Source organism: Perna viridis, chromosome 11 (genome assembly GCF_037379345.1).
Source record: "Perna viridis isolate PV_CMFRI_1.1 ecotype Kerala chromosome 11, ASM3737934v1, whole genome shotgun sequence".
Taxonomy (NCBI): Eukaryota; Metazoa; Mollusca; class Bivalvia; order Mytilida; family Mytilidae; genus Perna; species Perna viridis.
The window spans coordinates 1342140-1414228 of NC_142455.1; the positions used below are offsets into that span (position 1 = coordinate 1342140).

The 72089-nt window shown below is 33.6% G+C and overlaps 2 protein-coding genes and 1 long non-coding RNA gene across 3 annotated transcripts in view; 1 reads left to right on the forward strand and 2 right to left on the reverse strand.

Moving 5' to 3' along the window:
* LOC148602269 (protein dispatched homolog 1-like) overlaps positions 1 to 8113 on the reverse strand; it is a 21146-nt gene extending 13033 nt beyond the window's left edge. Inside the window, exons 1-2 of the mRNA XM_088553052.1 lie at positions 7378 to 8113; positions 1 to 1388 (exon numbers count right to left, since the gene is read on the reverse strand). The exon at positions 1 to 1388 is cut by the window's left edge and continues 231 nt beyond it. Coding sequence (XP_088409178.1) covers positions 1 to 1388; positions 7378 to 7645 — 1656 coding nt within the window. The 5' untranslated portion in view covers positions 7646 to 8113. The remainder of the gene's footprint in view (positions 1389 to 7377) is intronic.
* A 10309-nt stretch (positions 8114 to 18422) lies between these two features.
* Positions 18423 to 19953, reverse strand: LOC148602270 (uncharacterized). The gene is made up of 3 exons (XR_015916328.1): positions 19843 to 19953; positions 19270 to 19362; positions 18423 to 18564 (listed from the first exon to the last, which is right to left on the reverse strand). It is a non-coding gene; the product is annotated as an uncharacterized LOC148602270 (long non-coding RNA).
* Positions 19954 to 23661: 3708 nt separating this feature from the next.
* Positions 23662 to 48188, forward strand: LOC148602271 (cytochrome P450 20A1-like). The gene is made up of 11 exons (XM_088551598.1): positions 23662 to 23815; positions 25581 to 25630; positions 27484 to 27653; positions 28034 to 28179; positions 30323 to 30490; positions 32433 to 32508; positions 34991 to 35167; positions 38806 to 38923; positions 40826 to 40937; positions 42601 to 42665; positions 46979 to 48188. Exons 1-11 carry the CDS (start codon positions 23699 to 23701, stop codon positions 47226 to 47228), a joined length of 1449 nt encoding a protein of 482 aa, XP_088407724.1. The 5' UTR covers positions 23662 to 23698; the 3' UTR covers positions 47229 to 48188.
* The last annotated feature ends 23901 nt before the right edge of the window (positions 48189 to 72089 follow it).

Here is a 72089-nt window from a genome sequence, read left to right on the forward strand (position 1 = left end):
AAGTTTAGACAAAGGCGGTAAATATCCTACTTTTGTGTGAGAGCGCAGAGAGGTAGACACTAAGGAAACCTGGCTATAAGTTCGTTCCGGTTTTTCAAAAATTGTTTTTTTCGAATAACATTTGCAATGAGAAACAACCTTGTCAAACAATGGTTTTACTGCTTCAGAATAAATTAATATCACAACCGGAAAACAAAATAAATCAAATAAATAATTAACACCAACGAGCAATCCAGAGAATATTCCGAACGACGAAACCGGAAGTAGAGGTGAAGGAGCGCTGACTAGAAATGCTGACATAGTTGTCAATGACGTCACAAAAGTCGTTTTGGCAGCTTTTCTGTAACATTCTGAAAGACGATGGGCTTTGGACGGAAATAGTTTTGGTCCAGAAAGTCTCCATGTATCATAGAACACAAAAACATCATCAGCACCAATACCAAGAATAATAAAAATAGATATAATATGAAAAAATCCAAAATACTCATATTGAAAAACAAACCTGTAAATCAAATTTGTTAATAAAAAACTAGTAAAAATACTAAGTATTCCAAAAAATGTAATCCACACCGATGCAGTCTGGAACAACATGAATAAAAATATAAAACTAAAACTTCCTATTGCTAGTTTCATATCGGAAAAGCTCTGTTGTATTACGTCATACTCAAACAGTTTAATACTCATGTAGTACACTGACATGTGACCTTCAATAATATCGTCGCGAATGCGCTCAATTTCAGGCCTAACATCATACACTTGATAATCCGACAATGATTTTCTAAACGGGCGCAATGGCCATCCAAAAATCAAAAATAATCTCGTTAATTTCGGCTTTGCACTTTGAACACAGGGGTCATAACCCTTTTCAAGAACTAGTTGTATGAATTCTTTAGTTTCGTTAAAAATTGTGGCTTGACACAAAACATGAGATACATTTGCGAATGTCTTCTGATCAAACGCAGCATCGACGTGACTGTACGTACCATCTAAAAGACGCATAATAGATATCGGTTTCTGGCAAGTACCAAGATAATCTGTTTTAAGGCAATAATACGACTGAAAATTTTCAAAACCATACAGTCTATTTTCAGTTGTGTTGAGCAACTGGAGATTAGTGTCGGAGAAAACGTCGTCGCCTTCAAATATGACTTCGAGCGTGTCACCATGGCGACCATTATACCAAAATGGCATCGTTACGCCAATTACAGGTCTAAACACATGGTACTGGTACTTCATAGAATCTCTCCATGCAATATCTTGTGTTCTGTCAATATCTGTGTATAGAATGAGCGGAAGTTCATCAAACTCAATCGGGAAAACTGTATGCCCTGTTACCATCAATGATACTGTCGTTACTATAACCGATATATGAAGAACCAGAGTACAAACTGAAAAAAATAAAAAATTAGACAAATGAGTATCGTGTTTCAGACATGCGAATATGTCTTGTCACGGTTTTGTTTGCTTATATTTAAATCGGCGACGACGACAATGGTGATTAAAAGGGTTGTTTTGTTCTCTGGCCGAACTCAAGCTAAGGCCAATACTATGTTCGGTCAAGACACGGTTCATTGCATTGAAATAGAAATATAAATTTTTAAGATACAAAAAATCTAAGTATGACACAACGTTTTAAAGTTAAGCTTTGATTTTCAAAGTATGTATCATTATAAAATTCATGACGTTGCAATACTATATCTGATCAGTGTAATGTGTAGTCACTGTCTGTACAGTTATAACATCACAGAACGTCGTATATAATTCTCAGTGATTTATGTATATTTTGTTTAAATATTCCTGGAAATTATAGTAATATTTCTTCGGTTAAACCCTTGTTACTGAAAATTTAGAGTTGTATCAAACAGCTCTAAATACTAAAGTATGCCCAGACGACATTCATAACAGTCATCTTAAACAATCGCTTGGGATATTTTATTTGATAACGTACATGTACTTTATACATTGTATATGTAGTAATGATATACGATAAGGCTGTACATGTACATCCTCTGAGTAATACTCAGTGGAAGTAAATACAGTATTCGGATAGATTGTAAAAGCAGTAATCATAGGTTTACTATTCCCCCTCCCCCCCCAAAAAAAAAATTATAAAAACTGTGTATTTCATCGGAAATTGCTTTTTAAGCGATTCAAATGCCACAAACGTAGTTGGTCTACTCTTTGGATGAACTAAAGGCCCCTGAAGGTTGAAAACATCAATTTCCATCGCAGACCTGTAATCGCTTCCTGATTCACTACGTGTACGTATCACTCCGCAAGCAAATGTGCATGTTGGCGTGAAAAGGTTAATTTTGAGACAGCGATTGGGTAAATATCAATAAACTGATCCTAAAAATTAATAATAATGGAATCCGATCTACAATGGGAAGCTTGGATTTTTGTGCAATTACGTGTTTAGAAAATCACGAAATGACGTCAAAGAAACTGTTTACAATCCAAAAGAATCATTTTAGACAACATTATAAACAACTACAAGTATGTGTGTTGGCAGATTTTCAGCATATTAAGTGATGGAATCTGTTAGAATCAGGCAAAATTAAAAAAATAAGGAATCATGCTCAGAAAAAAACCGCAAGAATTTTACAATTCAAAAAATAGTTAATGCTCTATTTAAGATGACATGACAGTTCTTTCGTCTTAGAAGTGTCAAAGGGTGCAGAAAAGCTGCTTTAAGTTACAAATGAATAATAGGGAAACGTAAGTTATCTCCCTTTAACATTGATGGCGAAGTTTGCAATGCATTTCAGCATTTCATCTACATGTAATATCTCGAACTGGCATTACTTTAAAAATGAATGCATTTCTGCATTTCAAATAACATTTTGAAAAAAAAAAAAAGATTTCATAGAAAGACTTTTGTTTTTTTTAAACATGAATTGATTGTTCGTTCGTCAGAGGATGCAGAGTTAAGAGAGGGTTCAAAGTTGCCAAAGTTGCAATAGAATAATAGTTATCTCCCTTTAGAATCGATCATGAAATTGTCATGCATTTCTTAAAATGTATGTTTCGAATTGCAATTTCTGCATTTCAGGTAGTATCTGGATTATATAAGATTTTATGGAAAGACTTTTTATTTTACCGTGATTCCCCCAGGCCTGATTCTTACAAAGAATAGCAAAGAAAATTGAAAATTGATTTCTGTCAATCATTTGGTTTTAACAATTCAACTAAATCCTCATTGTAGTATTCATGATTTCGTATGAGAATGTTACATGGGTGTTCATTTAAGAATAAATTATAGTAAATGGGATTGTAATTGTTCAAGGTACATAAGTATGAATCTAATTCGTAAGTGTATTACATGTTATGGTCGATGTGGTACATGTGGAGAGGCATTGGGGCTCGAGAGGGGGTCCGGGAATTGGAAACTCTTTAAATTTATTGGAAAAACGTTTGGCAATATATAATAAAACGATGGCCTGGAAACCCATATTTATATTATTTTTTTTTACATTGGAACCCCTTTTTCTGATGAATTTCGCCCTGTTCATACTATATTTGAATTAAAATACTAGTATTAAAATATCTTTAAAGCTGCTCCATAAGTAAAGGTGTAGGAAGAGAACAAGGAACATTTTTGGATATTAACCCTTCCATTTTCCCAGAGAGAAACAGATTGGGTGCCCCATTAGATGGTAAATCCAGGTGATGTTTCGAGGCTTGTCTCCCCCTTCATGGACATTTAAAAATCGTGCATTACAGTTGAGGGAAATGATAAATAATGGCCAAGAACCCCTTTAGGAACCACAATGTTTACACTCCCTTGTTCAGCACATGTCCTTGAATAAAAGCAATCACTTGTTCATGTAATTGGTTTTTTTTTAACACCTGGTTTCATATCATCAATGCGTGACAATACATGTACGTCTTGTTACATTTTATTATTCCAAAGGACAAAGACGGTGAGGTACATTGGAGAGCAATATTAAACGGTATATAGTAACAATACAACCAATATTATATAGCAATAAGTATAAATTCAATAAGAGATTAAGTGTCAGTCCCTGTAAGAATCAGGCTGAAGATGAAACATAGTATAAAAAAACATTTTGATAGTGTAATTTGTCTATTTGCGCCGTCAGAATCAAGGAAAATAAGATTTTCCATATCATGCTGGATCATTAAGTTACAATTTCATTGAAATACACTGAAAATGAACATTTCAAGGGCAGAAAACTTTATCAGAAACCTCATTTTCCTAAGATTCTATTGAAAAAAATCTGCCAGTGATGCAGAGATAAAAAAAAATAGTCTTTTCAAATAAAGAAAGTATTCTTGAGTGATATTAAATTGTCAGATCGGTGGGGTTTTGGCGTGCATGTTTCTGATTTTTTCCATTTTGCCTGATTCTTAGAAATACTTTACACTTAAATCACAAAGGATTTATTTTTTAAGCTTTGAAGCGACAAGTTTTGTGGTATTTTGGTAATCTATGAATACTGAAATAAAAACATTCTAAGCGAATGTTCGGAATAAGCAGCGGTGAATCAAGACATATTTTTCAAAGTAAGCCGGAAACTTATCATTGGGAGCTTTAGTCTATAATTTGTTTATTTTATCGAAATTTTGCACAAAGTTTGATAAATAACCTTTTACAATCAAAGGAGGAACCCGGAACCTCCTCTAGATCCGCCAGATCAAAATGTTATCGCAACATAGAACGTAACCACTGTATGGAATGAAAAATAAAAATGATTTTTTTTTTGCCTTAGCGAAGTGTAGAAGGTTGCAAACATTACAAAAAAATGCATCTAAAATCCAATCAATTACTTGTTGGCAACAAAATTATTCGTAAATGGGAGGTACCTGAAAATCATATTTTAATTGATTAGTGGGGGGTGCACGTGGATTTATCTCAGCCTACATACTACTTTATTTCTAATAATTGTTAAAGGCGAACATATGTATACCAACAAACATCGTAGCCTTTCAAACTGGCAATACATTTAAAATATTTTATAGGAGTGGAGGGTGGTGGTGTTCTTTAAATTGAGAAAATGTGAATTGACCTTTTGTCCTTCTTACAACTGTTACGATTGCAATTTCATTTTAAACGAACAAGTTCAAAGGTCAGCAGCAAGTCAATTATAATAGCTTATCTAACAGAACCTTTTGTAAGTAACAACATGATGTTTGATAACATTATATAAACTTTCTTTAATTTCGATTTCGACGCCCGTATTTCAACTTTGAGATTGCTGGTCTAGTTAAACAATTACTCAACAATTTAAATAACATTTATTTTGATAATCGTTAAAATTAAGTAACAACTTACGAATTTAACATCACCCCCTAAGGGTGGTTTGCCAAATTAACGAGACTGAGTACATGTACATGTATATACGGGTTTGAAACTTTTCATTTGTAAACAACAGCTGTGGAGATTTTCTTCATTTTTAACACAGAATTTAAGTTGCACGCAAAGTGGATAATAGCAGCTAGACTTAGATAATGCTCATGAAAGTCCGATAACCACATTTATTAGAAAATTGTGTTGATTTCGTGATTTTTCTTTTTAAAAGTTGCCAATAGCAGACCCCCATCCACCGACCCCCTTCTACATTCCCTATTTCTAGAATCGCCCCTGTCAATGCATTTTAAAAATATTTTATGTATTTACTCATAGATCTAGTGAATATAAGCAATTTCAAGTTAACATGTTAGCACGTGTCACGTGTCCTTCAAAACAAACAATGGTCTATTTATAGCATGATTTGACTTCCACGTGTTTATTTGATTTGTTTATTTTATTTTAATGTATTCATTTAAAACTTTTAAAGTACCGTGTGTACAGACTTGCATTGATAGCACCCCTGGAAATGAAAACAAATTTTACAATTTAAAATGTACTTTGGTTTGGATGAACTTTTGCCCCGTGATCGATTGCACGGATTTACCTTATTATAAAGTAAATGGTATTCATTGGTTTTGCAATTCAATATACATTTTGTCTATTAAGATCTATAGACATGTTGGCCGTTCAAAGTCGACGCTGTGAAAACGGTTTTTAGGTGAGGCATGTCTTTTCTTATTTAATTGTGAAATACTTTTAACAGAGCGAGGGGAAATGAACTACCATGTTTTTATTAAAAAAAAACCCATTTATTTAAGATAAAAATTTAGAAACTGACAAACATGACTTAGTAAACGTTTTTAAGACAAACTCATCATATTTAACAGAATTTTATATAAAAAAAAACGGGGGTTTCGATCCAGAAATTTAAATAATAAAAAAACGTTCCAGGCTGTCATTTGCTCATTTTTGTCAAGATTTTGCATAAATTAAACAAAGTTTTCCAACAAAAGTGACTCCCTCTGGATCCGCCATTAAAGGGAGATTAATTGCTCACCGATTAAGATTCTCGCCATACTAATAAAACAAACTTTCAATTATACAATTTCTGAACATTCTGGTTCCATACATTGTATCATCACTATCAATTTTGCCAATAACCCCCACCACCCTACATTCCAGAAAGAAACAACGTCAAAATGTGACTGTTAATCCATTTGATATAAACCCTGCTCTATATGTCATTCTTGCAACAGCAAATGTGCAAAGGCAAACCAAGTGAACAGGCAACGTTTTGTAAAGTCGCCCTGGTTTTAAAATCTATACTCAAGCTAAATACATAGTTCGACATCTAAAATGTCAATTTAAGGTATCAGGGGCTTTTTATGATCTACTTATTAACACAACACTAATCTCCGGGTATTCGATTCAAGACCTTTGTTTAGGCTCGGATTAAAAGAAAAGGATTTGTACATAAACTAATCAATAGCGTTCGATAAGAAAGATTTCACTAACGACCAAATTTTCTTTTCAGTATTCAATTGTCAGCATTTTTGACCTAAGATTACGTAAGATTCTTTTGTGAAAGCTAAATGGATTTTAAACCTTTTTGCAAAAAATGTTTTTGAGTTTTACACAATAAAGAGATATCATTTTTGTGCTTTGATCGAAAACTTTGCTTTTAACTTTAATAAAATACATGTTTGAATATTCAACATTTTTCCGACTGGGTCGAGTTTCAATAAAAGCCGTTCTAGAACCATGGTTCTTTTTGTTATATTTAATGTTCTACAATGGCATGTTTTTTTTGGGGGGGGAGGGGGCTCCGAGATTTTGAAAAGAAGGGTTCTAGAAAAATGGTGTTCAAGGCGATTTTTGCCCAAAATTTGCACCAAATTAACCATTTTGTCTAAAGGTGGGGGAGTCTGAAAGCCCTGATCCGACACTGTGTTTAAAGTCCAGACCTTCCTTTCAATACAACTAGATACATGCAGCATAAACAAGGACGTTTTCCAAATTATTGTACGAACGGTGAAAATAAAAAAAACAAAGACAGAACTTACCAAATGCTATAACAGGGTGTTTTGTGATAAAGACACAATATTTCAGCGGTTTTTCCTCCGGCTCTCCCTTCTTCTCGTGTTTGCTTTCTAGCCCAAAAGGGCTGACTGATGCCGACCCTTTTTTGAGATTTATAGTCCTTAAGATTCTCTTCTTCTTCTTCCTTTTCTTTTTTGGAACCGTATTGATTCTCTCAACTTCATTCCAAGTTATGGATGGATCAGTCCCAGCGGTGTGGTTAAGTGTAGATAAGGATGCATGGCCGTTCATTGAATATTATTATCCACTCATTTTATTCTTACTGAACTCCTCAATAAAGAATACACAAATTGAATCCTATTTCGAAATTATGATGACTAGAATTAATTAATACGGTTTTTCTTCTTTTAAATCTTCTTCAATGGAAAACTCGTTAAGCGTGCGAATTATTGGTCCGATTTATTTTATGGTTTTTCGTACAAATTTCCTTTATGTCGGGTGAATCTAGAACAAACAGTTAAATGCTTTTCCGCGAGGATAAACTTTTTAGTGCAGAAAAATTTCCATTCAACTCTTCAGCGTTTAAAAGGAATTCTGAACATGTCTATCCGGTCATGTGGAGTCCCAATTACGGTCAATGTATTTTCATGTATGTGGAGAGTTAATTATTCACTAATTAAATATTCATATATGTGGTCATGGACTAATGAAATTATCCCCTGAATATTCAATAAAGCGATTAAGTTCAATTTCATTACAGCGGTGTTATTAAATACCCATTTATCACAGCGCGTCGGTTTCATTTTCAATTTTATTAAATGCCAATTTAGAGATGTTCAGAAAGCGCATTGATTTGCTCATATGTCTATACCGTAATCACTGTCAGCAATGAGTAAATCGGATATGTTGTAATGGGGAAATCAATGAAAAGCGGCAATATTGGTGACAAAATTAGACATTTTAATAAATATATTTATTTTTTATTTATAATTAAATAATTTATTTTTTATTTATAATTAATTTATTCAGTTTTTTTTCTTCAAAATATCAAATATACGTTAAAAAATATGTTTGCAACATACATGTATACACACTATTTCAAGAGAAGTGAAAAGGAAATTTATTGCGGGAACCTTTTGATTATTTAAAAAAATATATTAATTTTGTATGTATCTTTCTGTTTCTTGGTATATGATTTATGTTAATTAATAATTTACAAGTTTTAGTCGCAGTTCATAAATAAATGTCATTAGGGTAACTAAAAATACGACAATCGATTCGTACATAATATCTAGACATAAGTGTTGGTATCCGACATTGTTTAGGACTACTGGAATCCTTTTTATTTCCATCTTATCAGTAAATTTACTGGTGCGGAGAGAGAATCGAAGTTTTTTATTTTTCAATACAATAGTTCAAAATATAAATAATTACGCTTCAAAAAACATTTCAATATCATGGTACTGAAATTTTACAAACTGATAAATGAAGTCTTTGAAGGAATGCGGAAATGAATGCTTGTTTTTTCTTTACGATAACGCTCAAAAAAAAAAAAAAAAAAAACATGTTCTCTCGAATTGCAAAATAACAGAACGATTTATACACTGATGACCTGAAAGAGTAAGCATGGAATCCGTCTCCTTATTTAGGCGCATTTTAATTAAAAAAAAATATAGACTTCACAGACCATACCAATGTACTACAATTCGACACAAAGCTCTGATGTAATTTATATCCGTTTGGCAAGGTTATGAGGATTGGTATTTTGTTTTTCATGTGTATTAGAGTCAGTGAACAACTGAGACTCTAGGGACGGATCCAGGATTTTATGAAGGTGAGGCGTAATTACGAGAATTAATATAAAAGGGAACCAGATTATGACATGTTTAACGAATGAGTATGATAAATTGCCATATTCAATACAATATTTGGCAGATTACACTTTTTTGTTTTTGTTTTCTTTGAAGAAAGAGGGGGACGTACGCCCATTGCGCCCTCACTTAGACCCGCCCATGGACTCTGGCGCATCCCTACCATGAAAGTAAAGTCAAACCAATAACACGTATTTTGGCCCTCGTTTCCACACGGGGCAATGTGAGTGTTTGATGTACAGGTATAAATTATACCTACCTAACAACATTGGTATAAAATTCTGCAAAAAAAATAGGCCTGGCCCTGGTGAGTTGCTGTTGTTGCCACCATTATTTTGAAGTTTTCTCAAATCCAATATACACGTTCTAATAAGATTTATTAGATCGCATTCATCGATTCGTACGCAATTTAATTATAAAACTTCGATCCTGAATCTTAGCACAAAAGAATACCGTAGAATGAATACCTTTGCTTATTTTAATTCTCCAGTACGGAAACTAAATCTCTGGGCGACTTAATTCCCTCAAGAAAATACATAGCTTTGCACAAACTTACTGATTGAACATTTGCATTATTCAGCTAATTGTTTATTGCTGTTTTGATTGCCTTGAAAGGATAACTTGTAAATTGATGAATGAATTTGAATAAAGTCAGAGAAATATTGAACGGGACCGGCAATGCCATGTTATTATACAGGATTTGCATTTCAAAAACAAGTTACTATGGTGGCACACAACAAAGAAAACGAATCTACAAAGAAACTTCAAGTTTCATACAGAAGCTACATTTGTACGCCCCAATTAATTTTTTTTAATGACTTCCGTTTTAAGACCAACAGAAAAACTACTCGATGGCCAAGGGAGAGAACCACGAAAGTATATTCCCCAACAATCTCCGTTGCAAATACTTGGAGATCTAATTGAACTTTTGACCACACGAGATAAAGGTCACGATGATGCTCGTTGATGAGAAAATGGGATAAAAATTATTATCCATGCTATGATCTGTGTGGACAAGGGTTCTAATTCAGGGGTAGATTCAGAGATTTGAAAAAGGGTCCAGAATAAAGTGGTTTCCAAACTTTTTGTCCAAATTCTGCTTGTAATGAATTTAATCACATTTTCCAGCGAAAAAAGGGGGTGTCGACCCCCGCACAACACTCCTCCTGCGTCTATCGTTGAAGTTAGTTACTGTTTGCAATTAATATTGTTGTGCGTGTTTGGCTATGAAATATAGAAAAATATAAAAGGGGTTCAGGTCAAGAAATTAATTTCTAAAATGGGAAGTCCTGGTTATTATTTGCATTTGCACAAATTTAACTATGTTACCCAGCCAAAAGGGTTTTTCTTACCCGGAACACGCCTTTCAGGATACGTCACTAGACCTTGATGGTTAACACTGAGAAAAATTCTTTGGTACACGCGTCCTACTTTATGATCTTTACAGGTTATTTCGGTGATAAAAATTATAAAAATCATATTTCAATATTACAAATATTTAATTTGGGTTTATATATACGTTTTTTTCTACCTATAAATATCATTCGAGGGTGAATTCGGCAGTTTGTTCTCGAATTAATGGACCGATTTATTTCTTCGGTATTTTATCCCAAAAATCCCATCTTGTAGGATCAATCACCATTTTTGTCCAGTTATGACGCCACAATTAGATCTGATTGTACAGTCATGGAAAAAAAAAGGTTCGTTAAAACAACTATTCATGGATAAATAAGGATTGGCGGGCAGAGACGGATCCCAAACGTGTTAAAAGGAGGATGTTCATATCCGAAAAAAATATATAATTTGAATGGGTGGGGTTCCAGGATATCTTTTCTTCAGTTTGTCTGTATTTTACACAAATTAAGTAGATGTTGTAATAAAAGGGAAAGGCCTCCGACCCCAACCTCCCTTCCCACCTACATGTAGATCTATAACTGGGGGAATTAAAGGGGTAAATTATCTGTATACATATATTGAATTTTGACTGTTTCGTGCTTCGTGGATTTTAGTATTTATTGTTAAAATCTTGTATAAAGAGCTGAGTACGACTCACAGTTTATTGTTGATATCTTTACAATTCAAGATTACTGAGGCAAATTATGTTTATATAAGTGCACGTAAAACGAGCGTTCGTAGCAATAGAAGCTTTAGAAATGGAGTTCACGTTCCTGATATTGTTTTCATGTTTGGTCTTAGTTTCTGGATTACATTCTTTTTATTTCCGCTAGAATCTTGGTTCCCTTGATTACTCTTTCTCTATAATCCATTGCAAAAGTATTCTTGTATTTTCTGACCTAATTTCTTGACCTTTCAATAGTTTCAAAGATTAAATAAAATCTCATCTTTTAAAAGGTACGTAGTCTGACGATCAGAAATGTGTTTAGGCCATAACAGAAAAATTCCTAGATTCTCATCCAGTTTTATTCATTCTTTTAGGGTGGACGAGCGAAATTTATTTTTTTTTTATTTTTCATCAATGTCGTTTTGACATAAATTGGTCTAAATTGGGCAAAAATATCAAAATATAATATTTTGGGGAGCGTTAAAAAATCAGCCTGGGAGGTAATTATAATCTAGGATTTTTTTTTCGGCTTTTCGTGATAATAACACTGTACATTAATGAGGCTAGTGCTGTACGACCACCTTTTTTCAAGAAAATACATTTTTAATAATTTCCGTATATTCCATTTGAGGGTATTGCTGCGAAGATCACAGTACAACATTCTGAATAAATCAAATTTTAAGGACAAATCAAAATACAAAATGTATATCGATAGACCCAGCTGTCTGGTAAGGGCATATATATGTGACAACGGTAACATTAATAATTCTTTTTTTTTTAGCCCCTGGAACGGGATGGAACTACACGAATCGTCTGTACTGTGCTAAGTTTTACAAATATATAGCTAAAGTCCCGACTTCAAAAGTGTTAATTCGATATCAGAAAGTCGTTAATCGTTGTGGAGTGGTAATATCTCCACCTTCTTTAGTCTTAACGCAGCCATATTTTATCCTGTTTTTGCAGAGTTACCTCCCGTAAGAGCAGGTGTAATTTCGAAGTCTCTCTAATCGATGTTCGGATTCGGGTGCAGAAAAAGAAGTAAATCGAATGAAAATGGAATCCCCAGCAGACAACACAACGGTGTTTCTAAAATTTACAGGGTGTTTTATGTTGTTGGTAGGTTACATAAGGATGATTTTCATTTGTATCCCGGCTAAAGAAAATTTATGGCAGGGTCAGTAGAACGAGAAATTCCCTTTTGACTTTCGAGATTTTCTAAAGTATCGTCGATATCGGATGGAACACCTTACGTGTTCCGAATAGACACCTGCTCCAAAGGGAGGTAAATGTTGACAAAATGTTGGTGGCAAATCGGGAATACTTCATAGGACGATTTCCTTACAATGCACCTGCCATAAAAATTTTGAGCCTGGTTTGCTCACTTATTCTTTTTTTTTTCTTTTCCTTTTCTTTTTTATATAGTTATATTCTATTTACCCTTATCTACAGTCAGAAGATGTTCGTCGTCATTTGACTTTTTATTTTATTTTGAAGAAGAGTTGTCGTTCTTTTACCGTGAATTTTATTACTTTTGTTGTCGCAGCCTTTCAGAGTTTACGTGTGTGTGTGTGTGTGCAATGATTGAAGAGCTTTTGGTGATCTCTGTAAGTATTTACAACATTAACATGTATTTTATAAAGGTTATACGATGGTGCATTTGTTGCCTTCATCGTATCTGTTCCTTTCTCTGTGTCCTAGTTTTGTCCCAAAATCATGAGTATCACGTCCCCCGTTTTTTTTTCACGATTACCTTGCTTTAACTTCTTTCATAGCGCTTGATATATTGTTTATCTTTTTATTTATTTATTTATTTATTAGAAAACGGGAAAGGCTGAGAGGTTCGATAGGGCTCTCTGCCAACAAAAAAAAGCACAGATTTATTGTATGGCCATATATTAATACAATGTAGTGCTACTAGTCCGATTTTTATTACATGTACATTAATAAGTGTATTCGGCATGTACAACCTGCAAACAGACGCAAGTTTTTATGTGAAATCATATTTAAAATGTTGTCTGGAATGAAGAAATGGTATTCATTTTTAAGTATCGACAATTTAAGGTATTTTATGAAATGCATACGCAATTTCATCAATTTTAAATGGAGATAACTTAACCCCCCCCTATAATCCATTGCAAAAGTATTCTTGTATTTTCTGACCTAATTTCTTGACCTTTCAATAGTTTCAAAGATTAAATAAAATCTCATCTTTTAAAAGGTACGTAGTCTGACGATCAGAAATGTGTTTAGGCCATAACAGAAAAATTCCTAGATTCTCATCCAGTTTTATTCATTCTTTTAGGGTGGACGAGCGAAATTTATTTTTTTTTTATTTTTCATCAATGTCGTTTTGACATAAATTGGTCTAAATTGGGCAAAATTATCAAAATATAATATTTTGGGGAGCGTTAAAAAATCAGCCTGGGAGGTAATTATAATCTAGGATTTTTTTTTCGGCTTTTCGTGATAATAACACTGTACATTAATGAGGCTAGTGCTGTACGACCACCTTTTTTCAAGAAAATACATTTTTAATAATTTCCGTATATTCCATTTGAGGGTATTGCTGCGAAGATCACAGTACAACATTCTGAATAAATCAAATTTTAAGGACAAATCAAAATACAAAATGTATATCGATAGACCCAGCTGTCTGGTAAGGGCATATATATGTGACAACGGTAACATTAATAATTCTTTTTTTTTTAGCCCCTGGAACGGGATGGAACTACACGAATCGTCTGTACTGTGCTAAGTTTTACAAATATATAGCTAAAGTCCCGACTTCAAAAGTGTTAATTCGATATCAGAAAGTCGTTAATCGTTGTGGAGTGGTAATATCTCCACCTTCTTTAGTCTTAACGCAGCCATATTTTATCCTGTTTTTGCAGAGTTACCTCCCGTAAGAGCAGGTGTAATTTCGAAGTCTCTCTAATCGATGTTCGGATTCGGGTGCAGAAAAAGAAGTAAATCGAATGAAAATGGAATCCCCAGCAGACAACACAACGGTGTTTCTAAAATTTACAGGGTGTTTTATGTTGTTGGTAGGTTACGTAAGGATGATTTTCATTTGTATCCCGGCTAAAGAAAATTTATGGCAGGGTCAGTAGAACGAGAAATTCCCTTTTGACTTTCGAGATTTTCTAAAGTATCGTCGATATCGGATGGAAAACCTTACGTGTTCCGAATAGACACCTGCTCCAAAGGGAGGTAAATGTTGACAAAATGTTGGTCCGCAAGTCGGGAATACTTCATAGGACGATTTCCTTAGAATGCACCTGCCATAAGAATTTTGAGCCTGGTTTGCTCAATTATTCTTTTTTTCCTTCCCTTTTCTTTTCTATATAATTATATGTCTATTTACCCTTATCTACAGTCAGAGGATGTTCGTCGTCGTTATTCGACTTTTTATTTTATTTTGAAGAAGAGTTGTCGTTCTTTTACCGTGAATTTTATTACTTTTGTTGTCGCAGCCTTTCAGAGTTTATGTGTGTGTGTGTGTGTGTGTGTGTGTGTGTGTGTGTGTGTGTGTGCAATGATTGAAGAGCTTTTGGTGATCTCTGTATTTACAACATTGAAATGTATTTGATAAAGGTTATACGATGGTGCATTTGTTGCCTTCATCGTATCTGTTCCTTTCTCTGTGTCCTAGTTTTGTCCCAAAATCATGAGTATCACGTCCCCCGTTTATTTTCACGATTACCTTGCTTTAACTTCTTTCATAGCGCTTGATATATTGTTTATCTTTTTATTTATTTTTTTTTTAGAAAACGGGAAAGGCTGAGAGGTTCGATAGGGCTGTCTGACAACAAAAAAAAAGCACAGATTTATTGTATGGCCATATATTAATACAATGTAGTGCTACTAGTCCGATTTTTCTTACATGTACATTAATAAGTGTATTCGGCATGTACAACCTGCAAACAGACGCAAGTTTTTATGTGAAATCATATTTAAAATGTTATCTTGAATGAAGAAATGGTATTCATTTTTAAGTATCGACAATTTAAGGTATTTTATGAAATGCATACGCAATTTCATCAATTTTAAATGGAGATAACTTAACCCCCCCCCCTCTCCATTTGGCAAGCGAACAATAAGAAAGTGCGGGAAAATGCCGATATCTTAAAAAAACAAAACAAAAATGCAAAACAATGATATTTAACAAAAAAACAAAACAAAACAAGAACAACGGACTACGTTGGTTTTATATAAAAGACGAGTGAATTTAACATTTGTGCACAAGCTTGATCAGGCTGATTGTTCGCTAGCTTTGTCGGGCTTATTGTTTGCCAGCTTGGTCGGGCTTATTGTTCGCTAGCTTGGTCGGGCTTATTGTTTGCCAGCTTGATCGAGCTTATTGTTCGCTAGTTTGTTAGCTTGATAGAGCTTATCGTTCGCTAGCTTGATCGAGCTTTTATTTAAGAATTGTTTTTAATTTTTAATCGGATTAGCTTCTGCCAGCTAAACTTTGTCAAAGTTTAATAACAAAACTTTTAGCTTAATTTATAATTAATTAAAGTCAAAATTAAGATTTGCTCCTTCATCAAACTCTTAATTATTTTAGTTTGGAACTGCTGACTAATCGACGTTAATGATGTCACAGGACCAAGTTAGTTTATGGAAAAATAACCTACATCTTGCCCATTGGAAAAGTAGGCAAAATTACGTAAAATACATTTTTTAAAGAGTTTGCATTTTTAGTGAAGTCTTGTTTTTATTTTGCTTAAATTTCGATTTTTGCAATTTTTATTATTGAACTTCTAAAAGTTTTATTCAGATTGATTTTTAGAGAATTGCTTTTATATGATTTAATTGGTATAAATAGGTCTATTGTCTTAATTTGTAAAATTGACATAATTGAGTAGATTCTTTGACAGCTAAAATTTCTTATCTAATTAGTCACCCAAGTCAATTAAAAGATTACTAATTACTACTCGGAACTTTTATGCGTTGGAAAATTTTCCTACTATAAAGCCTTATAGCCGTGAGCCAATTAAATGAATAAGAAATGCCAAGCTTGATGAGTTCCTCCATAATTAGCTGTACTAATTTTACATTCTTCACTTGACTTTTTGGAAATAAAATGTGTAAACTTTAAGGTTGAACTCGTATATTTCAAGGTCCCGCTAGCTAAAGATGTGTGTCGTAAAAAAAATCGAGCGAGTTTCTCCACAAAAATGAAATAACACAGAAAAGATGACACGGACAAGTCGGTTACATCCCCTGAAAAGATCTACCCAGAGGAGAAATAAACAATCAAATTTACCGGTAATAATAATTATTGCTTGATCGGGCGTATTATTCGCTTGATCGAACGTATAATTCGCTTGATCGATCGAGCTTATTTTTCGCTGCATGACTTGATCGGGCCTAAGCTTATTGTTTGCTATCTAAATTTTTAGTTGCATTGTATTTAACCGTCCCTGTGTGATTTCGACATTCAGAAGCACTATCATTTGAACTTGAACATACTATGCTTTACATAGAACTTCTCGTAGCTATAGTACCCTAATTTTTGCTGGGGTATCGTTTTATTTTAAATATCACAATCGATATGCGTTTGTCCAAGCCTGTGCACTTAAAATACAACATATATACCGAAACATTTCAACAATGCCAAGACAAATGTACAGTCGGAACCACTTTGCCTTAAAGTTTCTCGTTACACAGGAGAAACACGTGTATCACTAATAATTCCCGCGTTTTTTTCAAATAGAAATTCTCCATTCTGCACCAGAGTTTTTTTTTAATGTATAGCGGCAGTGTCCGAGTACATGTAGTTCCGATTGACCAACGAAGTCACTGTTAACTTTCCAGTGACTTTTTTATATTGAACCATATTTTAAAGAGACATTTGACGATTCCTTTTGTAATTTTGATGAAATTACCATAATTTAAAAGCAAAATATTTGAATTAGTTTATGTTCATTTTGAACAATGTAGTACTGTAATTTCTCGTTGAATGATATTGAGTATTCCTAAAAAATTTAATGGCACATGTTCCCTTAGCATTCTATATATTGTCCGTCTGCTTTTATATCAGGAAAAAGTGCGGGAAGTTTTTTTTTTTTTTCATTAGTACATTTGACTAATTATGATCTGTCAATATCTTAAAAAAGCAAACTTTACAACAACTTAGATTTTTATTCTGGAGGTTATGAGGTTTAAATACTTGGATAATGCAATAAAATCTCTGCGGTTTTTTTTCATGTACCACACTTTATACACATTTTGCCTGATTTTTTGACAGAGAAGTACTTAATGAAATAACCTAGAAAGTAACGAGGAAAATCCTTGAACAACAAATATTTCCAGTACCAGAACAATCATTACGACAGAATAAATCTGCTACGTAGTGTACTCCCGACTGGAATGCCAACTTCTCGTTTTATGCCCTTGATGTTGCCATTTGTTATATAGCGATACGATAGGGACATAACTTTTTGTAGGTTTAAACTGGTCTTGAGCTGGCATGTCAGTTAGAAGTAGTCCTTAGTTTGTTCATTTGTGTAATTTATACTTAGTGTATTTATTTCTGTTTTAACAAGGGACCCAAACCTTCTGAACTGATTTTCAAATGTGTTTAATTGTGTAATATTTTTTTCCACTGTGGCCGAAGGGAGGGAATGTATGTGATCACGCCAAAGTACTTTAACCTTGCCGCATTTTTGCGTCTGTCCATAGTCAAGAATTTCTGGCCTATGTATGTCTTGTTTCGTTTTCGCCTTTAGGTTATTTTTTATGTTACTATAGTATAGCGGGCAACTCTTTCAATGTACCTGTGTATAATGATGTTTCGGGGTCAGCTGCAACCTGCCATGTGGTGTTAGAAGTTCTTCGTCCTTCATTGAAAACCTAGCCTTGGACTGACATTTTCATCCCAATATGGGGCTGTTGTCTCTTTGACACATACACCATAACTATTTTCGTTATGTTCCCTTTTGACTAATTCTGTTGACCATTGTCACAGGGAATTGCGCCCAAAATCAACAATGTAGCCGGATTGTTTATACTAGTTGGGAGGCGTTTCTGTTTATTGCTGTGGCACAATCATGTGCTATTACCGATAGATTACCATTTCGGTAAAAGTTTTATTATTCTTTATGGACACGCTATGTCAAATAAACACAAATTCAAACAAGACTTTTATTCCGGAATGATACAGCGATCCGCAGCTATTTCTCTTCATCCTCACTTATAATATTATTTATATTTTAGTTGATCTCATGGTGGCCTTCATTTCCCATCCACTCCATCGTTCATTCGCTTACATTCTGGAATAATAAAAAAAATACACATCAATCGATCGACTTCTTTTAACCGGATGGGAACAGTCGGAATCGACAACCCCTTTCCATTGGATTCTTTTTGATTTTGAAATCTCCCAAATATTGTTTTAATAGGGTATACACTACATTGACAAGATTTTACAAAAAAACTGAAATAAAAAACTAGGGTTTCTTAGATTTTGAAAAGTATTTAAGTACAGAGCTTAAAGTTGTTTTTTTTTCATCACAAGGTCTATTGTTTGATACCAAAGTTGTATTTAGTTTCAATATTTTGTTTACAATGGTCCATAGGTACATCAATAAAAGAGTATTAATACAATGTATCATAACAGTCTTTAGAACCTTAGGCAGAAACCAATTGATTTTTGGAAAGGGGGGGGGTGTTCTATGGATATTTTGGAGAAAAAAAGTTTGTTTTTTTTTAACAATGTGAAAAAAAAATTGACCTAATACTGGGATTTTAAAAAGTTTGAATTAAAAAAATGGCCAAAAAATGTTACCTGATCCAATTTTTGTGTATTTGTATAAAATATCCATCCAATGCTGTAGTTTTCCTAAAAAAAAGTATTCGCTTTTGATTGACCCTGGAAAAAAATTACATGTTTTTGCTCAAGGAGAAAAAAAGTTTGTTGCAGAAAAAAATCTATACCCCCCCTCCAGAATATCAAATGGTTGCTGCCTTCCATGTACCTCCAGTAATAGGGTCTATTTCACACTTTTTTGTATCATCAGAACTTTTGCCAGCGCCATCTGTTGGCTCTGTTTCTGTTACAACTCTTGCCACTGAAATTTAAAAAAATGAAATTGATTTGATTGGTTAAATGGGATCATAAAGATGAATCCATTTTGTTGAACACGCGATTAAAAATATTTATTGAAAACGATTGCCTATAACAGAAAAAAACAAATTAAGACATTCGACTGCGAAAACGACAATAAAAAAATGAACAAAAAACAAAAGCAAAACAAAGAAAAACTAACCAAAAAAATCCAATTCGATTGTAATTTATAGGTTTTTAAAACTATAACAGTTGAATAGATTAAACATTATAATAGTTACTATCAAAATTGTGCATACAAGTCTTAAATTGCTCTATAATTCTTTTCGAACACATTATTTCAACAGTAAGAAGAAAAAGCGATAATTAATGTAAAAGAAATTAATATCAGAAATAATTTCGTTGAGCTGGCGAACTTCTTCTAATTCAAGACAGTGGTGCTTGGATCCGCCATTAAAGTAAAATGTGTTCATTAATCTCTTACCAGCTTGTCTGTCGACATTAATGACAAGGAAACACACTACTATCATGATGGCAATTCCGGTCTTCATCTTTCCGATTCGAGATCTTTGTGGTGTGTTCAGGTTGCTAAACCCTGTTTTATACCATGCAGGAAACAAACAAACGTGACAGATGATGATGTGTACGATGCAGTTGTAGCAAATGAAATTTTTTGCTACGTTATTTAGTGCTTAGACTTTGTATTTGTGTCCACAAATTAGACTTTACAAATAATCATGATATAAATACGGTACGAACGGTTCGTTACATTGGCTTATCTTCATATGAATAGCATAACAACCAGATGCTCTAACTCTTGTAAAACTTTTATCATATCTACCATTGTTCTCGTTCGCCAAAGAATTGGGTTCATCACAGTCGAGAAATTGAAAAATTGATTCAATTTAAGGGACTGAGGAGTGTGTTCTATAGTAATGGCTTACTTTGATAAGAGTACATAATGCGTAACATTAATTGTGTTTGACGTAGGAGATAAAAAAAAAAACATCAACCATCCCGAGCACAGCGTTTGAAGGTCATTGCACACGTCGTTGTCAGGCACAATTGTAAAGTATTTACAATCTACATTGTACTTCATGCACACTATCCCAATTTATAATAGACAATACTAGTATTGTAGACACTGCTTGTGTTCTCTTTGAAGGGTGTGTACATGTAAGGACAATACATGAGATCATAATCGTTCTGGATTCAGTCATGTTGAGCTCGTACTTACTTAAACTTTGTACATATTAATTTTGTTGTTTGCTTAAAAAAACACTAGATATATACGTCATCTATATAGCGGAAACTGAGATTAAAGAATCAATGCCAAACGATGTTCTTTCTTTTGGATCAGATCAGCTATAAAGTCAGCCTCATAAGAGTGAAGGAATAGGTCAGCAAGTAAAGGAGCACAATTTGTTCCCATTGGAATGCCGACCGTTTGTTGAAAAACACGTCCACCACACTGGACAAATATGTTGTCGATTAAAAATTCCAGGATTTTGTAAACATCTTCCTCTGTATATTTGGAAGACGATTTGGAATTATTTCTTATAAAGTATGAGGAATCTCTACCAAGAACTATATATTTGTATCTAGGTGTACCCTCTTTTTGGGAAAAGCAACGATGTATAATGTTTTTAAGTCGGGATTTTAACTGAGTATGGGGAATAGAAGTATGCAATGTTGAAAAATCATAGGTTTTAGTGCTATTATATTCAGATAATAGTCGTGAACTGATTGTCTCCAAAAGATCTTTCGAAATTTTAAGAATCCACATTGAATTAATACCACTACTGGTGTAGCAAGTGTTGTGGTAGGACTGCAGACCCTCTTTCACAGTTGTGAGTGTAGAAGTTAAAAGTTTTGAAAGAGGTTTGATGGTACATTTTGCAGATCCAGCTATGAAACGTTGTTTGTATGGATTCTTGTGGAGTTTAGGAATCCAGTACATAGACGGTAAATCACAATAATCGTCCTTGATAGAGAGACCAAATGAGGATAGCACAGATTTATGGTTCTTTGGAGAGTGTGGTGGCAGTATGGCTCTTATCATTGCTATTATTTTCTACGTCTACCTCTGATAATAAACATTGGATGTAAAACGTTTTGCAGACAAAAACAATGTTGTTTTGGGCTTTGTCTGCTGGTACGACAACATATTTGTCATGTATAGTAGACAATGTTTTCGCTACATCGGGGTCTTTGAAAACAGATGTAGCCTTGGCACTCATTGAGCTACTTAAAACTTTCATTCGTTTCAAAATTAAAGACCTCACGGCCTTTAACCACTCTGACAGAGAATCAATGTCTTCTTGTTCTCGTTTTATCCATTTTCTTGCATAGTCCTCCAAGGCATCCGTAAGAACTGTAAAGTTTTAATTCCAATTTATGGAGCGTGGTTCATGGTACTTGGGACCTTTAGAAAGGATATTACGCAGAGATTCTTTTCGATGATGGTTAAATCTCCCGTAATGACGTGACCAGAAGGACCATATTTGAATGAAGAGTTTTCGCAAGAACAGTCAGATGGTTTAGACTTTAAGTCCTCAATCTCGAGGTTCTGCAATAGCCTTTTATAATTGAAAATTTTGGATGCATTGGATGAAGTATAGGAATATGAAATAATTGGTATGGATTTGTCTTTGAAATATGGGGGAATTTTGTTGGTAACGTTTTTGTGATGGAGGATGTTAAGGCATGGCCCTTATTTATATACATAATAGATTACAATAAATTTAAATAACATATTACATGTGAATTCAGTGGCGGATCCTGAGGGGATGCAAGAGGGTTGACACCCACCTTTTATCCTTTTATTGGACAAGTCATTTTCATGTTTAAAATTAACAAACAAAAAAATGGCAAGTAATGTCTTTTCTGATGAACCCCGGCTGGCACCCCTCCTTTTCAAAATGTCCGGATTCGCCCCTGTAAATTATTCTGAATATACCTGCATGACATTTTAAATGGACTTTACAAACAATGTGGTATGGAAGTCCATCTCTCTGTTATCGAGATAAATTAAATTTGACAGAAATAGACATCCGTAAAACCATGACCTTTATATATTTATGTATCAGTTTATCAACTTTTCCATGCGATTATGGCTTATCTATTTAAAAAAAGAAAATGAATAGTAAAAAAAACAACAAAAACAATGTGTAGTTTCCCCGCAAATGTACGACTAATAATTTGCAGTTTATTTGTAAAAAGGGAATATGCAGGCCTATTTTGCGTAAAAAAATCATTGTCTAGTTCCTAAGGCAAATAAAGAGAAGCTATCCTTAATGCGGTGGAACGAAAGTTTTAAATCCTATCAACAGCATTTTGAAAATTGGTTGAAATCCTCTCAAACAGTAAAAAACATAAGGGACAGGTCAAAATTTATCGCCACATAGGACCGGTGCCAAAAAAAGAGCCTAAATAAAAGTTGCAACCCTATGGCTATCTGACTTGAAAAAAAAATGATGTCCTATGTCAACTTGGTAAGAAAAAAGTTGGTGTCCTATCATGGTTTTCTTATAAAGTTTTTATTTGAAAATATTAACACACACAGTGTATTAAAGATCTTACAAATGAGATATTGATATAAAGCTATTTCTATTTTAATACATATACAGTGGCGGATCCAAGGGGGCGAGGGGTCCGGGCCTCCCTAGGAAAATTGCAATTCTTAAAATTTGTTGAAATTTTGTTCAAGATGCCCTCAGAATGCAGGATTTGAGGTTGAATATTTCAAAATTTCCTAGGGGGCATGCCCCCAACGCCCCCTAGCAAATTCGGAACACCTCGTGATCCTCACCGGTGATCCTGTCAAAAAAGAAATTTTTTGCCCCCCCCTCCTTTACCTAAAACTCTGGATCTGCCACTGATATAGTTATTCCAATTACAATGAATTATGTTAAATAGTTGTATTTTCTACAGCATTTATATGTTGTTGACTATTTTTGTTACAACAGATTAGTTTGTTTTTTTTTAAGTTAATAAAAAAACACGTGTCCTATGGATATTATCAGTAAAAAAGTGGTGTCCCAACAAAAGCTTTACATAAAAAAGTGTCCGTTATACTGCTATTCGCACTGGTCCTATATGGCAATAAATTTAGACCGGTCCCTAACCCCCACCACCAACCCCAGGATGTAAAAATGTCCATAGGCCTAAATCTCATACTTCATTTTCTTCCAAGTTGAATGCATTATGAAGTTATAATTATCAAGTAGCTGACTAATTCCTACACATACACAGGTGGATCTATTCAAAACCCTTGAGTAAAGGGCGAAAAGTGTGCATAGGGCGAATCATGCAAACGAAATGAAAAGTAAGGACTGCGCATGTCAAGCTTTTCTCCTATATACGTAGGCAAAAAGACAAGAAGAATGTTAGATTTCGCGATTTTTGCTGTGACTTTTGTGGTTGCATTGTTGATAGCAGTAATTTACCTTCTTCCAGTTAGTATTTTAAGATGCAGCAGCTGTTAGCAAAGACATGTATACATGACCTACTTTCTCTTTACCTTTAAGGCTTTATAAAATTATATTACTCGAGTCGAGGATACAAATGATTGTTTTAATCTTATCATAGACTCTTATCATATCACCTGGCCATAGGCCAACTGAGCTTATGCCATCATGAAAAAACATTGCTGCCGTTACTAAAAATAGAACATAGGGATCAGATGGCAGTTTTTGCAAATAACTCAAAAACCGTTGCTTTAGCAAATTTTTGGCTGGAAAATATTGTACATTATCATGAGACGGACCTATGCCAAAATTTTCAAAACAATTGGTCAACTGATCTAGGAGTTACGGCCCCTGAAACTTTTTTTTTTTTTTTGTATTTTCGCATGTGTAACTTTGAAAATCTCCTTCTCAAAATCCATTGCACAGAATTCAATGAAAGTTGGCATATATGTTCCTTTGGGTATCCCACACAAATTGAGGGTTGGGATTGTTGAAAAACATGGCTGCCATTACTAAAAATAGAACATAGGAGTCAGATGTCAGTTTTTTGCAAATTACTCGAAAACCGTTGCCTTTACCAAATTTCTGGCAGTGTAAAATTGTTAAGCATCATGAGAAGGACCTATGCCGAAAATTTCAAAACCATGCATTGATTAATGTAGGAGTTACGACCCCTGAAATTTTTTTTGTTTTTTTTTCTCACATGTACAACTTTGAAAATCATCTTCTCTAAAACCATTTAAGATCATTGAATGAAAATAAGCATAGTAGTTCTTTAGCGTATTGTGCTCAAAATGACTGTTGTGATTTTTAATCTGTGAATAGATATGGCTGCCTATACTAAAAATGGAACTTAGGGGTCAGAAGACAGGTTTTTGAAAAAAAATTCAAAAATTGTTACCTTTAGCAAAATTCTGGTTCAGGTCTTGAAAATGCTATGAAAAGCATTTCCTGCATTTGACAATTTAGTTGATTTTAACTTAGCCTGTCTCATTCCTCAAGTTTTTCAAATAAGCAAACGGTTAACCAGTTGAGTGATTCAGGCTCTCTTGAGCCTCTAGTTCACTAGATAGCCCACAGGACTATTTGATAAATCAAAATTTGGTCCTGTTCTAAGAACTTATTAAATTTTTAGAATTAACTTAAGAGTTTCAAGTTTCAAGATACCAGTAATCACCCTTCAAATTAAGGAGGTAGACCTAGTGTATGGGACATAACCTTTACAAATCATTGGAACGTTTGTATACAGCATTTTACATCAATCGTATGCAAGCATCAAAGTAACGTGGACTGATTTCATTCTATTTCAATTGAATGCTTTATAGGCTTTGGTGAAATTGAATATGATGCAAACATATCACTGATTTCAAGAGTTGTGTCCCTTACCCTAGGTCTACCTCCTTAAGTAAACACAGGACTACCGGATCACTTTAACAAGTAGTGTCAAACCTGATTGTAGAATTGAAAATGTGCTATCTTAGAGGCTTGACAAAATATGTAGTTTCACAGGGATAAAATAATAACAGTGGGGCCAATTGATTAAAAAAAATATTGATTTTGTATTGGCTATTTAGTTCAGCATTGTATGAGTGATGATTTTACAGCAAATAATTTTTAGGTGTTACTTTGACATTCCTTTTTGCACTGCATATATATAGAAAAAAACCTATAATAGGTGGTTGTTTTGGTTTTGTTTTTGTTTTTACTGTAAGACTTTGATACGGTAATTATTCATAATCTACTATATTTTAAGGGATCTTCAAGACCCAGCTCTATCCCTGGACCAGAACCCACCACGCAGGAGTAAGTATACTGTTTCTGAACCCACTACTTATGAGTTATATCCTGTTGATCAGTTTGAGAGCCTACTACTCATGGGTAAGTATAGTGTGATACAATTTGGGATCACACCACTTAGGAATAGGTTTTGTGAACCCACTACTCAGGAGTAGGTATAGTGTGAAACAGTTTATGAACCCACTGCTCAGGAGTAGGTGTAGTGTGAGACAGTTTGTGGACTCCCTATTCGGTAGTAGGTATATTGTGAGACAGTTTGTGAACTCACTTCTTGGGAGAAGGTATAGTGTGAGACAGTTTGTGTACCCACTACACAGGCGTAAGTATATACAAACAAATGTACCACATATGACAAGCATATGATAATTTACATACTGAAACATATGATTATCATATGAAATCAGAAACATGATTATCAAATGATGCTCATTTCATGTTTACCATATGTTGCAAACCATATGATTCTCATGTGTGGCACATGTGGCTATGTAGGGTGGAACAGATTGTGAACTCACTGAACAGAAGTAAGACAAAAAGGTATACCAAAAAAGTTAGTGCTTCTTATTTTGGCAGATGCCTATTGGTACACAAAGTTCTGAAACCTGTAGTAAATATTTCACGGAATTTATTTTGGTTTTTTTTTTGACAGATCACTTAAATATGACAAAATTAGCACCCAACAAAATTTACCCACTATATGGTAAAACCCAGTACTTGGCATTGGCATGCAGGGGAGGTAACTTTAATGTTCAAGTAATATTATTGGAGAAATTCTAGCTTGCATAGTGTTGAGTAATATTATGGCGTAAGGCTGTTAATGGATGAGGTTAAATAAAACAGTAACAACTGCAGGTAAAAATTGTTTTTTTTTATAAAACTGTAATCCATGACCTTGAAATAAATTTAGTCTAACAGGCAGTAAAAACAATTTGGAAATGATTTAACATGAGTTTTAAACCTTGTTAGTCTGTTAGCTAGAGAAGTAAGAATAAAGTTATTATGTCAAATGTGGTCTATCAATGATAAGGGCTTAGGGATTAGGGATCAGGGATTAGAGGGGGCCATATGCTTTTTATCACATTCCTGCTGGAAATGTCCCATTTAAATCAGAAATCGTTAGAAAAAATGTTAAGTAATGACCCATTGAAATTCTGAAGATCATTAAAGATTGGCCCATTCTCAAAATTTTAATCCCAATTATCACTTGTCTATAAATGAAGTCAGAATTTAAGTCTGGGAATTGTTTTAAATTTTGAAGAAGTAATCAAGGGAACCAAGATTCTAGAAGAAATCAAAAGAATGTAATCCAGGGATAAAGACCAGACATGGAAAACAGACATACACAACAAAAAACACAAAATAACTAAAATTATACATACAAAGTAACAAAAGCAAATGAGAAACTCGAACTCCACTAAAAACAGGGATCATGGACTAGGTGCACCGGTAGTTTAAGCTTCTTCTGCTTTTCTAGAATCTCCCACCGAGTTGCTTGTAAAACTTCAAGTCTGGGGTGAACAAAAGAGGATAACAAAACAATGATACGGTTCTCATGGTCAGGTGCATACACCATAATGATCCACAAGTTCATGATGACGCCCAGAAAACCAGGAAAACTAGCAAAATGATTCTGAACATTAAACTACCTGTTTTAAATTTAAAAAATGGTAGCTTTTGATTGTGCTTCTCTGGCTCATGACAGGCTAGACTGAAGTGGAACTAGATATGTGTTTGTATGTGAAGATATATATTTTTTTATAATTGAAGTAACTTTGGTATAGTCCAGTTCAAAGGTCAGCAATTCAGATTCCATGGAGCCTATTGTTAGTGTTCCTTACCATAAATCATCTTTGTTTCAGAGATGGTAACCTTCCAGACATTAGTAGAGCTGGGAGTCTGCATGAATTTTTAATGGATCTTCATAAAAAATATGGTTCAATTGCATCATTCTGGATGGGTAAACAGTTGGTAGCTAGTATTGCATCTCCTGAACTATTTAAAGAACACTTGAATGTGTTTGACAGACCACGTAAGTTTTATATGGGAGTTTGGAAAATGATTTCTTTCTGACTACCAGAATAATTATTGTACTTTAACATGTAATATCATAATGGGTAATTTTCACAGGGTGGTAATATTAAAGTATTTATCGATAAATAACAGATATTAGGAAAGAAATAGTTCTAAATACTAGGAAAAATGCAAATTTATGTTATAATGATCACAGTTTTATTTTAAATTATGTAATCTCTGATATTTATTTCACAAGAATCAAAGTCCTTCAGTGCTAACAGAACTTTGATTCAAAACTTTTGTCAAAACCACAAACTAATTTTTTTTTCAATTGGCAGATTCCATAAAAAACTTTATGTTTGTTTGCAATTACAACAATTGTTTTCATTTTTATAGCTGAATTATTCAGATTGTTTGAGCCTGCAATTGGCCCTAAATCTATACAGTATGCAAATAAGCAAGATGGTCGAAATAGGAGGAATCACTATGACCAAGCTTTTACTCATGATGCAATAAAAAAATATTATGAGACATTCCAAGAGGTAAGTTAGGATTTTTGTATTATGAGACATTCCAAGAGATAAGTTGATATTTAACTATTATGATATATTCCATGAGGTAAGTTATTTTATTATTATGAGATATTCCACATGTTCTGAGAGTTAAGTTATTTTAGTATTTTGAGACATTGCAAGATGTTAGGGTTAAAGTATTATGTGACATTCCAAGTGGTAAGTTAAGATTTTAGTATTACTAGACATTCCAAGAGGTAAGTTAAGATTTTAGTGTTATGAGACATTCTAAGAGGTAAGTTAAGATTTTAGTGTTATGAGACATTCTAAGAGGTAAGTTAAGATTTTAGTATTATGAGACATTCCAAGTGGTAAGTTAAGATTTTAGTGTTATGACACATTCCAAGAGGTAAGTTAAGATTTTAGTATTATGAGAAATTCCAAGAGGTAAGTTAAGAGAGTAATCAAGGGAACATTCCAAACAATAACTTTGATGTAAGTGTAAAAATTTGTATGAAAATGTAGTACAAGATGCAATACCACAAAAGGAAGATTAGGAGTGGTTTTAGATGTTGTAACTTTTTTTGTATATTAGAGTAATTAAGGCAACCAAGGCTTTAGCGTTAATCAAAAGAAAGTAATCCAGGACAAAGACCAGACATGGAAAAAAGACATACACAACAAAGGACATAAAGTAACTAAAATAATACATACAAAGTAACAAAAGCAAATGAGCAACTCTGACTCCACTAAAAACCGGAAGCATGGACCAGGTGCACTGGTAGGGTAAGTGTCTTTGAGGGAGGAAAAGGGGCCAGAAACAAGCATTTTTTTTCAATTTCCAGACAATAATTAAGTAATAGTGAATTAATTTCTTTCAAATTGTACCAAAGGGTGCCTAACCATAGAAAGATGTGATTGTGGGAGTTATGACTTGAACTGTTTCTTAATTAGGAATGTATAAGGGGCCAGAAACATTTCATTTTTCATGGTGTCCTGACAGTAATTTGATAAATTGTGAATGTATCCAATATCTTGCCATTCCCCAAAAGGAAATGATTTTAGGGTTATGACTTAAACATTTCTGATATATGGGCCAAAAAGGGCCAAAAACAAGCATTTTCCAAATTTGCAGACATTCACTTTACTTAATTAAGAAATTGGATCTCCATGAAATTGCTCCACATAATGCCATTATATTTTAGGGGTTGTGAACCATTCATGAATGAGGATGAGGGACCAAAAATAGGGCCACTTACATTCTAGTGAAATTATTATCCTTGGTATAACATTCAGAATCAAAATTCTGAGCTGTATCAGGTTTGAATGATGTGTCAATACTTGCCCAAAATGTTCAGTGTTGGACTGCTGTGGTTGTATTAAGCTGCACCCAATGATGCATTTTAATTTATTAAGTTGTCAAGGATCAAACTTAGGACTTTCTGGGTTTTCAACAGGTGGCACCAGGTGAATATCACAACTTCACTTCAATGAAATCACCTGTCAAAATTTTGTTAATTTTTGAGGCAGCATGCTGCAACAAGACCACCAATGCAATTTAAGTTCAATGAAATCCTGTTTTCAAAATATTGTTAACTTTCCCAAAGTTTGGGAGTACATGGGATGCATCCAGTCTGTTCATCCACCTGCTAGCTAGTCTGTCTGCATTTTTTCTAATGTTTAGTCCTCTTTAATTGCTCAAGGTATTGTCATCATGTTTAGATGTCTGTGAAATAATATAATAATTACTGCAGGAGGATTTCAAAGGGAGATGTTCTTGCTCAGAATATGTTCCTCATTAAATCAACTATGTTATATACTAATCAAAGAGTTATTTCCCTTTTTTCCAAGTTTCTAGAGCTTTCTTTGTAATCGATATAATTAATTTCATTCTTCAGACATAATTTTCTTCCTCTTTCTGCCGTTCCTTTCATCATATGTATATATACATGTACTTCCTACTTCGCATATTTCCGCATTTTTGTTAGCTTTAAAAAATCATGTCCAGTGCTTAGCATTTCAGTAAATAACAAACAAATATTCAATTGTCTTTTCAAAAATAGAAGTTTATGATGTCTAAGGAATGACAAATTTTCTGAAATTCAGCATGTACCACCTACTGATTGGGTCTTCAAAGGATATGCTCTTAATGATGAGATCAATATCTTTTCAGATAGCAGACAACATGTCAAAGAAGTTTTCATCTTTAGTGAAAGAAGAACACATTGCACTCAGCCAGTATATGAGTGCATATGCACTGAAAATTTCTCTGTTATGTCTAATGGGGGATAAATTCAATAATGACAAAGAGGTTTTGGAATGCCGAAGGTTATATGATATTGTAAGTTTAGAAAAACTGCCATCTTTTCTAAGGCCCAATCTATATATCAATGATGAAAAGTATTAGTAAATTCTGTATGAAAAATAACAATATTGATATTTATATCTTTGTCATCTATTACAAGAACTTCTCCATGTCAAAGAAACATGGGAGAAGTGAGCACTGACAAGGAGAAGTTTCTGCTCATTTCTTTCTCTAGATTAGGCCCTTGACTACTAATAGTACAGTGAAAATCTGTCTAAACCACACCATTGATGAACTCAGAACCTGTGTAAACCAGACATCTTGTGAAGTCTTTTCAAATCAATTTCAATACTTTTTTAACCTGTGTAAACAGAAAAAAAGGTATTGTTTAGAGTAGTTTCATTGCACAATTTCTGTGCTAAAATGCAATATTTGTAAGGAAATCAAACTTCTGTTTTTTTTAGCTTGAAACATTGATTTTTGGTTGAATATCACAGTGAAAACAGTCTTCATGGTTAAGAAGTTGTCCAAAGCCCAAAGCTTGTCAACATGGAGGTGGGCCTGTAAAATTAGCTATTGCAGACCAGTAGTCACTGTATACAAATGTCTGAAAAATGTATTTTGGGCCTGTGAGCTGGAAAGTTAGTTGTGAAGACTGTGAAAATAGATTATTATAAGTATGGTAAATGTCGGGCGGGCAAAATTATTTTCATAAGACTTTTTCTCAGCAACTTATAATCCAATCCTTTGGTATCCAGCATTAGGTATGGATTCTATATCATGGAATTTAATCTCAGGCCTGTTATACACCTGCTTCCTGCTCAACGAAATTCTGCCGTTTCTGTCGTTTACACATTTTTAGATTCTTATTTGGTGAATAACAACTATAGTTCTATTCAAGGGTTGTGCAACCAAAGGCATGGACATTATATTTCATGCTTATTTACAGTGTAGGGTTTGGAATGGATCAAAATTTCCAAATTGATGATCATTGTAGTAACATGGACAGATGATCGATGATAGATGTTTGGGAGTTTGATTAGGATGACCCTTCAATTCTGTATTGCCAGAATGCCTCCATTATATATTATGTAAATGTGTGAAATCTTCATCAATAAAGCCATGTGACAACAAATAGAATCGTCCAATGTTATGGTTAAAAATAGAACAAGTTGTCTGTCAACAGATAATTACTCCAGTCAGACAAGAGAACAGATGAAATTAGAAAAGAAGGATAGAGACGAAATCTTCTTATTTTTAAAACATGAACGAATTGATCATTGATTTGAAACTTCCCAAGCAACCGATACCTCAATTTTCCGGAAGATCATTGTGACACTAGTATAGTCACTTACAGTAATCATAACCTTTAAGCTATACCTAATTTCATACATTCAGTACCTTGAAATTTTTTTAAGCAGCACTCCAGCTAAGAATCATGTGAAATGTGATTTATGGGTAAAAAGCCAACATATTTTTATTTTTGATATTTTGTTTGAATTGCCATAGTATACAGAAATCAACATGCAGTTTTTCATGTAACCCGTGTTCTTAGGAGATAAAAGTTACATAGAATGCACTGTAGATTTCAAAATTAAGGGAAATAACTCTATAAATGACATTCAAATACAATAACATCTATTGGATTTTCAATGTTGATTATCTCCTAAGAGCAGGTAGATTTTAATGAATAATTACACATTTCATGGTATAGACCCATAAAACAACTAAGTTACAAAAATAAAAATATGTAGCTTTTTTAGGGTGTGTCACATTTGTCAGATTTTGCATGCTTCTTACAAAGACAGCTACTTAACAATCATTTTTCCTGGCTTTTTACAATTTGATTAGCTTCCATCCTTCATTATCCTTCATTAGTTTCAACAACAAAAAATGGTCTGAGACATTAGCAATAAATTTACTATCAATGGCCTTTACCAAAACTTTGTATTCTCCTAGACCATTTGTTATATTATAGATATGGAATGAGCTTACAAAACAACTAACTGATGTACCAAGTCCTGAGAGTCAACGAATGAAAACATTTAATGATGGTAAGTTTAGTGTGAGAGTCAATGAATTAAAACATTCAGTGATGGTAAGTTTAGCCCCAGGGTCAACGAATGAAAGCTTTTAATGACCGTAACGTAAGTTAAGCCCGAGAGTAAACTAATGAAAGCATTCAATGACGGTAAGTTTAGCCTGAGAGTCAACGAATGAAAACATTCAATGACAGTAAGTTCAGCCTGAGAGTCAATGAATGAAAGTATTCAGTGACGGTAAGTTTAGGTGTACTTACTTTAGATATACATTGCAACCTCTATTAAGTACTTCTCTGTCTAAGAATCGGGCAAATGGGTAAGAGGTGTGGCACATAAAGAAAAAACAAATTTTATTGTAATATCCAAGTATTTATACGTCATAACTACCAGGTATCCATCAAAGTGTTTGTAAAATTTGACTTTTTTAAGTTATTGATAGGTTAAATTTAATTGAAATGCACTATAGAAAAATGGCGGGAAAATATTCCCACACTTTTTCCATACATAAGCAGTCAAAAAATATCTACTTCAGATGCTTCATGGTAAATTTGAATAGCTTTCAGTTGTTTTCTAGATGTATTGAATATATTTGAGGCAAAAAAGAAAAAATTGAGAATTATGATGTGCCATTGATTGCCTGATTCTCATACAGAATCGTACTTTAACAGTCACCGTTTAATGAATGGTGAATGGTAGCATAATTAAGTGACCTTTCTAGAGAAGTGACCTTTTCAAAATAGGTTTAGTCAAATGATACAATTTTCAAAGTCCAAAGTGAAATATGAATAGATATGCATGCATGTGTCTACGTTGTATGTAACTATGTTTAGGGAAGGAAGTTATTGTAGGGAATCATGCTATACTAACATCAATATTTTTTCCAACCTGACTGAGACATTTTGTCTTTTATTTTTATTTATTACCTTTCATTGAGTGGATTTCCACACCTTTTTGCAATTTCATTAATTATACACTGGTATTTGTTTATTTTTTTTGTTTTTAGCAAGATCAATCAAGCCAACCGATCAATAAATCATTGATTCCTCATTTAAAGACCTTCCTAATTCCAGGGCATTTAATGTGAAAAAAATGTAGATTTAAATCGTTCCGAATGTAGGCACAAAAAAAACAACTGTTATAAACAAATAAAATGTCTTTTTCGGACAAAAATGTGTGGCTGGTGTCTGTGTTATAGAGGTGGTGACTAAATGGATTTAAAATATAGGGAAAAAGATCAGACAGGGTGGAAAGTGGCCATTTATTTTAAAAGCCAACAAAGTACCAGTTTCAAGGATTATTTTGGCATTCCAGGGGACATCGAGGCATTATTTGACTTTGGAGATTAGTAGAAAAATGAATCACACTTCATCCCCCTATATCTCAGGTGGACTGTGCTTAGTATATTCTAGCAGAAAAATGAATTGCACTTCACCCCCTATATCTCAAGTGGACTGTCCTATGTGTATTTTAGCAGAAAGGTGAATCTCCCTATATCTCAAGTGAAGTTTATCTAGTATATTCTGGTTGATTTGATGTGTCCCAGATGAACATAATGTTCCAAGCTCAAACCAAAAATATCTTTGAAAAAATGTATAGATCCCTTTGGAATCAATAATGATGCTTCTGTGTCCAGATATACCATTCTTATTTAGGTTAATCAATCCCTGTATTATGGTATACCTATAGATATGTCTTCAGTTATGGGTGGATTGATCCCTGTATCACAGTACACCTATAGATATTTCTTCTGGTTTTGGATGGATTGATCCATGTATCACGGTACACCTATAGATACACTTTTTTAGTTTTAGTGAATTAAATCCTTGTATCATGATGTGTGAAACGTCACATAATCGCTTTAAACAGATCAGACTATGCATCACAATCACACAGCAACCAGTCACAACGGTGAATTTTTCAATTAATCAGTTCATATCACATGGCCCCTTGTAATATGACAAAATATCTAGCTGTTCAAGAAGAAGATAAAACAACTAAGTCATAGAGAAATATTTTATTCATAACCCTTGAACAAAGACTAAACCATGAAAATCAACAGATGACTGCATATAACACTAATTAATTAAAAATACAAAAAGAAAGTAAGAAAAATATGGAGTATGGACCAGGTGCACTGGAAGGGTTAGTCCCTGCTTTGACACTGTAAACACATCTGTTTTCTTGATGGATCTGGCTATAACCATTACCATCAACAGGTCCATGATGTCTACTGTTTATTGTTCCCTAGGAAATAGAAATACTGGTGTGCGTTCATCTGGTCACACTTGTGGACCCAACTTCTCTGAAACTGTTTGACAAATTTTGTTAAAATTTATAGGATTGTTAGTTAATCATATTGCGCTGCCATTTTGTTTTGACAAAGTTTACTGGAGTTATAGGACTTAAGCACTTTTTTTTGTGTCGGTGGGGAACATATATAGAGTTGCTTGTTATTATTTTTTGTACTGTTTTTTAATATCTTTTTTATTCACAGCAAAAACAAAACTTTATAAAGTGGTAGAGAATGCTATAGAGCACAGACGGGAAAATCCTGCCAAAAAAGGAGAGCAACTCTTGATTGACCTGCTATTAGATTATTGTGATGATGATGAAATGCTGAAGAGTGAAATTTTTTCATATTTAATTGGTGGCTTTCATACAACAGGGAACTGTAGGTTTATGAGGATTTTTTGTTTTATATATATCATGTAATGGTTTTACTCTGTTGTCCTTGTCATTGGTGTCCATTACTTTTGTTTACATAAGATAATTTGAGTTAAACTTATTCAATTTTTTTTTTAAATTAACATAATTCTAGGGACATGGCCATGGTCAAGGGCCCTGTATTTTTTTTTTGCCCCACTCCTTTTGGAAAAATTGTGGTTTCATATTAATTTGTTGGATACTTATAGTTGTGGTTTTCGTGGATAGAGTTTGAACCATGAAATTAAGATTCTGAAGAACAGTAATTTTTGGGAACGAATGTTGACTCAGTTTAATCTCTGCATCTGTCAGTTGACATGGGGGAGAAGCCACAATTGGACCAGTCAACATCCTGTTACCCTCAGTTGTTTAATTAAATGGAATATAAATTGTTTTTATTGCCACATATGGTCTTGGGTCTACCTGTGTTATGTTATGTCAGTTAACCAAAAATAAATCTTAAGATTGACATTTGGTTTTCTCAGCATTTCTCCTCTTTCCAATATTACCAGTTGTCTTAAAAGTGATGTTCAGTAAACTCTGAGTTTTACCACTTCCTGTTTATTATAAACTAGGAATGGCGCCTCAAGTTTTCATTTGCAAGAATTTAGAATAACTGGAACTTTCTCTCATAATATAGAAAATGAAAACAGGAGTCTTGATTCCCTGACAGATGTATCATACATATTTCATTCATGATTGAAATAATTTATGCATCAAGCACTTATGCATTTTAGTGCCAGTGTCTTCAAAACATCTTTCAATAGTTTAAATGCTTTCAATGCTTAAAAAATTTTCATTTAAAATTTTGAGCATTTTGAGCATTCCTTCAGTGATAATTTGCTGGAAATGCGTCAATTTTTGTTTTTGTTTTTTTTTTTAACATCAACAAATTTATCTATCCAATGAAATGTCTTTTTCCTCAATTGATACCCATGAAACTTAATTAAACCACTGTAAGGGGCTAAACAATGGAAAAACTAATTGTTTATCAATTTTTTGTGATTCAGATGTTGATCTGTTCCTTTTTGAAATTCAGTAAAACTAGATTTTCAATTGGTAGGCTTATTTTTAACTTTTTTTGAGTTAAAGGGGTACAAAATTAGGCTATGCCAAAAAAAATCAATATTTAAAAATTTTTGTCCCAAATTTTAAAATTGTTTTGCTTTTGAAAGAATAATTAAGAAAACTACTATGTTAATAATTAGATTGCATTTATCCCTTTAAGTTTTTGAATTAGAAGGTGTCAAAGTGGCCGCAGGGCAGAAAATCAACTTTATAAAAATAATTGGTCCAATTTCGAAAATTTTTAATTGAATTTCAAATTTTGTGCTATATTTTGTTGAAACCAGTTGTGTCCATAACAAACTGTAAGTCCCTATGTTTAAGTGTGTCAAAAACTAATATTGTGTCCACACTTGTCCTAAGGGAACAGAGTTTTACAATACTGGGGTTGTATCATGATGCACTCCGCAAAGCTCTTTGTTGGTTACTAATATTTATTTTTTCTAAGTACAAGTCAATATAAAATTCAGACACTGCCTATGGTAGAGGTAATGATACAGAAAAAACCAACAAGCAAACAATTCTTGTTTGGTCTACATATTCTATATTTTTTGTGTTATGATTGTCAATCAGATCAGTACTTTAAACAAAAACAAACTTTTACCTCCCACTAAAAACAACCAAATCAAACAAAACTAAGAACCATAACTCTTGCTTAGTTCCAATTTCATATACAATCTATGTAATTTTTTTATTTAGAAAACAACCGAATGACAAACTAATACTGTTTATGTGGGCAGTGGACATTTTTGCGCTGTTTCAATATTTTTAAGTTGGCATAGGACTTTTTACCCCAATTCACCTTTAATTTTTTATGACTTCCTAGCACTGTTTACCTGTATGGATTTACCTGCAGACCTGTATACATCATTGATCTTGTACACCAGTCCTGATAATCAACCCATACACATACATGTATGGTGAACACTTTTTTCATTACAAATACTCACAATATAAAAATCTGTCAAGGTTACATATGTCCTTGGCAATGCCACAAGGAATCATTATACACATGCTTTGGCCAATGTTGACTTGTAAATTATTAGTCACCAGATTTTAGATGTAAATAGACATGTACTCTTTAGTGCTTCATATTGTTTGAAACATTTTACATATTATATATGATTAAAAACGAATAATTAAACATGTATATTATATATAGTATAGTAACCGGTGCTAAAAAGTTGTAAGCATATTTGAATTGGTGCTAAAAGGGTAAAAATCTGGTATTAAAAAGTCTTACCAAAGTGCTAAAATGTCTAATGTCAGTATTTGTTGTTTGTAACTTGTTTTTGAATTTAAAGGTGGGTTTTTGACATGCAACAATCACCTTCTGCCTGATTATTGTAAGGACTGATTCTTAAGTACCAGTCCACATAAAATTCAGGCACCGCTAGTAGTAAAATGATTCATGGTGTAGAAAAACCAACTGAACAAATGATGCTCTTTCAGTCTACACATGCTATACTTTCACAGAATGATGAACATTTCTGTATTTAGATCTGCACTTTTTAGAAAATCATGCACTGTAATAGTTACAGTCATCTCCTACTAAAATCAACCAAGTGAAACCAAATCTAGAATAATAACTCTTGCAAAGTGCCAATTTCATGCACAATCTATGTAACTTGTATCTCAAAAGCACAACAACTAAATGGAAAACTAAGTGGTCATGTGATCAGTAACTGTTTCTGAACCAGAAATAACATTGAATTTGATGGGTTTTTGACATTCATGAAATCACCTTTTGTCTGATTTTTAAAAAGGCAGCTACATAAACGACAAAAACATTGTGATTTTACTGTTGTAATAGACGATGAAGTCCTTATAATTGTAATCAATATAAATTTAATCTCTGACCTTTTGGTAAAGTAAAATACATAATATTTTTTGTTAATAATACCTAATTCTATTTGATTGTTTATTTCTCATCTGGGCAAGATTTATTATTTTCCATAAATTAATTTACTGTGATGTCATTAATGTCGATTGGTCCACAGTTTGCAGTTCAAATAATTCTAAACAAATTAAGGCTTATCTTAATTTTGATTTAAATCAATTAGAAATTAAATTATAAGAATTGTTTTAATTTTTGACCAAGTTATGCTCACATAACCAACTATGGGGCAACTTATGCTTGTTCATAAACCGCTTGGTTCATGAAGAGTAAGTATGTTATTTGATATAACCTGGTCAAATATTCCTTCAGAATACAATTTCATCCTTTTGCAGATTAAGCCTGCTTCATATTATACTATAACCATATTAATTTTCGTGGGGTACTAATTTTTGCTATTTTTAAAGTGCACAGAAAACTGCAAAAAATGTTACTCACAAAATTGGTTTTCAGCACTAAATAATGCTAATCCTTTTTTGAAACTGTCAAAATTGATATCTGCAGATATGTTCCCTTGACGGAATCCGGCAAAATTAATACATTTACGGCATACAATTTTGCCTAAGTTCTCTTTCTTTCCTTTTAAAAGTCAAGCCCGCAATAAAGGCTCCTTTTAAATTAAAATGATCATATTTTTTTTGTAGTATTGACCTGGCTATTTTATTTTTTGGCCACACATCAGGATGTACAAGATAAAGTTCACAAAGAAATAAAAGTTCTTGGTGGAAATACTGTTGATCATGTCAGTATAAATGATTTAGTGTAAGTAGACTATTGTAAACATTGTTTTCTCAATGATTTGGTCATTTTATCTACTTCTTGGAAGGCTAGATATTTGTGATTTTACAACATTGACTATGTGATTCGTGATGTGAAAAATATGCCGTTGCGAGTTGTGTGGTTTTGCATGACTTTTCATAAAACCTGATTGGTCAAAAATGTCATTGTGTTGTTCCTTGAGTTGTTCTCCTGACATCACAGACAGACAATTTCAAGAATTTCCGTCATGATAATTACCAAATGTCATGCGGCCAGATGTCCCAAAGGAATCATACAGTTTTACAACTCGTGAAAGTTAAATATGTATTTTGTTTGTTTCCTTTGATGGTGTATATCCTGTTCTTATGATAGTCTCCTTGCTGTTATCTACATAATCTGCAATTTTTGTTCATGTATAAGTCCGCCTAAAAGTTAGGTTTATCATATTTCAAGATAATCAATGGAACTGTTTAAATACATTTGTTATGTACTATAAAGGACTTTTTCTGCATTCATTTCTTCGCATCTGCTTTATATCATCAATTATTCTGACAGGAAATGTTCCTATACTTTTTCTGTAGTAAAATATAACCAAACTTTAAGGAAGTAGACTTAGGGCAAGGGGCATAACTCATGAAATCAGTGATATGTTTGTATTATATTAAATTTCACCAAACTCTTTCAAGCTTTCTTTGAAGCAGAATAAAATGAATCCAAGTTAATTAGATGCTTACATAAGATTGATGTAAAATGCTGAATACAAATGTTCCAATGAAGAGTGGTGTCCCTTACCCTAGGTTTACCTCCTTAAGTGTTAATATCTCCTGTTACCATACTTTGCACCCTTATTGTCTAATGCAGTATCAGTGAGGTCTACTGAAGGATTTCCAACCTAGAATTTTTTTTAGAATTAGAAATGGTGAATCACTTTTGTCATATGCTTCTGCCTGGTTTTCAGTGTAAGGTTTTGTGAGAATCAGGCAAATTTGAAAAATTATCAGAAACATGAATGTCAGAAACCCAATGATCAGACAATAAAATATCACTGGAGGATGATTTCTCTTTTTGAAAAAAAAAAAAAACATTATTGGTCTGTGCATCATTGGATTTGCTCACATTTTTTTCAATAGAATGTTCCTAATGTCCTTAAAACATTAAACTTTCAGTGGTCTGTCCTTGTCAGGAAAGCCCACTAGACATATAGAAGTTGTATATTTTTATCAAGCTTTGACCAACAAGAGATGTATTGACAAGAGATTGGTATATTTTTATCAAGCTTTGACCAACAAGAGATGTATTGACAAGAGATTGAGTGATATTTCCCTGTGTTCAGTTGCAATGTGAAAGAGTGACCTTTTTTACCTGGATTACCCTCACAGCCCTTTTTCAAAAGGTGCAGGGAACACAAATAAACATGCATGCTTTTTGTACAGTAAATATTTTCCCTCATTCAAAATCAGATTTTTTTCTTGTTGATAAGACATGTACACATTTGTATCATTTACTTATTCATTTGAGTTTTTGACAAAGTTATCTGCCTTTGAAACAGTCATTTTCAGTGCATTTCAATTTCATACCAATATGATATGGAAAATCTTATCTCTTTTCCTTGAATTTGATGGTGCAAAAGTCAAATTAAACTTTCAAAATGGTGTTTTTTTGTACCATGTTTCATCCACTGCTTGATTTTTACAGAGACTGATACTTAAGGCAGAGCTCTACTTAAAAACTCACTTGGACCAAACTTGGGTTTCATGTGGCTACTGAAACTCTGAAGTCCCTTCATTAAAAACCTTTCAAAAGATTCTCTGTTACTCTACCATTCAGGTTACATCCAGATAAGCAACTCAAGCTCCTGGGAGTTAAAAAGTTAAAAAGTAGTTCTATCTATTGTTCAAATTTCAGGTACACCAGACAGGTGATTGATGAAACTTTAAGATGTTCCGTGTTGGCTCCCTTAGCTGCAAGATTTCAGGACTTTGACTCAGAACTTGGTGGCCACAAGATTCCTAAAAATGTATGTATTTAAGGACACCTAGAGTAAGGAATATAATCTTGAAATCAGTGATATGTTTTGTATCATTTTCAATTTCACCAAAGCCTATCAAGCCTTCATTTGAAGTGGAATGAAATCAGTCCTAGTTACTTAGATGCTTTCATGAGATTGATGTAAAATACTGAATATAAACGTTCCAATGATTTGTTAGAGTTATGTCCCTTACCTTAGGTTACCTCCTTAAGTAGTAATCTTTGTAAGAATCATGCAAATTCTGTAAAATGTGATACACCTAGAACAGGCTACACATTTTTATTTTTATTATTTAGTTGCTTTATAGGTCTACATGATGAAATATATAATTATTCATTCCAATCTGTCTGCTCTTAAAAGATAATCCACATTGAAAATCCAACAGTTTCTATTGTATTTAAGTGTCATTAACAGAGTAATCTCCCTTAATTTTGATTTACATAATTTTTATCTCCTATGAATAATGATTATATGAAAAACAACATGTTAATTTCTGTTTACCATAAAATTTTAAACAAAATGTCAAAAAATAAAATGAAAATCTGTAGGCTTTCCAACCATGAATCATGTTTTGAATGATTCTTAGCTGGAGTACTACTTAATCTAAGAGGGTGCAACTTAATTACTTTTTATACCCAGCCAAACCTACTGAATAGTTACATGTCCATTGGTTGGTCTGGCTTCTGATGGTTTTCAGAGGATTAAACTTGAGAATGGATCAATGATTTTTTTTAACTATGTTAAAACTTAGCACAGTTGTTATTGCCATAAAATACAGGTTAAGTTTAATTTTCAGACAAATCCAAAATGTAGTTTTTAAGTTCAACCAATTTAACAATATATTGCCCCCTATTTAGTTAACCTGGTCATAGGTCATGTGAGCTATTGACATCACTTGGTGTCCTTTGGCATCATCTGTTGTCATGGCTTTTGACAATTTTTCAAACATTTTCTCCTCAGAAACTACTGAATGGATTTGGATGAAAATTAGCATATTTGTTTCTTAGGGTATCCTGTACAAAGTTTTTCCTTTGATTTTTGATCCGTTGAAAAACATGGCCACCGTTACTAAAGTAGAACATAAAGGTCAAACACCATTTTCGAAATAGTTGCCATTTTCCAGCTAATTTTTTATACTTGCTTTTATTTCAACAATATTAAGTTTATTTAGTGAACATGGTCTCCTAAGTTGAATTGGTGATGGTGAAAATGTTGCAGTTGTATAGCCATGATTTAACTTCATTTTTTTATGTTCTTTCTCAGCAAATGTATAGCGGCTGATGTCCCCACCCCCAGGTTATGTGGGGTAGGGGGGTGAGCCTTAAGCCCAAATTTTTTTCAGAGGTTCTAAAAATACCTTGAAGGCATTTCCAACATTTTACAGTGCCTTATGTACTCAGTTAAACTTACAGCATTCATCAATATAAGCTCTTTGTCAAACATTGTAACAAAACATGATACTTTTACTTACTTGGTTAATAGGGCAGTGTTTGGCAGGTGAGCAATTCAGGCTACTGGGAGCCTCTTGTTTAAGGTGTATATATATATATATATAACATATAGTTAAGAGGTTGATAGAGCAGTTTGTTACCCTGAAAAATCATTGTCACCCTGAAGTATAGCATAAACATCTATTATATTCTGATTTTAGACTCCAGTTATTCATGCCTTAGGAGTTGAACTACAAGATGAAACAAGATGGCCGGTGCCAAACAGGTATTTCAAATATACATATAATTTACCAAATTTGGTAAAAGCTAACACTGTAAAGGTATCTCATGAAACAATGTGTGCAAGACTTCTTACAATAAGGCTTCTGAAACAGCGTTATTACAACATGATGAAAGTCATCATTACAGAACATTTATGGTGGTGATCATGAACTCATGGATTGCTATGGTGTATACATCTGGACCATGAGAACTGATTTGTTCACTGTGTCATAGTTTTCCCTTTCTCTTTTGTCTACCCAGGACGTGACTCGGCGGGTGTTTCTAGAAAAGCAGAAGAAGCTTACCCTAACAGTGCTCCTGGTCCATGCCCCCGATTTTTTTTTTGGGGGGGGGGTTGGGGGAGGGGGGGAGTCCAGGTTGCTCATGTTATTTTGGTTATTCCATGGTCTTTGTCATTTGTTTCTATTTTCCCTGTCTAGTCTTTATCCTTGGTAATATATTCTCTTGAATTCCACTCAAATCTTGATTCCCTTGATTACTTTTTCAGTTATCAATTTGTCCATCTTTTAGCAACAAATGGTGACCAGGATGCAACTTTTTCTTGCAAGATAAGCTTCTGGTATTTTTAATGAGGTTAGATGACTGCAGGATGTGATGTGTACCAGGGTCAGTGATATTCTTTGACCTTGAGGTAAAAATTTTGAGGTATTTTTTTTTGTAATACATTGTGACTGCATTTTTCTTTGATGTTTGGTATATGGGTATTAGTTTGTTTTCAGATATTTGTCATTGGAATTCATCAACTTTGTTGCAACAGTTTCATTGAGTATCTTAAGATATGATGAATAACCCCCTGCCTGGTTTTTTAACAGACCCATACTTGAGTTACTTTTTCAGTTTTGTACTTTCAATATTTTTTATGTCTGAACAACAAAATTGAAAGTGTATTGTGGTTTACTTCAAGGCCCCACTTATAAAAATATTTGTTTCCTCTTACCGGACCCTAGCACCTGTTTCTGAGTAGGCAGGTAAAGGAAATATGTTTTTTCCCCATACTGTAAAAGTATTAATTTTCATGGTTGCTAATTTTCTCCGATTTTGTAACATGAACATATTAGTGGGTATCAATTTTCAAAGTTTAAAAAAATGATAGCGTGATATAGTGTTAAAAATCAATTTTGTGGGTACTATTTTTTCATGATTTTCTGTCCACCACGGAAATAGCGAAAATTAGTATACCACGAAAAATTTATACTTTTACAGTTGTTCATATGATTCTGTAAGAACAATGATCAAAGAAGTGAAAAATGTTGCTTTGAAAATTTTTAAAAAATCTTGTCAAAGAATTGCAGTAGAATTCTTTGGGTAGAGTCTATTTTATGGGTAGGTAGGGTAAGGGAAAACTAACTTGGATTTCATTTTTTGGGTAGAGCCTATTTTATGGGTAGGTAGGGTAAGGGAAAACTAACTTGATTTCATTTTTTGGGTAGAGCCTATTTTATGGGTAGGTAGGGTAAGGGAAAACTAACTTGATTTCATTTTTTGGGTAGAGCCTATTTTATGGGTAGGTAGGGTAAGGGAAAACTAACTTGATTTCATTTTGCGTCTCCTTCATTCCCCAACCAACAGATTTCTCACCAGGTCTTTTCCAATGAAACAATGAAAGTTTACATGATGTTTCTATTAAGTATCAGTCTTTATAAAAATCAGACAGGAGGTGATTCAATCATGTCAAAAATCCACTGAATTCGGTTTTATTTCTTGTTCAGAAACTGTTATAGATCACATATCCAGTCTTAGTTTTTCATTTCATTGTTGCGCTTTTGAGATAAAAATCATACAGATTGTACATGAAATTGGCAATTTGCTAGAGTTGTCACCCTTGATTGTGATTTGGTTAATTTTAGTGGAAGATAAATGTATGATTTTCTTTCAAGTGCAGGTCTGAATACAGAAGTAATTCTCATTATGTGAAAATGTAGACTGAAAAAGCATTGTTTGTTTGGCAGGTTTTTCTACACCATGAATCACTTAATCATTGGCAGTGTGAATTTTACATGATTGGTACTTAAAATTTTTGCTTTATTTTATTTTGAGATATTTACATCATTGATTGTATCTTGATGTTGTTTTTGTTCATTCTATTGTACTGATCTTTATATGATGGAATTCAGGCCTTGGATTTTGAAAATTTCAGAGATCTTTCAATTTTGCATTCCTTTTTAGGATTTTGATTAAGAAGGTATAAACATTATGTAAGTGGCTACTCAGACTCTTGAATACTGTTTCTTCAAACTAAGTAGAGTGAAACCTGTCTAAACCAAACCCTGAATAACCCTTTATTGACACCTATCATAACAGAAAATGAGAGAGGGGGAAAAATGAATTTTGTAGTTTTTTTAAAAGGTAGAGATAGAATTTATTCCACTTGATTTGGTGAGTCCTGACTAAACATGTCATAATAAAAAAATCAATTTGGATTTTTAGGGACAAATTTGGGAAAATTATCATGCTTTGACAATGGGAAACAGCAATTTTTCAGCTCTTATTCATATAATGGAAAATCACTGACTGTATTTCTGCCAAGATGTTAAGTGAAATGTTTGCATCTTGTTGCTTGAAGTTCTGGCTGAATCTGCATACTGATAACAAATTTGCTCAGTATTTTCCAGTTCAAACTTTCAAACTCAAATCTTTATCATTCATTAATATTTTCATGCTTATATAAACAGGAAATGAAGAGTTTAAGAGCAGAAATATTGTCAGGAAAATTCAAATTTATGTAATTGATTGATTTGTATCAACCTGATGTAGATTAGTTTCAAAGCTTAAGGAGGTAGACTTAGGGTAAGGGACACAACTCTTACAAATCATTGGAATGTTTGTCTTCAGCATTTTACTTCAATTTCATGTAAGTATCATATTAACTTGGACTGATTTCATTCTGTTTCATATGAAAGCTTGATAGGCTTTGGTGAAATTGAGTATGATACAAACATATCACTGATTTCAAGAGTTATATCCCTTACCCTAGGTCTACCTCCTTAATAATAAGGTTTTTATTTCTAGTACAAGTCTTGGTATGAATTGGGCAAAATGGGAAAAATCTGAAACATGAGTATAAAAAAATCCATAAATCTTAAAATATAATTTCATACACAGAATTCACCTCTTTGTTAATGACCACTACATGGATTTAATTTCTATGCTGGATATGTTTGGAATATTTTTACTATAAGGTTAGTTTTGTTTCCTGCTACCAACAAGAAAAAAATAGGGTAGGTAGGGAAATTATTTTATTTTCAAAAAAACATTTTACATTGGGAACACAATTACTACTATAACAGTGCTTCAGCAACAATTGCCATAAAATTTTTAGATGCACAAAAAATAGGGCAACAGGAAACAGACATTTTCTTGGACTAATGAAACTTTACATCAAGTTTTACGCTTTAGAAAATACTATGCTTAAATAATTTTGGGACCACAATTTGGTACTTGTATACATGCTGGAATGTTTAAGTGTCAGTCCCTGTAAGAATCAGGCAGTAGGTGAAACATGGTATGAAAAAAACCACCATTTTGATAGTGTAATTCAACTGTTTGCACCATCAGAATCAAGAAAAACAGACAAGATTTTCCATATCATGCTGGACCATTGAGTTAAAATTTCATTGAAATGCACTAAAAATGAACATTTCAAGGGCAGACAACTTTGTCAAAAACCTCATTTTTTAACATTCTATTGGAAAATTTCTGAGCAAAGCCAGTGATGCAGAGATTATATTGTGTTATTTTCAAATAGATAAAGTACTGTGAGTGACATTACATTGTCAGATGGGTGGGTTTTTGACATGTTTCTGCCTGATTCTTACAAACACTTACACTTAAGATTCGACTCATTTTCATGGGTCAGAAACCTCCAGTTCTCACATCTTTTTAATTATACCCCCATAAGACAAAGTTTTGGGGGTATGTAAGAATCACCCCATCTGTCTGTCCACATTTCTTGTCAGCATTACTCCTCCTGAATTGCTCAAAGGATTTCATCGAAATTTAATAGAAAGGTTGGGCATCATATGTAGATGTGCATGAAGGAATATAGACTCCAAAAAGGAAATAATCAAAATAAAGTGAAACTCCTAAACTGCTAAAGGGAATTTAATGAAATTTTATAGGAAGGCTGGCCATTATATGTGGGTGTGCAGGAAGGAATATAAAGAGAGATAATTGAATATTTAGCTTATAAATATAATTTCATTAAAAGTTGGGGTTATTCTCTTTGTGAGCTTGCTCACAGTATTTCTTGTTTTCTTTTAACTTGAAGATATATGTAGATTTTTGTTATTTTTTTAGATTTGATCCAGACAGATTTAGTCCAGAAAACTCTAAAAAGATGCCATCACTTGCTTTCAAACCATTTGGGTTTGCAGGAAAGAGAGTATGTCCAGGTTACCGATTTGCCTACGCCGAAGCTACAGTACTCATTGTGACCTTGTTACAGAAATTTAAGTTTAATATGGTGGAAGGTCAGGTGATCACCCCCGTCCATGGACTGGTAACGCATCCAAGTGAAGAAGTTTGGATAACAATCGAGAAGAGATAAACATTGGCTAAGGCACTAACTTGTGCATAGGGTTTCGCACATGAACCATGTTGGAAGTTATAAGAGTTTTATTTTTCTTGAGGAGGGGGGAGCTAGGATCAACTTTGAAATAAAAAGGCAGGACAGTGATGTATGATAAAAATAATCCAGGATAAACAATTGAGTTAATCCAGGACCAGCAAGAGTAAAAAAATAAAAAGTCAGGTAAAAATGATTCTGAAAAAAAAATCTAGGACACAAAATTTGATCATAGCCCCTCTCATAGAAATCAAATGGTTGCTCCCTACACGTGAAGTTTTTTTTGTAGATGATCAAATAGTTCTTTGAGAGCTTGTACTCAGATAATGACATTGTACAAATAGTTCTTTGAGAGCTTGTACTCAGATAATGACATTGTACAAATAGTTCTTTGAGAGCTTGTACTCGGATAACATTATATTAATTTGTTTGATTACCTCTGCATAACAAACTCCATAACTAGTTTTTATTTTTATTTTTATTTTTGTTTTTTTTTTTTATTATTTCACTCGCTTAAACCACATTGGTATATTGTGTGATTTAGATGCTCATCCAAAATTAGATATATGTTTGTCTGTTCCACTTTATATCCTTATACAATGAAAACTGTCTAAACCAACTAATTTTGGACTTTAAAACTGGATAAGTTAAGACCGATGTTTGGTTTTCCGATGTTAAAAATACTTTTGGAAATTGATTCGAATACTTTCAAAAGTGTCTGGTTTTGTCAGGTTATTTGATTTTCAGGATTCAGTTTAGGCAGGTTTCACTATGAATACTTGTAAACTGCATGTGAAGTTATAACCTTGGGGCCTTTATAGTTGAGTCCATTTTGCAAGTAGTTCGAAGAGAATTGGTTTGAACTTTATTTACAGATCAACTGTTTTAGTTACCTCTGTATAATATAATTGCTCTTTTCACATTAAACTCCAAGACAAGTGATTATTTTTGTGTTTTGTCTGACCGGCGACGAAGGAAGGTGTGATCAAGATTGCTTTTCTGGTGTCTGTGTCAGTATTTGTATCTACATCAAAATTTAATAGAACAGGGGCGGATGCAAACACTTTGAAAAGGAAGGTTGCCAACCGGGTTATCTCAGAAAAGAGGGGGTGCTAGGGCATTATTGGACATTTTTTGTCAAATTTACACATGAAAATGACAAACTTTCCAATAAAAAGCAGGATTGCCAATAACAAGAAGGGCGCCAGTCCCCTACACCTTTCTTCTGGATCCGCCACTGTTATAAGTTTTCTTATGAATTAGGTCACTGAACTATAAAACCATTGCCACTTGTGCAATGTTAATTATATTATCAGAGTAATGTATTGGTTTTGCGGGATCGGCGTCCACAGTAAGATTTTGTGATAGATTTTCTGATTAAGTTAATTATGAAGTACCTATATGCTAGTTTAATCCTATTTGATATGCAGTAAACTGTTGCATAAACATTTTATATCAGTTTCATGCATATGCCTTCACAGTGTAAGTTTGACAAGGTTGACTGAACTTTAAAATTTTTATACAACCGCAAAAAAACATTTTCGGTCGTATTATGGTATCACCCTGTCAGTATCGTCGTCGTCTTTGTCGTTGTCGTCCGTTCACTTTATTTACGAAAACTGGCTAGAGTAGAATTGAAATTTTAGCACATTGTTCCTAGGAACATGATGGAGAACACTCTAGTTTTTGGAGGTTTTGCCCGCCCCTTTTTGAAAAAGGGCTAAAAGGGAGAAATATTACTGTGTTTTAGATTGTTTTTAGAATTTGATAAAAACAGCTTGTTGATTCCATCTTAATAATTCGGATGACTATCAGTCCTTTTTTTTAAATATGTTTTGATTTTTTTTTACATGCCAGGCTTATATTTAAACGTTTTAGAGTTTGAAGGGTACAAAATTGGGCCACGTCCCAAAAAAATTTCCTTTTTTAGTTTTTGTCCGATTTCCAAACTTAATTAGATTCCTTATTAAAATCCCTGCCTTGGTTTTTCAACCAGATTTCAGATGTCTCTTACTGTTTATGAGTAATAAAAGGTCAAAGGGGCCGATTTTGAAAATCTTTATTTTATTTTATTAAGTCCTTACGCTTGAGGGAGTCAAAAACTAATATTGTGTCCACAAATGCTCCACATGTTCGACCACTGCGATCGTATCATGCTGCGTTTCGCCAAGCTCTTTATTTTTGTTAGTTCATTCGTCAGTTCGTATGTCATCGCCATTCTCCCGGTTAAAAGTCTCATCATAGTATACAGCTTTGGCATACCAAGTAGCAAGAAAAACGATAAATGCTAAGTGATGGCTTAATGACCTTATTAATGTCTGTAAAATGAGCAAAAAGTGGAAGAATGAAAGCACTATTAAAGTGGATAGACACACGTCAACGCCGATACGACGTAATTTCAGTTTTGAGGGACTTGGCTATACAGTTCCAATGAAAATTCTGCGGTAGAAGAGGGGGTTTACCTAACATGGCCTTGTATGTAACATTATGGGTGGTATAGTTTTTCATTAAATAGGTTGATTAGGCAAGATAACTCATGGAAGAGAAGTTATAGTTTGTCCTAGCTTATTGTATAATTTAAATTTCACCTTAATTACAACAAAGGATGATCAAAATGTGCAACATTAGTCCGAGTTCGCTGACAATATTACATATTTGTCGATTAGCATGGGTATGTACAGAAATTAAAGAAAGGAAATGTGCTAACTGACCAAAAAGGGGGGTGCCCATCGTAAAGCTTGAGTGATTTTCTTCCATATTGTGCAGCCATTCTTTTCCTCTGAAAACGGGACGTCGGGTCTGAAGTCGCCGTAATGGCCATGGTATTATATGAAATTGGAACATTTGGTTTATTATACTGAAAATTCGATTTGACCACCCTTCACAAATATGGATACGCTGTTGCTACTTAAATTTTGTTCCTTAATATATGAAATAAAATAATACTTATTACAGGATAATGAAACTGTGTTTATTTTAACCCTGTCAAGCACATTGACTCTATAACTATGTAAAGAAATTTTATGCAAAAAAAAAACCAATTTTCTCCAATTGTTGTGTGCAGCGCAACCGTCCCTGTGGTTCCGCACATAACATATATTAAAAAAAAAAATCAGCGAAATTCAAAATGCAGTTCACAAAGTGTAGAATTAGCGATGTGGTACCCCCGGAACAGGGCCCATGGAGACCATGCAACCGAAGGTAGAACTACATGTAGAAGCATTAGGCTCCGAAGTAAGTTAGTTTTTGTTTAATTCCACACCGCTACGGCTCACCCGATAGACAACTTCATTTTTAATCGCCAACTGTTGAGACAACGGTAAAGACTTGAGCACGTTTGGGAGAGCGTTGATGTATATATTTTCAGGTTTGAATCTGCCGAGAACTACAGACAATCATCTTCTTCTTTTTCTTCATATCTTTTCATTACAATAAAACAAAAATGTCAAAAGAGTGAGTGTCGAGTTGGCGATGTGGTACCCCCGGTACAGGGCCCGTCAGGACCCTGCAGTCGAAGATAGAACTTGCTGCTTTTGGCTCAGAAGTAAGTAAGTCTTTAGTGTAATCCACACCGCTACGGCTCACCCGATAGTGAATGAGATTTAATTTATATTTGAATAGTAAGGACGTGGTTGTGCAATATCTGTTTAACGATTGCGCATGTATGTAGAACTAATGTGGTAAATTGAAAATGGGACTCAGATTTTCAAGATCTTCTTAATTAATTGATATTCCCGTCAAAAAGTAATTACAGACTGAAAGAGAAAATAAAGTTGACAAGGCTAGATTTGAACTCGTCCTTGGTTGCTGTTAAAACAAAAAGAAAACCCACGCGTTAGACCACTACACCACTAACACAAAGTTAACATTTAATATTTTTATATGCTATATAAAGCTTTCAAAACAACTTCATTTTATTCGCCAATCCTTTCTCTTTCACTTTACACATACTTTTCATGATAATCATGTAAAGCGGAAATTCATAATCCTCCAGTTAGAGTATACTTTACTTGTTTTCAATACCCGTATATTACTGAATACGAATTGATGGTGCTTTAGCACTTTGTGGGAGAGCGTTGATGTATAGTTCAAGGGGTTTCCGGTTCGAATCTGCCAAAACCTGCAGACATTAGTTGCCTTTTTTATTTTTTGTTCGACTATTATTTTTCTACATTCATATTAAACAATGAAATCAATCGTAATTGACCGAATCGATAAGATCCCTTCAATCGAAATAGAAAATAAAAGCAGCAAATAATCAGTAAAATGAACGGATTTAGTTTAATTAGTAACTATCAACCAAGTCTTGGTAATACTTTTTAAATCTTCTTCTTTTTCTTCGTCTTATCTTTGCCATTACAATAAAACAAAAATGTCAAAAGAGTGAGAGTCGAGTTGGCGATGTGGTACCCCCGGTACAGGGCCCGTCAGGACCCTGCAGCCGAAGGTAGAACTTTCTGCTTTCGGCTCAGAAGTAAGTAAGTCTTTAGTGTTTTTTTTCTTGATAAAAGTTTATTCACAGAAATATATTTACATGTAAAAGAATTATTGGGCTAATCTCCCACTAATTCACATATCACAGATAACAATTAATAATATCATGTATGTTAAGTCAATCTTCCATATTATATAATGGCTTGCATACTAAAAATCAATCACAACATTTTCGTCACAGATACGTAAAACAGGATTTCTTTTCAAGTAGTATTTTTCAAACAATGAAATGTTCTTCTTTTTATAATACATATAAGCATAATTTACATGTCGCTGAAGTACGGACTTAAAATAATTTTGAATATCTAGTACTTTCTCATCTTTCACAGCTACATTTCTCCTTTTCACAACACAAAATTTTCTAAATGCTAAGACAGTGTTAACAAAATAATAGTTACTGTTTTTATCTTTCTCAATTAATCCAAAATAACATAGAAAATTAAAATCAAGTATATTGACATATCTTGTAGAGCTATTGCACAAAATATTATGTAGGAAATCCTTCAAAAAGTTGTTGAATTTAGTTAAACATCTACATGAAATTAAAAGATGTTCCAAATCTTCATGTACATCATAACATACTGGACATAAAGAATCAATAGTAATATGACATCTGAATAATCTCTCCTTCGTAAATAAAACTCTATGGAAAATTTTAAACGATGTTTCAATACAGTCACTAGGTAAAAATGGAAAATTCAAAATATTTTGAACCCTTTGTACATTAAAATCACTAAATACTTCATACCAGTAGCTGACAGCATTTGGCATTATTGTGCTAGTTTCTAAGAGCATACCATAACAAATTTTTGCCGTTCTAGGTAATGTATATTTTTTACCATTATCATTATATACTACATTCAGAACAGGTTTATTATAGTTATATGCATTTTCTCTAACTAAACGTTTTACCTGTTCTGGAATACACTGCTTAATACACTGAACTACATCAACAATTCTATCAGCAACTAATTCAGGAAACCTTTGAGAGACTATATCCTGTACATATTTGTTCTTCAAAAAACCTTTTTTACATTCAAATGCCAAGTCTTTAATTTTAACTATTCCTGCATCTACAAAGGGTTTAATATACAACATTTTCCCATCATTTACTATCATTGGATTATAAAACAATGGAATATCAAATACATTATTCACATTTATATCAATTTCCATATGAGTACGAATCTTTCCCCAAGCATATAACATACACTTATAAAAATCAGGTAAAATACCTAATTGTCTATTATTAAGATCACAAAATAGAATTTCCATACCAAGATTCATATCTAGAACTTTTGATAAAAAATAAGTGCAAGTATGTTTCCACACTGCATTATAATCATTATCTAACAATCGACTTAAAAATTTAAGTCTAAAAGCATACATTTTGTGAAATATATCTGGAAAATTTAAACCACCATTCAAAACTCTATTTATTATAACATCATATGCAACCAATGATGGCTTATTATTCCACAAAAAATCTACACACATCTTTTTAATGTCTAAATAATATTTCTCAGGTATATTAACCACCATTAGAGTATACCATAATTTACTCATCAACAAGGTATTTATAACCGTTACTCTACCCTGTATTGATAAATGTCTCATTTTCCAAAAATTCAATAATTTTGAAATAGATTGCGCTTTGCAATCCCAATTTAAATTATCACAAATAGTTTTGTCTTTGCCAATCCATATACCTAAAAGCTGAAGAACCCCATCACACTCTTTAATATTCCAAGCATCTATTTCTTGTTTCGATATCTTTCCGGTACCCAATGCCAAAATTTCAGATTTATCTTTATTCAATTTTGCCCCAGATGCTTGTTCATACAAATTTAAAACTCCAAAGGCCTCATTTACTGAATTTTTGTCAGACAATATCAATGTTATATCATCTGCATGTGAAAATACTTTCTCCTCACCAGATGCATTGGGAATTTGTATACCATGAATTCTATCATTCCTTTTAATCATAATACTCAAGGGTTCAGCAACTAACACATATAACAAAGCTGATATAGGACACCCTTGTTTTACAGAGTTCTTTAATTGAAAATACTTGGACAAAAAACCATTGAATTTGACAGTGCTGAAAATGTCAGTATAAAATATCTTTATCCATGAAATGAATTTCTCCCCAAATCCAAATTTCTGCAATACAGAAAATAAGTAGTCATGTCCAACTCTGTCAAATGCCTTTTCCTGATCAAGTTTCAGCAAATAACATTCCAAATCATCCATTTCTACTAATTCTATAATATCTCTGATACTTACTGTAGTATCAGAAATATCTTTACCAATAATACAACAACTCTGATTTGGTGATATAATCTTTGGTAATACAAATTTAAATCTGTTGGCCATTACTCTGGCTAAAATTTTATAATCAACATTTAACAAAGTTATAGGTCTGAAGTTTTTCAGGTCAGACTTGTCACCTCTATTCTTATAAATCAGGTTAATCATTCCATATCTCATAGATCTTGACAAAATTTTATTTTCTCCTATACAGTCATAAATATATTTCAATACCGGTTTCAACTCACTAAAAAAGTATAAATAAAATTCTACAGTAAGCCCATCAGGGCCAGGTGTTTTACCCTTTTTCATGCCTTTTATAGAGGTTTCAATTTCATCACTAGTAATTTCACAATCACAGTTTTCAATATCACAATTTTCAACACTAACGTTAACACAGTCTAACATTTCCTCTATTGCCTCATGATCAGTTTGAACACAAGAAAAGAGTTTCTCATAAAAATTGTGTACAACATCTAACATTTCAGCAGAATCATTGACAACAACACCATCACAATTTTTTAAACTACATATCATATTTCTGTTTTGTCTATGTTTCTCTAAACTTAAGAAATAAGCTGTATTCTTATCACTTTCAATTGAATACTGACATTTTGATCTAATAATAGCACCATTACATTTGTGTTTTTCTAAACTTTCTAATTCATCTTTCAATTCTAAATATTTGACATGATCAATTGATATACCACAAGCTGACTTCACAGACATTTCTTGCAGCTTATTTTGTAACCTAAAATACTCTCTATTTAATTCTTTTTGTTTCTCTTTTCCATATATTTGGCTGACTTTCTTTACTCTATATTTCAAATTATCCCACCAAATAAGTGGATTTGACAAATAAAAATCAGAACCAATTTCATCAAATAAAATTTGTCTAATCTTTTCAACATAAACATCATCATTTAATAAGGTTTCATTAAAAAGCCAAACACCAGGTCCTTTTTCAACTTCAGAGAAATCAAGTTTCATATTTACAATGCTATGATCACTAAAGCATGTGTCGCTATAAAAAATATTTCTTATACATGATTTTAAATTACTAGATACCAAAATATAATCAATCCTACTTTGTGTTAAAAAACCTTGAACTACCTGTTTTCTAGAAAACATTTTGACATTCATATTTCTATTTCTCCATACATCAAATAAACATTTATCATTCATCAAATTAGTTAAACATTTTACAGATTTATCTGCATAAAACGTAGTTTTTCCACTTCTATCTAAAGGACAGAACGCAGTATTGAAATCTCCTACAACTATAATATATTCATCTCCATATATTTTGTCTTTACAATCATTAAAAAAAGTACATTTATCACTGATACTATTAGGAGCATACACATTGATTATATCAACATTTTTACCTTCAACTTTACCTTGAATATGCAATAATCTTCCACATATACTATCACAAACTTTAAAAAACATTTCTCAATCTTTTACTTAAAAGAATAGCCACACCTTTTCTATTACAATTACTATTACTAGCAAAAATATCACCATCCCATACACTATTGTCATTCTGTATAATTTTATATAAATCATCATTCCAGAATGTTTCTTGTAAACATACAACATCATATTTCCTTTCATTACACAGTGCAAAAATACACTCTCTATTATTTTTGTCACAAAGACCATTACAATTAAGGCTTATAAAATTAAAAGAAGCCATCGCAAAACAAAAATGTAAAATAGCAAACATATAACACTCCATTGTTCCTTATTTCAATTTTTTATGTATATTCGATAACCTTGCTGCTTTCAGATTAGGCTTTATATTAATCTTACTACGCCTCTTGACACCCAAGGCATTTTTTTTCTTAGCTACAAGAGTAAAATCATTTTCACTTGCCCCTTGACTACTATCAGTCATCAGGAAAGTATCCATTTCAAAGTCGTCTAAAGTGTCACATGAACTCTGACTGACTTCCCCCTGACTGTTAATTTGTTCTAGAGGGGAGACAGAAGCTTCTATATTCAAAATAGAACCTATTTTACAATCATTTTCTGAAACATTTTCTTTTGGCATAACACATTTACTTTTAGATTTAACATAATCAACATTGTTAACATTAAGTTCAATATCAACATTACTTTCTTCTTTATCTGTCTTGTTTCTTTCTTGGTCACCATAAACCATACTATCATCTTGTCCAACTTCCCCAGACACTTCATCATCACCATCTACCATCTCAGCTTCATCATCATTGACCAAAACGGCACCATTCACATCACCATTACCATCACCCTCATCACTGCAATGGCTAGCAACGACACTTGAAATAACATCTAAATCAATATTCTCATCATCTTCAGTGATATGACTAGCAACGCCATTATCACTACAAGCCGAAGACTGACCACCACGCTCAACAGTGTAATGATTCGCAACATCATTCTTTCCGCTATCACTGACATCATTTACATCATCAAGATGAGCATTAACAGTTATATTTCTCTCACCATTGGTATGGTCATCATCCATTATTCTGCTACATGGCCATACATCGTCATCTCGTGTAAATGTTCCTTGGAATTCAGCAAAAGAATTGTCTACGTGTGTTTTCTTTAGAGTACTACACTTACAGCTAACCTTCTTATGCAAACACTTAGAGCACTTATTCTTAAAGCATTTCTTCCTGACATGACCTTGCTCTCCACATTCAAAACATTTGAATTCAGGACAGTCCTTATACATGTGGTCAGGACTAAAGCAACCATTACAGACTTTTACCTGGTGATTATGAATCACGCGGTAATATGCAGTCTCTTTCTCATTGACTGAAAACTTCATTGAATATGGGATTGACTTCATATTCGGGGGAAGTTTGGCTTTGAAAATTCTTGTTCCATCATAAATATTGTTCTTTGATTTCATCTTATGTTTCTTAATAACAGAAACAATTTCAACACCAATTTTATTAAATCTATCCACAATTTCCTCATCAGTCATATACATACTCAAATTAAGTATCGAAACTAATCTAAAGCTAGATTGCAATTCACTCACTTTGCATCTTTTTCCATCCACAGTCAGATCACCGAGTACTGGTTCCATCATCTGCCTTTCTCGAAACACAATTTCATAGCCGTAACCAGTTTTTGGCACACATGCAATTACACTTCCTATACCACATTTCGATTCAATGTCATCTATCAACAAATCAGGCTCTAGTTTTCCAAAACCCTCCAGAGCACAAGCAATTAACACAGTTTTCTCCTTAGAAAATTTGCTATCATAATTAGCCGACTTTCCATTGGACCTGTCTGGTCCACTTCCGTCAAAGTTAGCCATTGGTTTTTAGTAAGATCTCCAAAATAGTAATCAAACACACCCTTCCTCCCCCTTTTCCTGCACAGAAATTGCAGGAAAAGGGGCAAACAAACATTTGTTTCTAAGCAAACTGTGGTCACATTCAATCAATAATTAATTAGCAATCTTCAGAAAATGTTTATGAATACAGATAAGGCGATGAACTCACTAAACAATGAAAAATCTCCGGACGACACAATGTTTACATTTCACATATGGTACATCCAAAAAACTGCAAAGTAAGTCTTTAGTGTAATCCACACCGCTACGGCTCACCCGATAGTGAAAGAGATTTAATTTATATTTGAATAGTAAGTACGTGGTTGTGCAATATCCGTTTAACGATTGCGCATGTATGTAGAACTAATGTGGTAAATTGAAAATGGGACTCAGATTTTCAAGATCTTCTTAATTAATTGATATTCCCGTCAAAAAGTAATTACAGACTGAAAAAGAAAATAAAGTTGACAAGGCTAGATTTGAACTTGTCCTTGGTTGCTGTTAAAACAAAAAGAAAACCAACGCGTTAGACCACTACACCACTAACACAAAGTTAACATTTAATATTTATATATGCTATATAAAGCTTCCAAAACAACTTCATTTTATTCGCCAATCCTTTCTCTTTCACTTTACACATACTTTTCATGATAATCATGTAAAGCGGAAATTCATAATCCTCCAGTTAGAGTATACTTTACTTGTTTTCAATACCCGTATATTACTGAATACGAATTGATGGTGCTTTAGCACTTTGTGGGAGAGCGCTGATGTATAGTTCAAGGGGTTTCCGGTTCGAATCTGCCAAAACCTGCAGACATTAGTTGCCTTTTTTATTTTTTGTTCGACTATTATTTTTCTACATTCATATTAAACAATGAAATCAATCGTAATTGACCGAATCGATAAGATCCCTTCAATCGAAATAGAAAATAAAAGCAGCAAATAATCAGTAAAATGAACGGATTTAGTTTAATTAGTAACTATCAACCAAGTCTTGGTAATACTTTTTAAATCTTCTTCTTTTTCTTCGTCTTATCTTTGCCATTACAATAAAACAAAAATGTCAAAAGAGTGAGAGTCGAGTTGGCGATGTGGTACCCCCGGTACAGGGCCCGTCAGGACCCTGCAGCCGAAGGTAGAACTTTCTGCTTTCGGCTCAGAAGTAAGTAAGTCTTTAGTGTAATCCACACCGCTACGGCTCACCCGATAGTGAAAGAGATTTAATTTATATTTGAATAGTAAGTACGTGGTTGTGCAATATCCGTTTAACGATTGCGCATGTATGTAGAACTAATGTGGTAAATTGAAAATGGGACTCAGATTTTCAAGATCTTCTTAATTAATTGATATTCCCGTCAAAAAGTAATTACAGACTGAAAAAGAAAATAAAGTTGACAAGGCTAGATTTGAACTCGTCCTTGGTTGCTGTTAAAACAAAAAGAAAACCAACGCGTTAGACCACTAGACCACTAACACAAAGTTAACACTGAATATTTATATATGCTATATAAAGCTTCCAAAACAACTTCATTTTATTCGCCAATCCTTTCTCTTTCACTTTACACATACTTTTCATGATAATCATGTAAAGCGGAAATTCATAATCCTCCAGTTAGAGAATACTTTACTTGTTTTCAATACCCGTATATTACTGAATACGAATTGATGGTGCTTTAGCACTTTGTGGGAGAGCGTTGATGTATAGTTCAAGGGGTTTCCGGTTCGAATCTGCCAAAACCTGCAGACATTAGTTGCCTTTTTTATTTTTTGTTCGACTATTATTTTTCTACATTCATATTAAACAATGAAATCAATCGTAATTGACCGAATCGATAAGATCCCTTCAATCGAAATAGAAAATAAAAGCAGCAAATAATCAGTAAAATGAACGGATTTAGTTTAATTAGTAACTATCAACCAAGTCTTGGTAATACTTTTTAAATCTTCTTCTTTTTCTTCGTCTTATCTTTGCCATTACAATAAAACAAAAATGTCAAAAGAGTGAGTGTCGAGTTGGCGATGTGGTACCCCCGGTACAGGGCCCGTCAGGACCCTGCAGCCGAAGGTAGAACTTGCTGCTTTTGGCTCAGAAGTAAGTCAGTCTTTAGTGTAATCCACACCGCTACGGCTCACCTGATAGTGAATGAGATTTAATTTATATTTGAATAGTAAGGACGTGGTTGTGCAATATCCGTTTAACGATTGCGCATGTATGTAGAACTAATGTGGTAAATTGAAAATGGGACTCAGATTTTCAAGATCTTCTTAATTAATTGATATTCCCGTCAAAAAGTAATTACAGACTGAAAGAGAAAATAAAGTTGACAAGGCTAGATTTGAACTCGTCCTTGGTTGCTGTTAAAACAAAAAGAAAACCAACGCGTTAGACCACTAGACAACTAACACAAAGTTAACATTTAATATTTATATATGCTATATAAAGCTTCCAAAACAACTTCATTTTATTCGCCAATCCTTTCTCTTTCACTTTACACATACTTTTCATGATAATCATGTAAAGCGGAAATTCATAATCCTCGAGTTAGAGTCTACTTTACTTGTTTTCAATACCCGTATATTACTGAATACGAATTGATGGTGCTTTAGCACTTTGTGGGAGAGCGCTGATGTATAGTTCAAGGGGTTTCCGGTTCGAATCTGCCAAAACCTGCAGACATTAGTTGCCTTTTTTATTTTTTGTTCGACTATTATTTTTCTACATTCATATTAAACAATGAAATCAATCGTAATTGACCGAATCGATAAGATCCCTTCAATCGAAATAGAAAATAAAAGCAGCAAATAATCAGTAAAATGAACGGATTTAGTTTAATTAGTAACTATCAACCAAGTCTTGGTAATACTTTTTAAATCTTCTTCTTTTTCTTCGTCTTATCTTTGCCATTACAATAAAACAAAAATGTCAAAAGAGTGAGTGTCGAGTTGGCGATGTGGTACCCCCGGTACAGGGCCCGTCAGGAACCTGCAGCCGAAGGTAGAACTTTCTGCTTTCGGCTCAGAAGTAAGTAAGTCTTTAGTGTAATCCACACCGCTACGGCTCACCCGATAGTGAAAGAGATTTAATTTATATTTGAATAGTAAGTACGTGGTTGTGCAATATCCGTTTAACGATTGCGCATGTATGTAGAACTAATGTGGTAAATTGAAAATGGGACTCAGATTTTCAAGATCTTCTTAATTAATTGATATTCCCGTCAAAAAGTAATTACAGACTGAAAAAGAAAATAAAGTTGACAAGGCTAGATTTGAACTCGTCCTTGGTTGCTGTTAAAACAAAAAGAAAACCAACGCGTTAGACCACTAGACCACTAACACAAAGTTAACACTGAATATTTATATATGCTATATAAAGCTTCCAAAACAACTTCATTTTATTCGCCAATCCTTTCTCTTTCACTTTACACATACTTTTCATGATAATCATGTAAAGCGGAAATTCATAATCCTCCAGTTAGAGAATACTTTACTTGTTTTCAATACCCGTATATTACTGAATACGAATTGATGGTGCTTTAGCACTTTGTGGGAGAGCGTTGATGTATAGTTCAAGGGGTTTCCGGTTCGAATCTGCCAAAACCTGCAGACATTAGTTGCCTTTTTTATTTTTTGTTCGACTATTATTTTTCTACATTCATATTAAACAATGAAATCAATCGTAATTGACCGAATCGATAAGATCCCTTCAATCGAAATAGAAAATAAAAGCAGCAAATAATCAGTAAAATGAACGGATTTAGTTTAATTAGTAACTATCAACCAAGTCTTGGTAATACTTTTTAAATCTTCTTCTTTTTCTTCGTCTTATCTTTGCCATTACAATAAAACAAAAATGTCAAAAGAGTGAGTGTCGAGTTGGCGATGTGGTACCCCCGGTACAGGGCCCGTCAGGACCCTGCAGCCGAAGGTAGAACTTGCTGCTTTCGGCTCAGAAGTAAGTAAGTCTTTAGTGTAATCCACACCGCTACGGCTCACCTGATAGTGAATGAGATTTAATTTATATTTGAATAGTAAGGACGTGGTTGTGCAATATCCGTTTAACGATTGCGCATGTATGTAGAACTAATGTGGTAAATTGAAAATGGGACTCAGATTTTCAAGATCTTCTTAATTAATTGATATTCCCGTCAAAAAGTAATTACAGACTGAAAGAGAAAATAAAGTTGACAAGGCTAGATTTGAACTCGTCCTTGGTTGCTGTTAAAACAAAAAGAAAACCAACGCGTTAGACCACTAGACAACTAACACAAAGTTAACATTTAATATTTATATATGCTATATAAAGCTTCCAAAACAACTTCATTTTATTCGCCAATCCTTTCTCTTTCACTTTACACATACTTTTCATGATAATCATGTAAAGCGGAAATTCATAATCCTCCAGTTAGAGTATACTTTACTTGTTTTCAATACCCGTATATTACTGAATACGAATTGATGGTGCTTTAGCACTTTGTGGGAGAGCGTTGATGTATAGTTCAAGGGGTTTCCGGTTCGAATCTGCCAAAACCTGCAGACATTAGTTGCCTTTTTTATTTTTTGTTCGACTATTATTTTTCTACATTCATATTAAACGATGAAATCAATCGTAATTGACCGAATCGATAAGATCCCTTCAATCGAAATAGAAAATAAAAGCAGCAAATAATCAGTAAAATGAACGGATTTAGTTTAATTAGTAACTATCAACCAAGTCTTGGTAATACTTTTTAAATCTTCTTCTTTTTCTTCGTCTTATCTTTGCCATTACAATAAAACAAAAATGTCAAAAGAGTGAGTGTCGAGTTGGCGATGTGGTACCCCCGGTACAGGGCCCGTCAGGACCCTGCAGCCGAAGGTAGAACTTGCTGCTTTCGGCTCAGAAGTAAGTAAGTCTTTAGTGTAATCCACACCGCTACGGCTCACCCGATAGTGAATGAGATTTAATTTATATTTGAATAGTAAGGACGTGGTTGTGCAATATCCGTTTAACGATTGCGCATGTATGTAGAACTAATGTGGTAAATTGAAAATGGGACTCAGATTTTCAAGATCTTCTTAATTAATTGATATTCCCGTCAAAAAGTAATTACAGACTGAAAAAGAAAATAAAGTTGACAAGGCTAGATTTGAACTCGTCCTTGGTTGCTGTTAAAACAAAAAGAAAACCAACGCGTTAGACCACTACACCACTAACACAAAGTTAACATTTAATATTTACATATGCTATATAAAGCTTCCAAAACAACTTCATTTTATTCGCCAATCCTTTCTCTTTCACTTTACACATACTTTTCATGATAATCATGTAAAGCGGAAATTCATAATCCTCCAGTTAGAGTATACTTTACTTGTTTTCAATACCCGTATATTACTGAATACGAATTGATGGTGCTTTAGCACTTTGTGGGAGAGCGTTGATGTATAGTTCAAGGGGTTTCCGGTTCGAATCTGCCAAAACCTGCAGACATTAGTTGCCTTTTTTATTTTTTGTTCGACTATTATTTTTCTACATTCATATTAAACAATGAAATCAATCGTAATTGACCGAATCGATAAGATCCCTTCAATCGAAATAGAAAATAAAAGCAGCAAATAATCAGTAAAATGAACGGATTTAGTTTAATTAGTAACTATCAACCAAGTCTTGGTAATACTTTTTAAATCTTCTTCTTTTTCTTCGTCTTATCTTTGCCATTACAATAAAACAAAAATGTCAAAAGAGTGAGTGTCGAGTTGGCGATGTGGTACCCCCGGTACAGGGCCCGTCAGGACCCTGCAGCCGAAGGTAGAACTTGCTGCTTTCGGCTCAGAAGTAAGTAAGTCTTTAGTGTAATCCACACCGCTACGGCTCACCCGATAGTGAATGAGATTTAATTTATATTTGAATAGTAAGGACGTGGTTGTGCAATATCCGTTTAACGATTGCGCATGTATGTAGAACTAATGTGGTAAATTGAAAATGGGACTCAGATTTTCAAGATCTTCTTAATTAATTGATATTCCCGTCAAAAAGACTGAAAAAGAAAATAAAGTTGACAAGGCTAGATTTGAACTCGTCCTTGGTTGCTGTTAAAACAAAAAGAAAACCAACGCGTTAGACCACTACACCACTAACACAAAGTTAACATTTAATATTTACATATGCTATATAAAGCTTCCAAAACAACTTCATTTTATTCGCCAATCCTTTCTCTTTCACTTTACACATACTTTTCATGATAATCATGTAAAGCGGAAATTCATAATCCTCCAGTTAGAGTATACTTTACTTGTTTTCAATACCCGTATATTACTGAATACGAATTGATGGTGCTTTAGCACTTTGTGGGAGAGCGTTGATGTATAGTTCAAGGGGTTTCCGGTTCGAATCTGCCAAAACCTGCAGACATTAGTTGCCTTTTTTATTTTTTGTTCGACTATTATTTTTCTACATTCATATTAAACAATGAAATCAATCGTAATTGACCGAATCGATAAGATCCCTTCAATCGAAATAGAAAATAAAAGCAGCAAATAATCAGTAAAATGAACGGATTTAGTTTAATTAGTAACTATCAACCAAGTCTTGGTAATACTTTTTAAATCTTCTTCTTTTTCTTCGTCTTATCTTTGCCATTACAATAAAACAAAAATGTCAAAAGAGTGAGTGTCGAGTTGGCGATGTGGTACCCCCGGTACAGGGCCCGTCAGGACCCTGCAGCCGAAGGTAGAACTTGCTGCTTTCGGCTCAGAAGTAAGTAAGTCTTTAGTGTAATCCACACCGCTACGGCTCACCCGATAGTGAATGAGATTTAATTTATATTTGAATAGTAAGGACGTGGTTGTGCAATATCCGTTTAACGATTGCGCATGTATGTAGAACTAATGTGGTAAATTGAAAATGGGACTCAGATTTTCAAGATCTTCTTAATTAATTGATATTCCCGTCAAAAAGTAATTACAGACTGAAAAAGAAAATAAAGTTGACAAGGCTAGATTTGAACTCGTCCTTGGTTGCTGTTAAAACAAAAAGAAAACCAACGCGTTAGACCACTACACCACTAACACAAAGTTAACATTTAATATTTATATATGCTATATAAAGCTTCCAAAACAACTTCATTTTATTCGCCAATCCTTTCTCTTTCACTTTACACATACTTTTCATGATAATCATGTAAAGCGGAAATTCATAATCCTCCAGTTAGAGTATACTTTACTTGTTTTCAATACCCGTATATTACTGAATACGAATTGATGGTGCTTTAGCACTTTGTGGGAGAGCGTTGATGTATAGTTCAAGGGGTTTCCGGTTCGAATCTGCCAAAACCTGCAGACATTAGTTGCCTTTTTTATTTTTTGTTCGACTATTATTTTTCTACATTCATATTAAACGATGAAATCAATCGTAATTGACCGAATCGATAAGATCCCTTCAATCGAAATAGAAAATAAAAGCAGCAAATAATCAGTAAAATGAACGGATTTAGTTTAATTAGTAACTATCAACCAAGTCTTGGTAATACTTTTTAAATCTTCTTCTTTTTCTTCGTCTTATCTTTGCCATTACAATAAAACAAAAATGTCAAAAGAGTGAGTGTCGAGTTGGCGATGTGGTACCCCCGGTACAGGGCCCGTCAGGACCCTGCAGCCGAAGGTAGAACTTGCTGCTTTCGGCTCAGAAGTAAGTAAGTCTTTAGTGTAATCCACACCGCTACGGCTCACCCGATAGTGAATGAGATTTAATTTATATTTGAATAGTAAGGACGTGGTTGTGCAATATCCGTTTAACGATTGCGCATGTATGTAGAACTAATGTGGTAAATTGAAAATGGGACTCAGATTTTCAAGATCTTCTTAATTAATTGATATTCCCGTCAAAAAGTAATTACAGACTGAAAAAGAAAATAAAGTTGACAAGGCTAGATTTGAACTCGTCCTTGGTTGCTGTTAAAACAAAAAGAAAACCAACGCGTTAGACCACTACACCACTAACACAAAGTTAACATTTAATATTTATATATGCTATATAAAGCTTCCAAAACAACTTCATTTTATTCGCCAATCCTTTCTCTTTCACTTTACACATACTTTTCATGATAATCATGTAAAGCGGAAATTCATAATCCTCCAGTTAGAGTATACTTTACTTGTTTTCAATACCCGTATATTACTGAATACGAATTGATGGTGCTTTAGCACTTTGTGGGAGAGCGTTGATGTATAGTTCAAGGGGTTTCCGGTTCGAATCTGCCAAAACCTGCAGACATTAGTTGCCTTTTTTATTTTTTGTTCGACTATTATTTTTCTACATTCATATTAAACGATGAAATCAATCGTAATTGACCGAATCGATAAGATCCCTTCAATCGAAATAGAAAATAAAAGCAGCAAATAATCAGTAAAATGAACGGATTTAGTTTAATTAGTAACTATCAACCAAGTCTTGGTAATACTTTTTAAATCTTCTTCTTTTTCTTCGTCTTATCTTTGCCATTACAATAAAACAAAAATGTCAAAAGAGTGAGTGTCGAGTTGGCGATGTGGTACCCCCGGTACAGGGCCCGTCAGGACCCTGCAGCCGAAGGTAGAACTTGCTGCTTTCGGCTCAGAAGTAAGTAAGTCTTTAGTGTAATCCACACCGCTACGGCTCACCCGATAGTGAATGAGATTTAATTTATATTTGAATAGTAAGGACGTGGTTGTGCAATATCCGTTTAACGATTGCGCATGTATGTAGAACTAATGTGGTAAATTGAAAATGGGACTCAGATTTTCAAGATCTTCTTAATTAATTGATATTCCCGTCAAAAAGTAATTACAGACTGAAAAAGAAAATAAAGTTGACAAGGCTAGATTTGAACTCGTCCTTGGTTGCTGTTAAAACAAAAAGAAAACCAACGCGTTAGACCACTACACCACTAACACAAAGTTAACATTTAATATTTATATATGCTATATAAAGCTTCCAAAACAACTTCATTTTATTCGCCAATCCTTTCTCTTTCACTTTACACATACTTTTCATGATAATCATGTAAAGCGGAAATTCATAATCCTCCAGTTAGAGTATACTTTACTTGTTTTCAATACCCGTATATTACTGAATACGAATTGATGGTGCTTTAGCACTTTGTGGGAGAGCGTTGATGTATAGTTCAAGGGGTTTCCGGTTCGAATCTGCCAAAACCTGCAGACATTAGTTGCCTTTTTTATTTTTTGTTCGACTATTATTTTTCTACATTCATATTAAACGATGAAATCAATCGTAATTGACCGAATCGATAAGATCCCTTCAATCGAAATAGAAAATAAAAGCAGCAAATAATCAGTAAAATGAACGGATTTAGTTTAATTAGTAACTATCAACCAAGTCTTGGTAATACTTTTTAAATCTTCTTCTTTTTCTTCGTCTTATCTTTGCCATTACAATAAAACAAAAATGTCAAAAGAGTGAGTGTCGAGTTGGCGATGTGGTACCCCCGGTACAGGGCCCGTCAGGACCCTGCAGCCGAAGGTAGAACTTGCTGCTTTCGGCTCAGAAGTAAGTAAGTCTTTAGTGTAATCCACACCGCTACGGCTCACCCGATAGTGAATGAGATTTAATTTATATTTGAATAGTAAGGACGTGGTTGTGCAATATCCGTTTAACGATTGCGCATGTATGTAGAACTAATGTGGTAAATTGAAAATGGGACTCAGATTTTCAAGATCTTCTTAATTAATTGATATTCCCGTCAAAAAGTAATTACAGACTGAAAAAGAAAATAAAGTTGACAAGGCTAGATTTGAACTCGTCCTTGGTTGCTGTTAAAACAAAAAGAAAACCAACGCGTTAGACCACTACACCACTAACACAAAGTTAACATTTAATATTTATATATGCTATATAAAGCTTCCAAAACAACTTCATTTTATTCGCCAATCCTTTCTCTTTCACTTTACACATACTTTTCATGATAATCATGTAAAGCGGAAATTCATAATCCTCCAGTTAGAGTATACTTTACTTGTTTTCAATACCCGTATATTACTGAATACGAATTGATGGTGCTTTAGCACTTTGTGGGAGAGCGTTGATGTATAGTTCAAGGGGTTTCCGGTTCGAATCTGCCAAAACCTGCAGACATTAGTTGCCTTTTTTATTTTTTGTTCGACTATTATTTTTCTACATTCATATTAAACAATGAAATCAATCGTAATTGACCGAATCGATAAGATCCCTTCAATCGAAATAGAAAATAAAAGCAGCAAATAATCAGTAAAATGAACGGATTTAGTTTAATTAGTAACTATCAACCAAGTCTTGGTAATACTTTTTAAATCTTCTTCTTTTTCTTCGTCTTATCTTTGCCATTACAATAAAACAAAAATGTCAAAAGAGTGAGTGTCGAGTTGGCGATGTGGTACCCCCGGTACAGGGCCCGTCAGGACCCTGCAGCCGAAGGTAGAACTTGCTGCTTTCGGCTCAGAAGTAAGTAAGTCTTTAGTGTAATCCACACCGCTACGGCTCACCCGATAGTGAATGAGATTTAATTTATATTTGAATAGTAAGGACGTGGTTGTGCAATATCCGTTTAACGATTGCGCATGTATGTAGAACTAATGTGGTAAATTGAAAATGGGACTCAGATTTTCAAGATCTTCTTAATTAATTGATATTCCCGTCAAAAAGTAATTACAGACTGAAAAAGAAAATAAAGTTGACAAGGCTAGATTTGAACTCGTCCTTGGTTGCTGTTAAAACAAAAAGAAAACCAACGCGTTAGACCACTACACCACTAACACAAAGTTAACATTTAATATTTATATATGCTATATAAAGCTTCCAAAACAACTTCATTTTATTCGCCAATCCTTTCTCTTTCACTTTACACATACTTTTCATGATAATCATGTAAAGCGGAAATTCATAATCCTCCAGTTAGAGTATACTTTACTTGTTTTCAATACCCGTATATTACTGAATACGAATTGATGGTGCTTTAGCACTTTGTGGGAGAGCGTTGATGTATAGTTCAAGGGGTTTCCGGTTCGAATCTGCCAAAACCTGCAGACATTAGTTGCCTTTTTTATTTTTTGTTCGACTATTATTTTTCTACATTCATATTAAACGATGAAATCAATCGTAATTGACCGAATCGATAAGATCCCTTCAATCGAAATAGAAAATAAAAGCAGCAAATAATCAGTAAAATGAACGGATTTAGTTTAATTAGTAACTATCAACCAAGTCTTGGTAATACTTTTTAAATCTTCTTCTTTTTCTTCGTCTTATCTTTGCCATTACAATAAAACAAAAATGTCAAAAGAGTGAGTGTCGAGTTGGCGATGTGGTACCCCCGGTACAGGGCCCTGCAGCCGAAGGTAGAACTTGCTGCTTTCGGCTCAGAAGTAAGTAAGTCTTTAGTGTAATCCACACCGCTACGGCTCACCCGATAGTGAATGAGATTTAATTTATATTTGAATAGTAAGGACGTGGTTGTGCAATATCCGTTTAACGATTGCGCATGTATGTAGAACTAATGTGGTAAATTGAAAATGGGACTCAGATTTTCAAGATCTTCTTAATTAATTGATATTCCCGTCAAAAAGTAATTACAGACTGAAAAAGAAAATAAAGTTGACAAGGCTAGATTTGAACTCGTCCTTGGTTGCTGTTAAAACAAAAAGAAAACCAACGCGTTAGACCACTACACCACTAACACAAAGTTAACATTTAATATTTATATGTGCTATATAAAGCTTCCAAAACAACTTCATTTTATTCGCCAATCCTTTCTCTTTCACTTTACACATACTTTTCATGATAATCATGTAAAGCGGAAATTCATAATCCTCCAGTTAGAGTATACTTTACTTGTTTTCAATACCCGTATATTACTGAATACGAATTGATGGTGCTTTAGCACTTTGTGGGAGAGCGTTGATGTATAGTTCAAGGGGTTTCCGGTTCGAATCTGCCAAAACCTGCAGACATTAGTTGCCTTTTTTATTTTTTGTTCGACTATTATTTATCTACATTCATATTAAACGATGAAATCAATCGTAATTGACCGAATCGATAAGATCCCTTCAATCGAAATAGAAAATAAAAGCAGCAAATAATCAGTAAAATGAACGGATTTAGTTTAATTAGTAACTATCAACCAAGTCTTGGTAATACTTTTTAAATCTTCTTCTTTTTCTTCGTCTTATCTTTGCCATTACAATAAAACAAAAATGTCAAAAGAGTGAGTGTCGAGTTGGCGATGTGGTACCCCCGGTACAGGGCCCGTCAGGACCCTGCAGCCGAAGGTAGAACTTGCTGCTTTCGGCTCAGAAGTAAGTAAGTCTTTAGTGTAATCCACACCGCTACGGCTCGCCCGATAGTGAATGAGATTTAATTTATATTTGAATAGTAAGGACGTGGTTGTGCAATATCCGTTTAACGATTGCGCATGTATGTAGAACTAATGTGGTAAATTGAAAATGGGACTCAGATTTTCAAGATCTTCTTAATTAATTGATATTCCCGTCAAAAAGTAATTACAGACTGAAAAAGAAAATAAAGTTGACAAGGCTAGATTTGAACTCGTCCTTGGTTGCTGTTAAAACAAAAAGAAAACCAACGCGTTAGACCACTACACCACTAACACAAAGTTAACATTTAATATTTATATATGCTATATAAAGCTTCCAAAACAACTTCATTTTATTCGCCAATCCTTTCTCTTTCACTTTACACATACTTTTCATGATAATCATGTAAAGCGGAAATTCATAATCCTCCAGTTAGAGTATACTTTACTTGTTTTCAATACCCGTATATTACTGAATACGAATTGATGGTGCTTTAGCACTTTGTGGGAGAGCGTTGATGTATAGTTCAAGGGGTTTCCGGTTCGAATCTGCCAAAACCTGCAGACATTAGTTGCCTTTTTTATTTTTTGTTCGACTATTATTTTTCTACATTCATATTAAACAATGAAATCAATCGTAATTGACCGAATCGATAAGATCCCTTCAATCGAAATAGAAAATAAAAGCAGCAAATAATCAGTAAAATGAACGGATTTAGTTTAATTAGTAACTATCAACCAAGTCTTGGTAATACTTTTTAAATCTTCTTCTTTTTCTTCGTCTTATCTTTGCCATTACAATAAAACAAAAATGTCAAAAGAGTGAGTGTCGAGTTGGCGATGTGGTACCCCCGGTACAGGGCCCGTCAGGACCCTGCAGCCGAAGGTAGAACTTGCTGCTTTCGGCTCAGAAGTAAGTAAGTCTTTAGTGTAATCCACACCGCTACGGCTCACCCGATAGTGAATGAGATTTAATTTATATTTGAATAGTAAGGACGTGGTTGTGCAATATCCGTTTAACGATTGCGCATGTATGTAGAACTAATGTGGTAAATTGAAAATGGGACTCAGATTTTCAAGATCTTCTTAATTAATTGATATTCCCGTCAAAAAGTAATTACAGACTGAAAAAGAAAATAAAGTTGACAAGGCTAGATTTGAACTCGTCCTTGGTTGCTGTTAAAACAAAAAGAAAACCAACGCGTTAGACCACTACACCACTAACACAAAGTTAACATTTAATATTTATATATGCTATATAAAGCTTCCAAAACAACTTCATTTTATTCGCCAATCCTTTCTCTTTCACTTTACACATACTTTTCATGATAATCATGTAAAGCGGAAATTCATAATCCTCCAGTTAGAGTATACTTTACTTGTTTTCAATACCCGTATATTACTGAATACGAATTGATGGTGCTTTAGCACTTTGTGGGAGAGCGTTGATGTATAGTTCAAGGGGTTTCCGGTTCGAATCTGCCAAAACCTGCAGACATTAGTTGCCTTTTTTATTTTTTGTTCGACTATTATTTTTCTACATTCATATTAAACGATGAAATCAATCGTAATTGACCGAATCGATAAGATCCCTTCAATCGAAATAGAAAATAAAAGCAGCAAATAATCAGTAAAATGAACGGATTTAGTTTAATTAGTAACTATCAACCAAGTCTTGGTAATACTTTTTAAATCTTCTTCTTTTTCTTCGTCTTATCTTTGCCATTACAATAAAACAAAAATGTCAAAAGAGTGAGTGTCGAGTTGGCGATGTGGTACCCCCGGTACAGGGCCCGTCAGGACCCTGCAGCCGAAGGTAGAACTTGCTGCTTTCGGCTCAGAAGTAAGTAAGTCTTTAGTGTAATCCACACCGCTACGGCTCACCCGATAGTGAATGAGATTTAATTTATATTTGAATAGTAAGGACGTGGTTGTGCAATATCCGTTTAACGATTGCGCATGTATGTAGAACTAATGTGGTAAATTGAAAATGGGACTCAGATTTTCAAGATCTTCTTAATTAATTGATATTCCCGTCAAAAAGTAATTACAGACTGAAAAAGAAAATAAAGTTGACAAGGCTAGATTTGAACTCGTCCTTGGTTGCTGTTAAAACAAAAAGAAAACCAACGCGTTAGACCACTACACCACTAACACAAAGTTAACATTTAATATTTATATGTGCTATATAAAGCTTCCAAAACAACTTCATTTTATTCGCCAATCCTTTCTCTTTCACTTTACACATACTTTTCATGATAATCATGTAAAGCGGAAATTCATAATCCTCCAGTTAGAGTATACTTTACTTGTTTTCAATACCCGTATATTACTGAATACGAATTGATGGTGCTTTAGCACTTTGTGGGAGAGCGT

Excerpts from the sequence above, each read along its gene's own strand:
- LOC148602271 (XM_088551598.1), top strand. The coding sequence starts at position 23,699 with ATGTCAAGCTTTTCTCCTATATACGTAGGCAAAAAGACAAGAAGAATG. Across the intron at positions 28,180-30,322 it reads ATTATGAGACATTCCAAGAG|ATAGCAGACAACATGTCAAA; the intron begins GTAAGTTAGGAT and ends ATATCTTTTCAG. Across the intron at positions 38,924-40,825 it reads GTCAGTATAAATGATTTAGT|GTACACCAGACAGGTGATTG; the intron begins GTAAGTAGACTA and ends TTCAAATTTCAG.